The sequence below is a fragment of the Odocoileus virginianus genome, chromosome 28, assembly GCF_023699985.2.
Source record: "Odocoileus virginianus isolate 20LAN1187 ecotype Illinois chromosome 28, Ovbor_1.2, whole genome shotgun sequence".
NCBI lineage: Eukaryota > Metazoa > Chordata > Mammalia > Artiodactyla > Cervidae > Odocoileus > Odocoileus virginianus.
In genome coordinates, this window is record NC_069701.1 from 19,736,029 (window position 1) to 19,808,117 (window position 72,089).

The following is a 72,089-nucleotide window of genomic DNA, read 5'->3' on the forward strand; positions in this document are numbered from 1 at the left end:
TATCTTTGTAAGCTATTGACCTCTCTGAAATATTTGCTACATCGGATAGTGAATCCATTACATCTTCTTCATATGTGTCTCCTATCACAAAGTATTGTTGTTCAGTCACTAAGTCGTGTCCAACTCTTTATGACCCCATGGACGGCAGCACACCAGGCTTCCCTGTCCTTCACCATCTCCAGGAGTTTGTTCAAACTCATGTCCATTGAGTCGGTGATGCCGTCCAACCATCTCATCCTCCATTGACCCCTTCTCCTGCTGCCCTCAGTCTCTGCCAGCATTAAGATCTTTTCCAATGACCTTCAGCATCAGTCCTTCCAATGAATATTCACAGTTGATTTCCTTTAGGATTGACAAAATATAGCAAACTATAATCAAAGAAAAGAGTAGAAACTACAAAAACAAACCAAATATGAAAAAAAGAAAACATCTTTAGTTTGAGCTGTTGGAGGAGTTCATCCATAGAACATGACTGCTGGTTGACCCAGAAGCTGGATCTGGGCAATAAGAATCTCCTTGCCCCGTCTCCTTTCCTTGAAAGACACATTCTGCCCTCTGTTCCCATAGTGGAGCCATTTCAAGGACACAGCCTTGAGAGAGTGATGTGACATTGAGACCATCTAGAGTGAATAAATGACTGAACCCTACTAAGGCTTCTATATATAAGGAATTTGTATGCCAATGCAGGAGACACAAGAGATGTGGGTTCAATCCCTGGGTCAGGAAGATCCCCTGAAGCAGGAAAGGGGAACTTGCCCCAGTATTCTTGCCTGGAAAATTCCATGGAGAGAAGAGCCTGGTGGGCTATAGTCCATGGAGTTGCAAAGAGTCAGACAGGACTGAGCATGCATGCACATAAACTTTCAAGTTTCTAGTTGGGTGGATGCTGAGATCTACTCATCTTGTGGCCATCCAAGCCCAGTCTTCTATGTAAGTTCCCTTGATTATTAAACCTGACACCTGCCAATCAGGAGTGTTCTGCTTCTCTCTTTGACCTTGCCTTCCCCTCTCTGTACAGAGGTCAGTTGCAAATTTTACCCAGACTTTGAACCAAATCCCTAAGGTTGCAAACCATCAACTGCCTGATTATTTGTCGTTCATTTGGCCACATGTATTTACAATCCTTTTTTATTAAGGGCAATATTTCTCAACAAAGACAGTACTGATAATTCTCTGTTGTCATGACCTGTCCTATGCACTGTGGGGATGTTGAGCAGCATCCCTGGCCTCTATCCTCTGGATGTCAGAAGTAACCTCACAGTCCAGCCAAAGCATAACAGTAAAAAATTGTCTACAGACATGACCAAATGCTTCCTTAAACATTCATTTAAGAAATCCCTACCTGGACTTCCCTGATGATCCAGTGGTTGAGAATATGCCTGCCAATGCAGGGGACACAGGTTTAATCCCTGGTCCAGGAAGATTCCACATGCCTTGGGGCAGGCAAGTCCATGAGCCACAACTGCTGAAGCCTGAGTGCCCAAGAGCCCATGTTCTGCAACGAGAAGCCACTATAATGAGAAGCCTGCACCACAACTAGAGAGTAGCCCTCACTCATCGCAACTAGAGAAAACTTGCACACAGCAACAAAGACTCAGGCAATCAAAAAAGAAAGAGAGAGAGAGAGAGAAATTCCTACCTAATGAGGCAAATATAATTTCCTACTAACTGAAAGTCACTCAGTCGTGTCCGACTCTTACCCCATGAACTATAGTCCATGGAATTCTCCAGGCCAGAACACTGGAATGGGTAGCCTTTCCCTTCTCCAGGGGATCTTCCCAACCCAGGGATTGAACCTAGGTATCCCACATTGCAGGCAAATTCTTTACCAGCTGAGTCACAAGGGAAGCCCAAGAATACTGGAGTGGGTAGCCTATCCCTTCTGCAGCAGATCTTCCTGACCCAGAAATTGAACCAGGGTCTCCTGCACTGCAGGCAGATTCTTTTCCAACTGAGCTATCAGTTCAGTTCAGTTCAGTCACTCAGTCGTGTCTGACTCTTCGCGACCCCATGAATCGCAGCACACCAGGCCTACCTGTCCATCACCAACTGCTGGAGTCTACCCAAACCCATGTCCATTGAATCGGTGATGCCATCCAACCATCTCATCCTCTGTCATCCCCTTCTCCTCCTGCCCTCAATCATTCCCAGCATGAGGGTCTTTTCAAATGAGTCAGCTCTTCGCATCAGGTGGCCAAAGTACTAGAGTTTCAGCTTCAGCATCAGTCCTTTCAATGAACACTCAGGACTGATTTCCTTTAGGATGGACTGGTTGGATCTCCTTGCAGTCCAAGGGACTCTCAAGAGGCTTCTCCAACACCACAGTTCAAAAGCATCAATTCTTCAGCGCTCAGCTTTCTTTACAGTCCAACTCTCACATCCATACATGACTACTGGAAAATCCATAGCCTTTACTAGATGGACCTTTGTTGACAAAGTAATGTCTCTGCTTTTTAATATACTGTCTAGGTTGGTCATAACTTTTCTTCCAAGGAGTAAGCGTCTTTTCATTTTATGGCTGCAGTCACCATCTGCAGTGAATTTGGAGCCCAAAAAAATAAAGTCAGCCACTGTTTCCATTGTTTCCCCGTCTATTTGCCATGAGCTATCAGGGAATTCCAAATTCTCATTTTCTTGTCTTTCTTTGCAGTTGAGGTTCAGGGATGTAATCCAGTCTCCTCAATTACACGCACCCATGGTGGTCTTTGGATCATATGTTAGTAACACAAAAACCAGTGACTGCATAAGATCCATTCTACAGAGGGTGCTATCAGTGATAAGCTACATCATGTACCCAAAGATAGTGCCATGGACCAATGTCGATGGTTTCTGCATAGTATACTGTGGTTCCCAGGACCAAGAGAGTACAATGATGTCTATACCAGACAAGTTCTTCAGTGTCATTTGGAGCAATGTTCTTGGATAACAGTTTCTAACCCTTTTAAGAGACTCTCAGAGTTCTTTCAACAAATTTTATGCTCAAATTACTGTTATTATTACTGTGGCTTGCACTTAACAATCCTGACTGATACAGGCACTATTGTATAGATTCAAATGTTTCAGAAAACTCTGACAACGGCTATGAAATATCTACAATCTGTTTCCAAGTAGATATTTATACTTTCCTTTAGAGAGGTTGGTCAACCCCTTACCGATATCTGCATATTGGAAGAGAAACATCATAGATAGATACTTCATGTTGTATTAGAGAAAGACTCTTCTGATTCTAATAGATGAAGATGACTTTTTAAGGGAAAACCTAGTGTGAAAGAAGAAGTGTGCCCTTTGCTATATTTTTACATGGATTTTATGGGTTTCTGTACAATTTAACACCGTTATTCCTAAAAGATGATAACTGGTCCAGTGCCAAGCACTAAAAGGCTCTCTCTCAGAAAAGGCTTCTTTAACTTGACTATAGGAAGCACTGTATATGAAAATTTCCTAATCATATTTTTACCACTTTCTGAATAGAATGTTGCTTTCACTGATGATTTTAGAATAGGAACTATTCTGTAGAAAATCACATAGCAGAACTTTGTATTCAGAGGCCTATAAATCCACTTCTTAACACAGATACCTTCTGTGGTTCAGAGCTTAGGGAAAGGGGAATTGAAAAGATGCTGGGATATTAGAAAAAGGACTCATTTATCTCTCTGAAGTTGTGCTTTTAAGCCAGGATCACACACTCCTTAGGGGGTAGGAAGGCATACAATAACCACCAGCCTTGGGCACCCTATCCTTTTCATGGAAATACACTTAATTCTCTCACTTGACCCATACTCTTGCTTCTGCTCTCCCATCAGGAACTTATGATCTTTCATGTTTTATCTTTCATTCTAGCCTCAGGTGTACTTGAATGTTATGGTTTTTCCTTGTCTTTGAATTTCTAAGCCTCCTGGAAATTAACTTGCACTCATGCAGAGAATTTTCTCTCCTCTGGGTGATTCAGATGGCCACTTCTCCTTAATCTAGCTCTAGCCTCCTACATTCCAGCATAAATCCACTAAAATAATGTTACAGCCCATCCCCCAAATCAAAAAGAGTATCAAACACTAAATTTATCAGTGAGAAGTCCTGCTCCTGAAAAAACAAAGGCTTCGATAATCACTCTGCTATACACCTGAAACTAATACAACATTGTTAATGAACTATACTTCAATACAAAATTTTAAAGTCAAAAAAACAAAACCCAATGACCAATGTGATGGTATTAGGAGGTAGGGCCTTTGACAGGTGCTTAGATCTTGAGGATGGAGCCCTCCTGAATGTATTAGTATTCCTATAAGAGACCCCAGCAGGGCTTCCCAGCCCCCTCCTCTATGTAAAGACACAGTGAGAAATCAGCAGCCCAGAAAAGGGCTCTCATCTAGTGATACTGGCACCCTGATCTCAGACTTCCAGACTCCAGAATTGTGAGAAATAAATTTCTCTCCTATTTTTTTAAATAAGTAATACAAGTGAACTAAACGACCCAGGCACTTACGGTCTCCTTGGATCGGAAGACTGGAGGTAGGAAGGGCCAGCATGGAAGTGGCCGTTCAGCAGTGACACCTAAGATGCCTCCCAACGTCCCTGCAGCCATTGGTGCATTGGCAGTTACTCTCAACTTGACTGCGAGTTTGCTGCCAGAGCTGGGGCACAACAGCATTCTGATCAGAAACACACACACACACACGCAACAGCAAAATGGGGGGTTTCTACTTGCGTGGTTTTCCGGAAGGGAGATTATTCTCAGGATACCCGTCTCAAACTTCCTCATTGCCCTCCAGCTCCCAGACAATGGAGATCACGCTGCGGGGCATCTCATCACTCAAACCCACTTGGAACCCTGTTAGCAAGAAAGGAAGAGACGCCTTTGGGTGTTCTATCAAAAATGTCTGCCAGCCTCGCGTTCAGCAGGAGTAGAGAAAGGCATGGCAGGGGATGTGCCATCCTTGTTCTTCGTATATTTTTCTCAAAAAAATAACCAGGAGAGAGTCAGAAGTTTAGAAACAGAATTTGAGTTTTATTCCAAGATGGACTACTCAGTATTAGCGTCTGTGTACATTGTAGTATGCAGTCCCAAACTGGGATCTCCCGGGGCCTTCCTTGGCAGTCCAATTATGAAGGCTCCGTGCTTCCAGCGCAGAGGACTTCGATGGGGATGAGTTCAGTTCCTGGTCAGAGAGCTAGGACACCACTGGTTGTCGTGGCTTGGCCAGAAATAAAAAAAAGGTGGGGGAGAATGGGTGTGGGGCTTTCATCTTGAAAAAACAAAGAGGAATCTCCTGCTTGTAAGAAGGTCCTTTTGGATAAAGTCCCACAAGAAATCTTCTTACCAAGACCAACATCTCTGCTCTTGCTTTCTTACATCAGAGTTGTGCTGCAATAGAAGGCAGGAGAGAGGACAGCCGCGGCCGAGCTGGGCCATCCACAGGAAGGAGATGAATCAGGCCAGTGCTTTTTTTCCTGCAGGACCCTGGAGCACAGCGCAAGGTGGGGTGAGCCCTGCAGTGGAGAGGAATGAGTCAAAGGCCGGTGGAAACCTTGCTTGGTATGAGCCATGCAACCCCGAGGAGCCAGGGTGATAAATGTAGAAGAAGAAAGAAGAATTCAGCTGAAACCATTCTGACTGTAGGAAACACTGCTGACTTTCTGGGATATTTGCTAAAATAAAAGGCTTTAGGAGAGGCATCTAAAGTAGAATTTATCACAGAGCATAAAGTCCTCAGTCAATACCTGTGGCCCTATAACATACTTTACAATTGCCGGTGTGAATGGACTGGGTGGGTTGAAACAATCCCCCCACCAGAGAAACTTCTTTGTGAAGTTTCACTTCCTTGGTTTCACCTGCTGGAGAAAACAATTTTGAACCTGAGTCATCAGGCTTATTTCAGATGAAATAAGTTGATTTCATTCATCTTAATGTTAAAAGAAGAGTACAACATTGTTAGTAGTGATTGATTTTAAAATATATGAGGATGGCAATTGTAATAATGTAAAAATGTACAGGAGACCCTGTCATTATTGTTTTATTCATCAGATTGAATAAAACAGATGATAATAGTACTGATCATTTGTTTCTTGAACAGTATTCTCTGGTCTGCTAAACTTGTTACTTTTACGCTTTACCTCTGTGTACGTGCTCAGTTGCTTCAGCCGTATCCGACTCTTTACAACCCTCTGGACCATAACCCACCAGGCTCCTCTGTCCATGGGATTCTCCAGGCAAGAATACCAGAGTGGGTTGCCATGCCCTTTTTCAGGGGCTCGAACCTGCTTCTCTTCTGTCTCCTGCATTGGCAGCCAGGTCCTTAACCACTAGTGCCACCTCTAGTGGTTTTAAAACTCCTATATTGGAAATAAGTAATCTGTGGCTCCAAGTGATTTTCCCATGACTATGCAACGCGACTAAACCACCACTTGCATGTAATGGTACCTCATTGTGGTTTTGATTTGCATTTCTCTGATAATGAGTGATGTTGAGCATCTTTTCATGTGTTTTTTTGCCATCTGTATGTCTTCCTTGGAGAAATGTCTGTTGAGTTCTTTGGCCCATTTTTTGATTGGGTCATTTATTTTTCTGGAGTTGAGCTGGAGGAGTTGCTTGTATATTTTTGAGATTAATCCTTTGTCTGTTGCTTCATTTGCTATTATTTTCTCCCAATCTGAGGGCTGTCTTTTCACCTTGCTTATAGTTTCCTTTGTTGTGCAAAAGCTTTTAAGTTTCATTAGGTCACATTTGTTTATTTTTGCTTTTGTTTCTAAAATTCTGGGATGTGGGTCATAGAGGATCTTGCTGTGATTTATGTCAGAGAGTGTTTTGCCTATGTTCTCCTCTAGGAGTTTTATAGTTTCTGGTCTTACATTTAGATCTTTAATCCATTTTGAGTTTATTTTTGTGTATGGTGTTAGAAAGTGTTCTAGTTTCATTCTTTTACAGGTGGTTGACCAGTTTTCCCAGCACCACTTGTTAAAGAGGTTGTCTTTTTTCCATTGTATATCCTTGCCTCCCTTGTCGAAGATAAGGTGACCATAGGTTCATGGATTTATCTCTGGGCTTTCTATTCTGTTCCATTGATCTATATTTCTGTCTTTGTGCCAGTACCATACTGTCTTGATGACTGTGGATTTGTAGTATAGTCTGAAGTCAGGCAGGTTGATTCCTCCAGTTCCATTCTTCTTTCTCAAGGTTACTTTGGCTATTCGAGGTTTTTTGTATTCCCATACAGATTGTTTAATTATTTGTTCTAGTTCTGTGAAAAATACCAATGATAGTTTGATAGGGATTGCATTCAATCTATAGATTGCTTTGGGTAGTATAGTCATTTTGACAATATTGATTCTTCCAATCCATGAACACGGTATATTTCTCCATCTGTTTGTGTCCTCTTTGATTTCTTTCATCAGTGTTTTATAGTTTTCTATGTATAGGTCTTTTGTTTCTTTAGGTAGATATACTCCCAAGTATTTTATTCTTTTTGTTGCAGTGGTGAATGGTATTGTTTCCTTGATTTCTCTTCCTGTTTTCTCATTGTTAGTGTATAGGAATGCAAGAGATTTCTGTGTGTTAATTTTATATCCTGCAACTTTACTGTATTCGTTGATTAGCTCTAGTAATTTTCTGGTAGAGTCTTTAGGGTTTTCTATGTAGAGGATAATGTCATGTGCAAACAGAGAGAGTTTCACTTCTTCTTAATGAGGTACCATTACACGCCAGTCAGGATGGCTGCTATCCAAAAGTCTACAAGCAATAAATGCTGGAGAGGGTGTGCAGAAAAGGGAACCCTCTTACACTGTTGGTGGGAGTGCAAATTAGTACAGCCACTATGGAAAACAGTGTAGGGATTTCTCAAAAAGCTGGAAATAGAACTGCCATATGACCCAGCAATCCCACTTCTGGGCATACACACTGAGGAAACCAGATCTGAAAGAGACACGTGCACCCCAATGTTCATCGCAGCACTGTTTATAATAGCCAGGACATGGAAGCAACCTAGATGCCCATCAGCAGACGAATGGATGAGGAAGCTGTGGTACATATACACCATGGAATATTACTCAGCCATTAAAAAGAATTCATTTGAATCAGTTCTAATGAGATGGATGAAACTGGAGCCCATTATACAGAGCAAAGTAAGCCAGAAAGATAAAGACCATTACAGTATACTAACACATATATATGGAATTTAGGAAGATGGTAATGATAACCCTATATGCAAAACAGAAAAAGAGACTCAGATGTATAGAACAGACTTGTGGACTCTGGGAGAAGGCGAGGGTGGGATGTTTCAAGAGAACAGCATTGAAACATGTATATTATCTAGGGTGAAACAGATCACCAGCCCAGGTTGGGTGCATGAGACAAGTGCTCGAGCCTGGTGCACTGGGAAGACCCAGAGGGATCGGGTGGAGAGGGAGGTGGGAGGGGGGACCGGGATGGGGAATACATGTAAATCCATGGCTAATTCATTTCAATGTATGACAAAAACCACTGCAATGATGTAAAGTAATTAGCCTCCAACTAATAAAAATTAATGGAAAAAAATTTTAAAAATAAAAAAATTTTTTTTAAAAATGAAAAAAAAAACCCACCACTTGCAACAGTTAAGAGATGGAGCCGGTCTTCAAATGCAAGCTTGTCTGACTTTAAAGCCCTTATATTTGATATTTCCTAATATACTCTTTCCCATAAAACCACTTAGAATTCAGGGCCATCTAAAAATGTCAAACATGAGGCAGAAGGATAGAGGAAAGAATCACAGAGATGAGTTGCCTCTTATCTCATGAAAGGCACAGAAAGGGATGGGGCAGAAGACTGATAAAAAGTTGTCTTCATAACCTGAGGACTAACTTTTGAGAAACACTGCTCTAAACAATGGGCAAAAGTAAACCAAGGGAATTAAAGCAGCATCTACTATTTTCGCTGATGAATCTTAATGTTGACAACATTCACAACACAACTCACAGTATTACCTTGAATTTCTAAATTTTTCTCAATCCAATTAACTAATAGAAACATCTTCAAAATATGTCCAGATGCATCTGTAACGGTGTTTTCAGATGAGATTAACATTTGAATCAGTCCTTCCAGGAGAATAACACTTGAATCAGTCCATCTAGGAAATCAGATTGGCCTCCCACAGCAGAAGGCTATCATCCAATCTGTTGAGGGCTGAATAGACCAGAAGGTAGAGAAAGTTGGAATTCACCTTTCTTGTTTCCCTGCTTGCTGGGGAATTTATCTGGCCCTCTAGACTAGGATTTAAAGCATCATTCCCCCTGGTTCTTGGGCTTCCCTTCAGCTGGTAAAGAATCAGCCTGCAATGCGGGAGATCTGGGTTTGATCCCTAGGTTGGGAAGATCCCCTGCAGAAGGGAAAGGCTACCCACTCCAGTATTCTGGCCTGGAGAATTCCATGGACTGTTTAGTCCATGGAGTTGCAAAGAGTAGGACACAACTAAGCAACTTTCACTTCACCCCTGGTTCTTAGGCCTTCAGACTTACCCTGCTTTATACCATTGACTTTCTTGGGTCGACAGCTTGCAGACCACAGATCATAGAACTTTGCAGCTTCCTTCATCACGTGAGCCAATTCTTTATAATACACATTTCTCTGTACGTGTCTCAGGCCATACTGATCCATGAAAATCACAGGTTACAAAGTATTTCCTAGCAGATGACACCACCCTTATGGCAGAAAGTGAAGAGGAAATAAAAAGCCTCTTGATGAAAGTGAAAGAGGAGAGTGAAAGAGTTGGCTTAAAGCTCAACATTCAGAAAACTAAGATCATGGCATCTGGTCCCATCACTTCGTGGGAAATAGATGGGGAAACAGTGTCAGACTTTATTTTGGGGGGCTCCAAAATCACTGTAGATGGTGACTGCAGCCATGAAATTAAAAGTTGCTTACTTCTTGGAAGAAAAGTTATGACCAACCTAGATAGCACATTAAAAATACAAAGACATTACTTTGCCAGCAAAGGTCCATCTGGTCAAGGCTATGGCTTTTCCAGTGGTCATGTATGGATGTGAGAGTTGGACTGTGAAGAAAGCTGAGTTCCAAAAAATTGATGCTTTTGAACTGTGGTGTTGGAGAAGACTCTTGAGAGTCCCTTGGGCTGCAAGGAGATCCAACCAGTCCATCCTGAAGGAGATCAGTCCTGGGTGTTCATTGGAAGGACTGATGCTGAAGCTGAAACTCCAGTACTTTGGCCACCTCGTGAGAAGAGTTGACTCATTGGAAAAGACCCTGATGCTGGGAGGGATTGGGGGCAGGAGGAAAAGGGGATAACAGAGGATGAGATGGCTGGATGGCATCACCAACTTGATGGGCATGAGTTTGAGTAAACTCTGGGAGTTTGTGATGGACAGGGAAGCCTGGCGTGCTGCGATTCATGGGGTCTCAAAGAGTAGGACATGACTGAGCAACTGAAGTGAACTGAACTGAACTGAGTGATCCAGGTACCACAGATAAAAACTGAAGTCAACCATAAGTAGGGTTCACGTTTAACCTATAAGTAGCACTTCCGGGTGCTAGGGTTGAAGGGGATAAACTTTTTCAGCTCAGGCAACAAGGATATGAGTTGAGACAGAGTTTCCTTAAAGGAAAACAGATATTGCTTTTACCTGAAGAAGGGTAAAAAGGTCTACTGAACAAGCTAGAAAAATAATAACTATTTTGAATTGAGTAAATGAGCTATAGATAGATTGGTAGATGAGAGAGTGAGAGAGAAGCTAACATATAGAAAGAAAATAAAAGTGTGACAGAATGTCAATAGCTACTTTATCTGGATGATCAGAGCATTAGTAATTTTTTTGGAGCTTCCAACCATGGAAAGAACAGGTGCTGGACCAGGCTTTCTGGACTGGCTCCCAGAATAACGCAGAGCTGAACCATAGGATGAGCTACAGTCTCAGAGGTGGCCGCTACTCCTCGCTGTGACAACTGCCTCTTACTCTGGAGGAAGAACAAGGTGAAGCTGTGACTCGGATAACAGAAATCCAGACTAGGAAGTCACTCTGTGTTTTAATGTCCACAGACCTGTAACACAGACACTGGAGTGAAGCTATGGGAAAGTTTTGAATTTCTAAATTGTCAGCAGCAAGAGGCAAGAGTGATTGGGAAATGGTCGTTTCTTCTTTCTGCCTTCCAAATCTCTCTGAAATACTGGTGGTGCTGGTTTAGTCGCTAAGTCATGTCAGACTCTCGCGACCCAACAGACTGTAGCCTGCCAGGCTCCTCTGTCTGTGGGATTCTCCAGGTAGGACTCCTGCCTAGCAGGCAGATTCTTTACTGACTGAGCAGGAAAGCCTGTTTACCCTAATTATTCCTTTTAATTGTACAAGTAAAGATGCAGTTTCAGCCTTCCCTGAGTATCTTCAGAGGACTGGCTCCAAGACCACCACTCCACCCACGCCAAAAGCCAGGGATCTTCAAGGCCCTCCTGAAACACGGTGCAGTTTACATCCTGCCCTTGGATTACTGGTGGTAAGTAGTTTGCATCCAGAACCCTAGCTACAAAAGTACCGTGAGGATGTAGATGATAACTTTCCTAACCCTCCAAAATGAAGGTGCACCTGAAACTAACACAGCATTGTACGTCAACTGTAATCCAGCAAAAATCAGAAAAAAATATTATAAACAAACAAAATAAGTGAAGAAGAGTGGAACGGCAGTTGAGAATCAAAGTATCCACCACACCTGGTCACAAAGAGTCGGGCACAACTTAGTGACTGAACAGCAACAATAAGTATTATATCTTGTGTAACAAAAATATTCCTTTTAACTTTCATGCCATTTCTCTCCAACACAAATTCTTTATTTAAAATAAGATGGTCTCAAAAATAAAATAAAATAAAATAAGATGGTCTCTTTACTATTCCCAGAAATGCCCTTTGCTCATCATTACATGCACAGTCCCTCTGTCTACGCAAGCTTGCTGAGAGAAATCATGGCATACAGGTAAGAGCAAAGAGTTATAGTATTTCTGCCATATCCACTAGCCCAGTAAAGTAACAACAGTCCTTGGGGAAATGGTGGCATCCAACAAGGCAGTGTGAAAATACAGTGAGAGGGAGCTGTGAACAATCCCTTGGGCCTAAAGAAAATTCTAGGTTAAAAAAAGACTTTGTGGAAGGCTAGAGTTTCTGCTGGAGCTGGTAAGAGCAAGATCAAGGATGATTTGGAAGTCTGCGCTTATTTATTCTGATCCCTATGTGTGATTTCATTACTATTCTTCTCACAACAGAGCTCTGAATTTTGACAGTATACACTGGAAATGAATATCATCTTAGACTCTGTTTGGCTATGATTCATTTCCTCCTCTTTATTCTTATAGAAGAAAGTGAACAATAGATTGTATTATTCTGTGTCCTTCTTAGATTTTCTTTTTAAAGATAAATGCACGTGGGAAAAATTTGACCCACAATAAAGTGTATCAAAAGGGAGATTCCAATTTTTGTGTTTGCAGCTGTTCCAATATGCACAGAGAAAACTGCTGCTACCAGACTGGATAAAGACTCTCTGATATCTTTTGATGTATCCACATCATTTTTTTAAAATGGGAACACTATTTATTCACAAATAGTGAACACAGATTTGTTCAAAAGAATGAAATACAAGATTTAAAAAGCCAAGTATCTGAAAATAAGACAAATTTTTACAATAGGTGGAGAAATGTCTATAACTTTGACATATTTAATCATAAGCTAGTAGTCAATTTGATGAGGGACAGAAAAGGGAATTCGAGGACCATTTGAACACAAATGTCCATACTATTTGCTAATCAATAATTTTTCTTAGCAATATATCATGGATTTATTTTCACCTCAGTGTATATTACACTACTTTATTCTTTTAAAAGCCTGTATTGTGGCCTGTTTTACATATGTAGTGTATTTATCCTATATCCTATTAATCAACCAAGAGATTATTTCCTTATTTTGGTTCATGAAAATGTTACTATTATACCTCAGTATACTTGGAACTAAATTGCTGTGAGGAAAACTCTTCAAATGCAGATTTTGTTTTCAATCTACCAAAAACAGTTAAGAACTGCTTTATGTATATAGTATCATGAGGCCTGAGGGTAAATTAATATTTTTGTTTGTAGTTTAATATAAAATCTGGGTTGAGGCATAAAAGTTAGGAGCTTGTATATTAAGGGTAAACATCTTGATCACTTTTCTACAGCTGACTGAATTTAGGTTCATGAAACAAAGAACTCATTAACCACTTATATTTATGGATGGATTTGAGAAGATACATGAAATGCAGGATTTGGATCACCCCTCAAAAACAAACTAAAAGTTTTATTGTTCCCAAAACCAAGTGTATTCTCAAAAATTTATCAGTAAATGTTATCAGTGATCCAGTAAATGTTAAACAAAAAAATGTAATTTGAAATAGATAATTTCAGTTATCAGGAAAACTAATACATCTGAAGCAATTCTAGTTACATTTTGTTTCAGGTGTATCCCAAGAAGAGGTTGACAGTATAAATTTAAGCTGAAATTAGTGGTACATGTTAGGAAGTTATATATTCTTTCAAGTCCTAAACACAATGAAACTTACTCCCCAAAACTCTAAGGAGGAACCCATACTCCATTCAACGTTGGTCTCAGGATGCAATCAGCATGGCAAAAACAGAAATAATCTTTTGAACAAATTATACCTTCATACCATCTCAAAGCTCAAAGGGACTTCAAAGGCCATTTAATTGCCCTGCTGGTCCTTGACTTCACTTTTCTGCCCTTCACCAAATTGACTACCAGCTTATGATCAAATACAGCTTATGATCAAGTATGTGTTAACTATAGGCATGTCTCCACCTATTGTAAAAATGTGTCCTATTTTCAGATACTGAATTTTATAAATCTTGGATTTCATTTTTTCTGTAAACTTTTGGTCTTAGATCACCCCTTTGGGTCCACAAAGAATAAGCTTCACCCTTCTTTCACCTGACAGTCTTGTAGATGTCTGAAGACAGCTCTCATCTGCACCCTAAGGGTTCTCTTAAGGGTCACCATCTTGCCAGTGTAAGATTTTCTGAACCCATAAAATCAATTACACTTTCCAGAGTCCTCTGATATTTTCCTCTGGGCATTCATTCCATCAATCAACTAATGTTTATTGAGGGCCTCCCACATGTCAAGTATGACATTTTCACTCACTAGAATTTCCTTCTCCATTCGAACAGTACAATAGCTGAAGCCAGAGGATGAAGGAGATGGAGTAACTGGGAAGTAACGGATGCATGTGAGAGATATTTAGTAGGCAGATGGTGAGAATTCCAAAAAGAACCAACACCAATTATTAGAATAAAAATTTTGTGTGTGTGTGTATATATATATATATATATGTAAGTTTAAAAGTTATGAAGCAGTTTAATTTTATTTTCTATCATTTTAAAGTGATTAGAGACTTGAACATTGACAACAGAATGTACAAAAATGTTAAACAGTATTTCAGAAAAAAGTTCTCAAAAAAAAAATAAATGAAATGTTTCAAAACATTTTTCCCCCCTAGTTTGGGCATGTCATAAAATATATTTGCTAATCTAGATCTTCTAATTCAGTGCTTCATTTTGCTGAGGGAGTCATAGTGGAAGAATGGAAGAAAAGGAGTGAGAAATTTAGAAGTGGATGATAATTCCTCATATTTTTTAAAAAATATAATTTTGAAACATGAAATTAGAGAAACAGTCAAATTTTAAAAATTTATGTAGAATCTTTTTTCTCTGAAATAACTGTGAGTTATAAAAGTAGAGTAGAAAAGTATTTCTTCCTTTCATGAGCTGGTGAAGATTCCTTTAGTATAAAAATAATAAATTTGAAGCTTAAAATTAAAGAATTTCAAACAGTATTGTTAACCACACCCTGTTTCAAATCCTGGAGTTCACTAAAACAGAAGCAGATGTTAATTTTTAAAGCTTAGTCACCTAGCGCCATCTTCTGGCTATATAATAATTTTTGCTTTCTTCCCTCACTACAAAATTGTCAACGTGTAACATGTGTGATTGTGGCGCCACCTGCTGGACTTTCTTTTTCCGAACATGAACACATTCTCAAGAGTGCACTCAGAAATTTGATGTTTTACTAACCCAGTATGACTTCTAGCCACTCTAGAAAAAAATAATAATATTTGCAAAGTAGCTAGACCTTCTGGTGCTCAAAATTATTCTGAGTTATTCATCATACTATTTTAATATTATAAAGAAAATTATGATGTATTCTAATGAGTGATCTGATGGAGAAAGAAGCTTTATGTCCCTTTGGTAAGCCATTCTCTATTTCCTCCTTTGTTCTCCCTGGGCAAACTTCCTCCACATAAGAAATTATCCCCAGATAGTCTTAAAGAAAAGTAAAATAATACTTGAGCATACTGTATACTATTTGTTAACTCTTACAACTCTAAGAAATAAATAATTAGCCCCATCTTATGGACTGGAGAAGAGTGAGGTGGTTTTTTCATTGGTACCTAATGGGATTTGAGTAAATGTGGATTGTATTATATAAATATAATTTTTAATATCTTGTAAAAGTTTTCTAATCTCCATAAGTATGCTTCTTTGTCAGAACTTTATAGTTCTTAGTAGAGCTTACTGTGTTTCCTTTGTTAATGATCCACAGACTGAGTGCCACTCTTCCTGTTTGTCACCCTGCGCTTCTTTCTCTGTGGGTAGCTCCAAAACCAACCATGACACTCACATTTCACTCATTATATCTAGACACAAAAGTCAAAAGGAAAGGAATAATAATTTGCCACTGTTCTAAAGTGTTGATTAGATACAAACCTAAAAACAAGAATGCTAAAACTTCTGAGTTAAAGAACAGATGCTCCATTAATTGATTAATACTAATCATACCAAATGTGTTTTAACCGTAACCTGTGAGTTGTTTAATGGTATATTTTAAATGTTCTTTTAACTGGTCCTATATGTAAACTAGTTAGAATCCTCCTCAAAGGCTGAAAGTGAGGACTCTCACTTAGGTAGTGGCACAAATCATAGGAGCATGCAGTTAGAAAACGAGATTCCCGTTATTCACAGCAAGACAAAGTAAGGGCAGGCCACAGAGGGAAACAAAGCTATTGGAAATGAATCATTATGATTTGATTGAATCAAATTTCCTCCTGTATATTTCAGTCATGTAAACCAAAATAATAAAACTTTTCAGCTTTTTTACTTTCATCAGTACTTCTATTTTTGCAATTACAGGAATATTAATACAGTACTCAAAAAACACATACTGAATTAATAAATGTTAAATCACCTTGGTTAGTTCTCTTAAGTTCTCAGAGCTTCACCTTTCTAAAAAATTTAATTTTAAAATAACGGGAATTATATGCACTTCTCTTTCCTCCCAAGGCTCATGAAGTTCATATGACATGAGCACCATATGAAATGAATGATTGGCAAATGAAAGATTTAGAAACTTATATAAAAGTGCTATGTAAGTGTCAAAATCATGGTATCCAAATCTGCCATACTGTTGAACAAATCAATAGATGTGATCAGCATAAGTTAGTAAGTGTTAATTGCTCAGTCATGTCCAACTCTGAGACCCTATGGACCCTATGGACAGACCAGGCTCCTCTGTCCATGGGATTCTCCAGGCAAGAATACTGGAGTGGGTTGCCATTTCCTTCTCCAGGGGATCTTTCCAACCTAGGGATCAAACCCGGGTCTCCTGCATTGCAGGCAAATTCTTTACCACTTAGGCCACCAGACAGAGTGCTCTTTAAAAACGGCATCAGTTCAGTAAAGCTTCATCTGTTTCACTGTGTCATTTTCTAGCACAGACAGGGATGGGGAGCTTTCCAAGGGTTTTAGTATTCAATGAGCACTGTAACTTAATATTATGACAAAGTAAGCTGATTGAGTTAGACTATGAATATAAAGATTACAGATTATATTTATCATACAATAGATGTTTGAAAGTTGATGCTTTATGAAAAACATTGCATTTAAAATTTTTTGCCTTTTGTAAAAAATGCGAGGTCATCCTATCTCTCAGGATAAAGTGGAATAATTCCCCACAGTTCCTGGTATCTGGAAAATGCCTTCTGTGAAACACTGATTCAACTCTAAACATTCCTGTGATTGCATAAAAATTCAGAAGAACAATATGTATTCATTCCTGTGATGTTAAATACACAATGCAGTTTTGGCAGGCTAATTAAATAAGAATTTAAGACAAGATGGAATCAGACCTCTTAAAATAACTATTTTTCCTACCTAACAAATAGATCTGTGTTCTATTTGGATAAATCCCCAATCTCCAGTTCTACACTGTGTATTTTTATTTGTGTTCTCAAAACATCAATTTGAGGTAGAAAACTGTATAATAGTGTCAACTTAAAAAATACACAATGTGAGAGTTTTATTAGGTGCTGAGGAGGGCAGCCCAGGAGATAGCACTTCAGGTAGCTTTGAGCAACTGCTCCAAAGAGGCAAGGGAAAAGCTCAGTATGGATGTGACTTTGGTAAAGGGGGCTGGGGTAGATGGAATCAAGCACTTTTTTTTTTTTTAAGAAGGATTTTAGTGTTTTTCTAGATAGCAGGAGACACAAGAATTGGGCTCATAAAACCGGCTCCTGAAAACATTTGACTGTCTAAAGACCCGTCCTGCCAGTTTTCTCCTGAGCAGAGAGTGCCTCATTTTTGCTCCCCACCCTGAACTCCTTCGGTGGGTGCTGAGGGTCAGCAGCTATAGCAACCCATGATTTAACCTCTGTGAAGCAGATGGCAAGTGTCAATTTGTACTTGTCAATAGTCAGAACTAGAGAATACATGAAGAAAAAGATTTGTAATCCTGATGAATATGAATACAATTATTTGTTCTTAACATAGGATGACAGTTTTAGCATTATCTTTCTCATCCCAACTTCCTTAGGATTTAAGATGTTAAGACTTTCAAGTAATTAAGCAGAGCTCTTTCCATCTGTAAAACTTAACTGCTGATTTTGTTCTAAAATTAAATTATTTGTGCTTTTTTCCCAATAAATAAGTCAACTGAAAGTTAAACACACAACAAAAGAACTGACAGGTGAGTTTTCTTCAGGGTCTCATTTAGGGCTATACCTGGGAGACAGCAACAGAAATTTTTCTTTCAGCCTGTGGAGAATACCCCCTGATGGGGAGATAATCATTTAAGGTGTGCTGTGAGAGCCGATCAGGCTTCCCAGGCGGCTCAGTAGTAAAGAATCCACCGGCCAGTGCAGGAGATGTTTCAATCCCTGGGTCAGGGAGATCCCCTGGAGGAGGAAACGGCAACCCACTCCAGTATCCTTGCCTGAGAAACCCATGGACGTAGGAGCCGGCAGGCTATAGTTCGTGGGGTTGCAAAGAGTCAGACATGACAGGGAGACTAACACTACAGTCCAAGCGTTACGATGAGTCAGACAGGGCTGAGCGACTGGGTATGCATACACGTGAAAGTTGACCACATCAGCACGACAAGTCTTTTTTTGTGTGTTGTTGATCCTCTAAAGATCCAGAACACTCTTCTGTGCAAAGATCTCCTTTTTAGGATAAAGCCAAAAGAAAGGGTCCTATAACCTAGACTGCCATAAACCAGAAAACAAATGGGAAACCAAGAAGAGCAGGTCTCTACATGTTTCTCTAGGCTGACTGTATGTAATGAAAGGCAGATTTTTTAGAGATGAGAAAATGTTTTGCATTGTTAATCAAACAAGAAGGCCATAGCTGGATGAGGCTCTAATGCCACTGACGCCCATGTAAGCAATCCAAAATCTAAGCTTGTAAATACCTCAGGGTTACAAAATGAAGAAGCTAAGGACAACCACTCTCAAACAGCCAACTAGGCTTTAAACTGTAGACAATCAAATACTCTTTGTTTGCTTCTGCACTTTCTCTGTGTAAGCCTAGCCCCTTAGCTATTATCAACCAGGGCTCCTTAAATACTTCTGGTTTGCCACTGCCCCCATTAAAATCAATTATTGCTTTAATAAACTCATAAAAATGTCTATATGCCTCAGTTTATCATTTAACAGCGTGATCCTTTGAAGTGTGTGTGTATGCACATATACATGTTCCTGGTGATTTAATAATAAGGACCGGGTTATTTCTGGTAAGAAATTATGTTTGCAGTTCTTGCCAAACATTTTGCATTGTAATATACAATTGATAAAAGGTTAAATGTTTCCATTAAGAAAGAAAGAGAGACACCCCTGGAGGTCCAGTGGTTAAGACTCCAGACATTCAATGTAGAGGGCAGAAGCTCGATTCCCACTCTGGGAACTAAGATCCACATGCCACATGGCATGGCCAAAAATCTAAAGGAAAGAAAGAGACCATTTAGGAGGGCAAATATCCCTATCAGCTTTTTTTTAAATCAATTTAACCATTTTAAAATTCAGCTGTAATAGTCAAATGTCTACTTGTAGTAGTGGTGGTGTATAGTTGCTCACTTGTGTCTGATTCTTGTGACCCCGTGGACTATAGCCTGCCAGGCTCCTCTTGCTTAACACTAATTTTCTTATACATCCATGTTTAAAACCACACTACATAAAAAAATATATTAGTTAGAAATACTGCTAATTTCCATACCCACATTTCATTGAACAGTTTTCTTCAGCTTCTTCACATGCATTTTCAGCATCACTGTCTTAACTGTCACAAGAGCCTTTTTCTGAGCAATTTTCAATAACTTTCATTTTCTACTTTCATCTCACTGCCTCAAAATACAGTAATTTTAAAAATCTGGTTTGATGCTACTACAAGTTACTGCAAATTTATCTAAGGCCTATATACTCTTTCATATAACATTACAGTAGTCATTTTTCTTTTCATTTGTTCTTCATATGTGTGTTAAAAAATCTCCAAAATATAACCATTTATTCTGTTGTTTTTAAAGTGATTTTTTAAAAAAGCTTTGTTAACAAGACTTTCAGAACTTCAAAATTTGAAGTTATACTTCAAGACTTCAAGAGATAATCACTAAAGCTCTGTGTTTTTACTGATTTGGCTAGGTGGCCTCAGTATCTAAAGCTGGAATTCATTAAGGCCAATTTCTCGCTAATGCATTTTCCTAAAAAACTTTGTTTTTCAAAATAAAGTTAGTGAGAAGGAGCTCTGAAATAGACTTCATAAGCATTCTGACATAAGATAACTTATTCTTTTTGACCTTACATTGGGGCAGGCATGAGAGGTGCAGAACATCAAGGGTAAGGAGACTGAACTGCAGATCAAGTGCTTAATTTACGAGAAAGTATGACTAGATGGAAGCAGGGTACATGGCACATCCCCTCCTGAAAGCTCTAGAACCTGGAGGGTTACGTGAAGAAAGGAGGAAAGAGACAAACTCTGACAAAAGGAGCAGTCACCACTGGTCTGGGGTCTTCAGTTGATTTACTTCCAGCTTTCTAACCTCAATGTGCAATTCCATCTCTTTTCATTTAGTGAAAAAGTGAAAGTCGCTCAGTCATGTCCAACCCTTTGTGACCCCATGGACTGCATGTCCATGGAATTTTCCAGGCCAGAATACAGGAGTGGGTAGCCTTTCCCTTCTCCAGGGGATCTTCCCAACTCAGGGATCGAATTGGGGTCTCCTGCATCATAGGCAGATTCTTTATCAACTGAGCCAAAAAGGAAGCCCTTCATTTAACCTCACCTTTTAAAATCACCAGATTCCACCCATAGCTTTCTTATCACCCAAGCTAATGTAAAGGTGACTCCTTATAAGGTCCCTCCCTGCCTATAGTGAGTATCTTGTAGATTCTGATTTCTCTCTTCTCTGTTCACTCATTAGTGAAGTCGCTCAGTCGTGTCTGACTCTTTGCGACCCCATGGACTGTAGCCCACCAGGCTCCTCCGTCCATGGGATTCTCCAGGCAAGAATACTGGAGTGGGTTGCCATTTCCTTCTCCAGGGGATCTTCCCAACCCAGGGATCAAACCCAGGTCTCCTGTATTGCAGGCATACGCTGTTAGCCTCTGAGTTACCAGGGAAGCCCTAACCTACACGTTAATATAAAAGTAAATAAGGAGAAGGTGCCTGCCAACCTCTGGTTTCTGATGCTTTGTGAAATTTCTCTAATCCAAGCCCCTTACCTCCTTTCCGGTAGGTGCTTGTTCTGCCTTGCTCTTGTTGTCGTTGTTCTGGTAGCCGTCTCTGCCAGGCCCAAGATTCATTCAGCACCATCACCCCCTGGCAGCTCACTAACTCTGCCAGCTCATCCCTGCGCCCAGGCTCAGTCAGAGAGATCTGACTTATCTTTTGGTCCAGAAGGAATTCAGAGACCAGAAATAGTGACAGATGATCTATGTCATACCAAAACGGATATGTGATTAAGCATGCCAGAAAGAAATTGCCAAAGACAATTTCTCACAGCTAGTAAGGACAAAAAGTGTTACTTGTTCCTTCCAGCATGCTAACTGCAGTAACTGATTAATTGCTTTCCTTGCAATGGCCCAGTGACCTGGAAACTCAATAGGTGTGACCCTAGCTCTGCACCACGGAGGTGAGGAGCCCCAGCTCTAGATGGTGGAAAGGACAGGCAAGTCCTTGTGAGACGAAGGAGAAGGAAGTAAAATCAATCCTTATCCAGAGCCAGGTTAACATGTATAGTATCTCTATGGATGAAGATATATGATGCCCGTTCTATATGCAATTTGAAATCAAAAGGTAAAATTTTATCTGTGGTAGGCTAAAAATTGTTCCCAAAGATACGCCCATGTACTAACACTTGGAACCTTCCAAGGAACTTTAGAATCCTTGGAAAGTGAAGTGAAAGTGTTAGTGGCTCGATTTTGTCTGACTCTTTGCAATCCCATGGACCGTAGCCCTCTAGGCACCTCTGTCCATGGGATTTCCCACACAAGAATACTGGAGTGGGTTGCCATTCCCTTCTCCAGGGGATCTTCCCCACCCAGGGATTGAACCTGAGTCTCCTGTATTACAGGCAGATTCTTCACCTTCTGAGCCACCTGGGGGGGTTGGAACCTAATGAACAATGCTTTATTTGGAAAAGAGGTCTTTGCAGATGTGATTAAATTAAGAATTTTGAGATGAGATCATCCTGGGTTGTCTAGGTGGGCTCCAGATACCATCACAAGCATCCTCTAAGAGGCAAAGATTAGACAAACAGAAAATAAGGATGAGTGGAGATGAGCACAAAGACTGGGATGATGTGCCGTCAAGCCAGTGAGCGCAGGCAGCCACCGGAAGGCGGAAAAGCCAAGGAACAGAGTCCGCCCTTGAGCCCCTTGCGAGAGTGAAGCCCTGCTGACACCCTGATTTCAGACTTCTGACCTCTAGAATAAGCTTCTGTTGCTCTAAGCTACCAAGTCTGCGGTAGTTTTTACAGCAGCCATAGAAAATTAATACAGTAAACTGTGAAATAAATAAAAAACAGTCCAACAAAAATGCTCGGTTCTTTTTCCTCCCTAGTTTACCTCCTTGTATTGATCTATTTATGCAATATTAACTCTAGAATTTGATCTAAGGCAATTTCTAAATTAGGGAGTAGTTTACTGAACAAACTTCAATATGGACTCGTAGCATAAAGCACATTCAGATTCCAATAATATATGTTAAAAAAAAATTCATGGTATTAATGCCGAAGACATGAATATAATCAGAACTAGCTAGTATTTGGGTGAATATATAACTGAATAAATTCTACTAAAAGGTACTGGTGAATACTTACTCGTAGCATAAAGGACATTCAGATTCCAATAATATATGTAAAAAAAAAAATTCATGATATTGATGCCGAAGACATGAATATAATTAGAACTAGCTAGTATTTGAGTGAATATATAACTGAAAAAATTCTACTAAAAGGTACTGGTGAATACTTACCGATAAAATTTCAGTGCAGCTTTCTGTGCTGAGATGTAGCGCATGTTTCTCAGCCCTGTGCCACACAAGGATTTTATTAAAATTTGGATGATGATATAACACAGTGACCAAGTGAGCAGATGACTCAGAGGAGCTGTACTGTAGGGAACAAAAGGACTCTGGACAGGATGAAGTGATAGGTTGAATTTAAAATGATGTAGCTTAATATAGACCTATTTACAGTCTCTAATTTCACAATTTCACTACAAAGGTACAGAGAAGGAAAAATCTATTTTTCTTCACTCATAAAATAATAATTAAAATGATATTAAATGTTACTATGTCCCAGATATTTGATGACAGATAGATGATTAATAGATATTTCTCCCACTTTGTAGAGTAGGCTCAAGATAACCTACACAATTTGCAGGTCCTAGGGCTTCCTTGGTGGCTCAACGGTAAAGAATCCACCTGCAATAAAGAAGCAGTTTTGATCCCTGGACCGAGAAGATCCCCTGGAAAAGGAAATGGCAACCCACTCCAGTACTCTAGCCTGAGAAATCCTATGAACAGAGGAGCCTGTAGTCCTTGGGGTCACAAAAGAGTCAAACACTACTAAGTGACTAAACAACAGCAAAGTGCCAAATGAAAATGCAGAGCCAGTTGCTTACAAATTAAGGATCTTAAGACAGCAAGAACAGAGCATCACTCTTTCTAAACATTGAGTCCCAGCGTGTGACTACGCAGATGGTACATCACGGAGTCACCCCTACAGTAGTATTGTTTTACATGGGACACAGTCATACAAGAATCTGGCTTTTCGGTACTAAACTCCAACATGAAACATAGACAGTGGACAGAAGAGTCATTCAGTGGATATAAATATATGTAGCATGGAAGAAGGGTCAAAAAGAAAGAGCAATGAATCTGTCAACATCTGATTTACTAAACAGACAAATAGCATTTTATCCCAGAATGGTAACAGACTTTAATTGTAAGAAAAATTTCCAGGGTTTAAAGAATCTTAGGACCGAAAAAAGTTTTGTTTCCTTAAAGTTATTTTTAAAAATGAAGTCATAGGGAAATGTTAATATATATGAATTAGTCAAAATCCTCCTATGTACTTTGGAAAATAGTCTCAAATTGGAAAATAGTTATACTGAAATCAAAGTAAATAATAAAGTTTCTTAATGCCCCCAAATAGATTCCATGGTCTCTTGGAATCCCAGAAAACTAACAAAACAGAAAATCTTTGAATAACAGTGCAAGATAGTCCACTGTGGACAATCCATTTGTATTTCTGCATAAGCTGTTTCATTTATGTGGAAAAGCTTATGGGTTAATAGTTTTAAGAATTTGTACTATATTTGTATAAACTTACAGAGTAAAATCTAATTACGGAAACATCAAACATGATAAGCTTTTTAAAAATGTGAATGAAATATTTAAATGCTTCCATAAATTCAGTTTCTAACTAACAAGTTTGGAAATACTTGGGATGATAGCAAAGAAAGCTGATAGCAAATGAAACCTGAAATGATTTCATTTGCAAAACATGAAAGAAAATACTTAATATTTAACCAAAGGAAAATTATGTAGGCATTCTATTTTATAAATATTATCCTGTTTTGCATGATATATATGTAACATTGATTAGTGCCGTATTACTTTAACTGATTTATCAGTATATAGTTATCAAATATCCAGAGAAAGGTAATTAAAAATACCAACTGCAGTGCAGAAATACTCTCACAAGCTAACCTCACTTGCATTATGAAACAGCCATTTAAGATAAAAAACAAAGATCAGCAGATTTTGCTTAGAAAATGAGACAAATAATTGCATGCGGGAAAAATCTTAAATATTGATATTAAGAGTTAATGATGTAATTTATGACATTGTAAGGTCATGCTTCAGTTCAATTTAGTTGCTCAGTCGTGTCCAACTCTTTGTGATGCCATGGACTACAGCATGCCAGGCTTCCCTGTCCATCACCAACACCCTGAACTTGCTCAAACTCATGTCCATCAAGTCACTGATGCCATCCAACCATCTCATCCTCTGTCAGCCCCTTCTCCTCCTGCCTTCAATCTTTCCCAGCATCAGGGTCTTTTCCAAGAAGTCAGTTCGTCACATCAGGTGACCAAAGTATTGGAGCTTCAGCTTTAACATCAGTCCTTCCAATGAATATTCAGGACTGATTTCTCTTAGGATTGACTGGTTTGATCTCCTTGCAGTCCAAGGGACTCTCAAGAATCTCCAATACCACAGTTCAAATGCATCAATTCTTCAGTGCTCAGCTTTCTTTATAAAAGTTCAACTCTCACATTCATACATGACTACTGGAAAAACCATAGCTTTGACAAGACAGACCTTTGTCAGTAAAGTAATGTCTCTGCTTTTTATTATGCTGTCTACGTTTGTAATAGCTTTTCTTCCAAGGAGCAAGCATCTTTTAATTTCATGGCTGCAGTCACCATCTGCAGTGATTTTGGAGCCCCGCAAAATAAAGTCTCTCACTGTTTCCATTGTTTTCCCATCTATTTGCCATGAATTAATGCCATGATATTCATTTTATGACTGGTTTTAAGCCAGCTTTTTCAGTCTCCTCTTTCACTTTCATCGAGATTCTTTAGTGCTTCTTCGCTTTCTGCCATAGGGTGGTGTCACCTGCATATCTGAAGTTGTTGATATTTCTCCTGGCAATCTTGATTCCAGCTTGTGCTTCATCCAGTCTGGCATTTTGCATGATGTACTCTGCATATAAGTTAAATAAGCAGGATAACAACATACAGCCTTGACACACTAGAGTATGTCATGCTTAAAGTAATAAAAAATAACATTTAGTTATTCAGCAATAACTGCTGTATTTAATGTAGAATCCTCCAAATATAAGTGAGGAAGATTTTATATGCATACAGATGGCACAATATATATATGTAGATGGCACAAAGGGATCCCACAAGCAGTAAATTAGACAAACACTGTATAATATACTGGGGCTTCCCAGGTGGCACTAGTGGTAAAGAACCTGGAATTCATAATGACTAGCATATTAGAAGTTTTAAAGCAGTCCAACAATAAAGATACTTATTTATCTTTTTTCTTTTTTAACCATTTGCCTCTTACATTTACCATTATGTCCAGAACGTACTTGAACTCAGCACTCATTTTTAGGTAGAAAGGAACTGTGGTTCGTTTACTTGTTTTGTTTTTTCATGTAAAATTACAAATATTTTGGGATGGTGGTATTTTCTGGAGTTTACTTTGAGAATTGCAGCTCTGTACCAATCAAATATGAGCATGTAGGATTGCTGACATTTAGTATTCAAGTGTGTTCATAACTTATTTTACAGTTAAATTCCATAGATTTTTGGCAAAGGCAATTTTTATGCAAATATACTGTCCAGATTCAGAAAGTTGATACTCTTTGCCCCTTTGCTCTTGGTCATATCACTGACTTAATGGACATGAGTTTGAGATAGCTCCGGAAGATGGTGAAGGACAGGGAAGCCTGGCATGCTGCAGTCCAAGGGGTGGCAAAAAGTCGGACACGACTGAGCGACTGAACAACAATATCACATCTTAAGATGTGAGTGAGGTGCAGAGCATTGGCTGGCTGTAGTGTAATACAGATGATCAATATGAATAGTGGGGAGGTGAAGGACTGCAAAGTGCTTTAGGGCATGATGATCGCTTACTGATCCATTGTCTTTCAGCTCTAAACGCACTCTTCCATATTCTACTTTGTAAAGCCAAGGTTGGGACTTCGCATATTTATTTTTCTTTTTAGAAATAAGAGAGCAGAGGGGTGGGTGGGATGGGGAGAGGAGAGGGAGGCTCAAGATGGAGAGGCTGTATGTAGAATGACAGCTGGATTGCGTTGTTGCACAGCAGAAACCAACATGGCATTGTAAAGAAATTTCCCCCAATTACAAAATAAATTTTAGAAAAAGAAAGAAAAGATCTGGAAATTTATTCAGCTGGATCCTGGTAGGTTCAACCAATAGTGGGTACTGGACGGAGACTGGGAAGCAGGTGGAGGGCAGAAGGATGGGACTCAGACCTGTCCTCTTGGCCTCATGTCACCAAAGCGGTGACTCTTCACCTGGCAACGGCAGCTGACCCCATCAGCAGTCCTCCCCAGGTTCTAAGTAATCTCTGAATGCCCAGAATTGATTTTATTGTGCAGTCTAATCATTTAAAAGTAGTTGATGGCCTAGCACAGGATTTAGAACACAGGCTCTGGAGGCTGATCGTGGATATAAATTCCAGCACCCTCTACAATCATATAACCTTGGCCAAGTTCAAGTTATATACTGAGGAGGGCATGGCAACCCACTCCAGTATTCTTGCCTGGAGAATCCCTTGGACAGAGGAGCCTGGCGGGCTATAGTCCATAGGGTCACACAGAGTTGGACACGGCAGAGGCTGCTAATTACGTGGGCAAGTTATTTAACATACTAGTGACTTCTTTCCAAGAGGATAATCAATATAGATCCCCCCTGTTGTGTTGCTATAAAGAGTTAATGAGTTATATACGCATAAGTTCATCTAATAACTCTGAGCATAACCTCTACAGAAGTGTTAGCCATTAGCAGGGTGCGAAGCAAGACTTGCCCTGCGTCTTCTAAAAGTGACCTGGAGATGGTGGGTTCCGAGATTTTAATAGAGGACAAAGAGTTTGAAGGAAACGCTGCAGAGTCCCCAAAAGGAGTGGTGCAACATAAAAGAAGTGGTAAGCAGCGGTGAGGACCCAGTTTAAGTCAGAGGTAGTGAATGTGCATTGCAGCTATCTTCAAGATTTCTCCCTTCAGCCTGGTTACTGACAAGAAGACAAGTACTTGGATGTATCCAAGGGGAAGCTGTGACAGAAGAATCATGAGGTGCTGGAACTGAGAAACCCTGAGGCTGAAGCGAGGGACCATGGAATGTAACCTAGATGTGTTAAGAAGGGAGGGGAACTCCCTGGAGGCAAGAGTAGAGCGATGAGATCTGGAAAAGATGGAAAGCCGGTTGGTGTTACGTGGATGTCAGAGCGAGGGAACCAGAAAGCTAGCCCATCTCGGGTGGGCTACAGACTTCAGCTTCCTTGCACGGCGATTGGAAGACCGCTAAGGGAAAGGGCGGGCCCCCGCGGGCAGGATAAAGAGAATTGTGATGGAACAGGGCGGGGCTCGCGGGGGCCACAGGGGGCGCCCCTCTGAGGACGGGACGGGGCCGGCGGTGGGCGCTGCGGCGCTGCAAGGCTCTGCAGCATGTGTCTGCGCTGTAGTGAGGACGACGCTGCCCAAGTCAACCCCGTGAGTCCTCCCAGGCCCTCGGCTCCGCGTCTGCAGCCCCGGGCCCTGCGCCTGCCCGCCCCCTCCTCGGAGGCTGCCTTGGCCCCCAGCGGGGCTTGCCCTTGCAAGAGGACTGGTGGTTTGGGGTTGGGAAATCCTGGGGGAGGTGGGGTGGGAGTGGGAGGAGGCCGACTGGATCCTGGGCTGCAGGACCGACGGGGAGGTGGAAAAGCCCCGCCTCCTGCCTGCCCGGGCCAAGCACGTGCTGTCTCCTGTTGGTTGAATGACTTACTGACCCAGCGTGGCCATGTTCAGTACCAACTGAAACTTGCTTGTTTGGTTTTTCTTGTACACTCTCTCCTTGCAGAATAAATCTCAATAGTCCCTGTAGTGTGGTTCATAGATTTTTTTTTTCCTTTTTCTCATATACAATCTCATCTTCCACCCCAGTGTTCACTTTGCTGTTCTTGTTCTGATCCTGCCTCTTGGGGTTGAGATAGTAGGCATCTATTACATAAACAGAAAATAGTAGCACAGGCTTCCTATTGTAATAACTGAATTTTTTGTTTGTTCATGCCTTTTAAAAAATTTTTTTAATCTTACATGTTACGTAGGAAAACTCGAGCAGGCGGCATCCTGCAGAAGTCACTGAAAGGCAGGTAATGTTTAAATAAATATCCTGGTTATTTCAAAAGTGTGACTTTATTGCATTAATTTATGTATGCTGATCCCTAATAGGACAGAAATTTTACTAGCTAGACCCTTCTGTGCTATCTTTGTTGACACTCTGGGATCTTGTGACTAGTATCAGAATGAGTCTTAACTAGGTTAACCTAAATGGTTTATTTTTCTCCTTTTTTTAATGTAACATTTTGTATGTGGACAGGATATACATATATATACATACATATATATATATAGCATATGAAATTATAAAATATACTTCCAATTTAAGAAAACATATGGGTATCTATCTAGAGGCTGCTTCTGTGCTCAACCTGAGCCCTACATCTCTCCAGAAGTAAACACTACCCCGAATTTTATTTTTATCAATCTAATCTTTTCCTTTAATGCTCCTAAAAGTATATTGTCTTCTTGGTTTTGAACTTCATAAGCATAGGATCACATGAATTCATTGTATGATTTATCGTTTCTTCTTAACATTGTTTTCTAAGATTTGTCCATAGTGTGGTATATAGTTATAATTCCTTTGTTCTCACTGCTATTAATATTTCATTGTGGCACATATCACAGTTAATTAATCCTTTCTCCTGTGAATGGATATTGGGTTGTTTCCAAATTTTTCTACGATGACCAGTGCTACTGTGAACTTTAGAGTACATGCTTTTTTTTTTTTTTTTTTTTTTGCCCATAATCAAGGGTTTCACTTGATCATTTGGGCAAGAATAAAAGGATTGGACCCTACCATTGTTATGAAAAATAATGCCATATTGCTTTCAAAGCAACTGTACCAATTTCACATTGGCAGCGAAATAATTCCACTAAATAGGGAATAATAATTCCTTATTATTCCTGTCTTTTCCACCCTAATACTCTGTTATCTTATCTTCCAAGTATTCTAGTTTCATCTCCTAGGTCTCTGATACTTATAGATGCCAGCCGTGCAATGGGGACATAAAGCTCTATGTGACATTCATCATTTAAGAGAACTAAAGAATGTGCATGAATTTTGTATTCTTACGTCTATAAAGAAAAGCCATTTGGGATTTTAAAATGAACATTACTTTAAAATAAAAGTAAACACATATATTCACGTGTCTTAGATCTGTCTCAGTTCAGTTTACTTCAATCTCTCAGTCGTGTCCAACTCTTTGCAACCCCGCACGCCAGGCCTCCCTGTTCATCACCAATGCCCGGAGCTTACACAAACTCATGTCCATCAAGTCAGTGATGCCATCCAACCATCTCATCTTCTGTGAGCCCCTTCTCCTCCGCCTTCAGTCTTTTCCAGCATCGGGGTCTTTTCTAGTCAGTTCTTCGCATCAGGTGGCCAAAGTATTGGAGTTTCACCTTCAGCATCAGTCCTTCCAATGAATATTCAGGACTGATTTCCTTTAGGATTGGCTGGTTTGATCTCCTTGCAGTCCAAGGGACTCTGAAGAGTCTTCCCCCACACCACAGTTCAAAAGCATCAATTCTTCAGTGCTCAGCTTTCTTTATAGTCCAACTCTTACATCCATACATGACTACTGGAAAAACCATAGCTTTGACTAGACAGAACTTTGTTGGCAAAGTAATGTCTCTGCTTTTTAATACACTGTATAGGTTGATCATAGCTTTCCTTCCAAGAAGAAGCATCTTTTAATTTCATGGCTGTAGTCACCATTTGCAGTGATTTTGGAGCCCCCCAAAATAAAGTATCACATTGTTTCCATTGTTTCCCCATCTATTTGCCATGAAGTGATTGGACCAGATGCCATGATCTTAGTTTTCTGACTGTTGAGTTTTAAGCCAACTTTTTCACTCTAACCTTTCACTTTCATCAAGAGGCTCTTTAGTTCTTCAATTTCTGCCATAAGGGTGGTATCATCTGCATATCTAAGGTTATAAATATTTCTCCCAGCAATCTTGATTCCAGCTTGTGCTTCGTTCAGCCCAGCGTTTCTCATGATGTACTCTGCATATAAGTTAAATAAGCCAGGTGACAATATGCAACCTTGACATACTCCTTTCCCAATTTGGAACCAGTCTGTTGTTCCATGTCCAGTTTTAACTGCTGCTTCTTGACCTGCATACAGATTTTTTCTGTATGGAGGCAGGTCAGGTAGTCTGGTATTTCCATCTCTTTCAGAATTTTCTACAGTTTGTTGTGATCCACACAGTCAAAGGCTTTGTTGTAGTCAATAAAGCACAAGATGTTTTTCTGGAATTCTCTTGCTTTTTCGATGATCCAGTGGATGTTGACAATTTGATCTCTGGTTCCTCTGCCTTTTCTAAATCCAGCTGGAACATCTGGAAGTTCACGGTTCATGTACTGTTGAAGCCTGGCTTGGAGAATTTTGAGCATTACTTTGCTAGCATGTGAGATGAGTGCAATTGTGTGGTAGTTTGAACATTCTTTGGCATTGCCTTTTTTGGGGGATTGGAATGAAAACTGACGTTTTCCAGTCCTGTGACCACTGCTGAGTTTTCCAAATTTGCTGGCATATTGAGTGCAGCACTTTCACAGCATCATCTTTCAGGATTTGAAATAGCTCAACTGGAATTCCATCACCTCCTCTAGCTTTGTTCATAGTGATGCTTCCTAAGGCCCACCTTGACATCACATTCCAGCATGTCTGGCTCTAGGTGAGTGATGACACCATTGTGGTTATCTGGGTCATGAAGATTTTTTTTTGTATAGTTCTGTGTATGCTTGCCACCTCTTCTTAACATCTTCTGCTTCTGTTAGGTTCCTACCATTTCTGTCCTTTATTGTGCCCATCTTTGCATGAAATGTTCCCTTGGTATCTCTAATTTTCTTGAGGAGATCTCTAATCTTTCCCATTCTATTGTTTTCCTCTATTTCTTTGCATTGATCATTGAGGAAGGCTTTCTTATCTCTCCTTGCTATTCTTTGGAACTCTGCATTCAAATGGGTATATCTTTCCTTCTGTCTAATAGTGCCCGGTGAGTGAAGTGGAAATCAAAATAAAGAGTTTCATTTGAAAACTCTACTGAAGCTCCGAAGTGTTTTCTTCATCTATAAACCACACATTTGCAAAAATTTTCCCCCTATTTCTATGTAGCTGTGTAAGCCATATCCACTGATTGTGTTTATTTTTTGTGTGTGGATACAAACCACAAATGTCGGCATACTGTGTTGTTAATACTGTAAAAGTTTTCTTTCCTGTTAATTTTTTCCTAAAGGCCACAGCTAAACGTATTGAGCATATGAGAAACCTATGGAAACAGAAGAGGAAATTTAATAGACAGTTTGCAAGGCCCGCACCTGTTCCAGAACCAGGACTCCTAGTAAGTGCTCCATTGAAATTAACAGATCCTTAAGTGCAAAACACATCATCATACTTTTCATTTATGTAACACTCTAAATTCTGTTTTTCCCCTTTCCTTTGAGGAATCAGTAACTACAGTCTGGGAAGTTACCTTAAAACTCCTCTAATCAAATTCTCATCTGTTATTTAAGTCTTCTTTGTAGTAGTCTCTTGAAGACAATGTGGTCTAATGGAAAGAGTATGATCCTTGAAAACTTGATGTTCTGAATTCCTTTGCATGTATTATTAATTGCACAAAGTTATCCACTTAAATCTTCTTGATTATATTATTTGCAGAATAAGTCACAAAATCTCCTGCCAAATAGTTTTTCAGCCTAGGCTTGAGCACTTGTAACATCAGAAAACTCTACACCAATCACAGCTTATTCTATCTTTTTGCATACCTTTGACATATATTTGAAAGTTCTTCCAGGGACTTACCTGATGGTCCAGTGGATAAGACATAGCCTTCCAACACAAGGGCTGCAGGTTCAATCCCTGGTCAGGGAGCTGAGATCCCACACACCTCATGGCCAAAATGCCAGAACATAAACAGTAGAAGCAATATTGTAACAAGTTCAAGAAAGACTTTTAAAATGGTACTTACAAAATGAAAGTTCTTCCATGTAACACGTTATATTGCCTCCGTGAACTTTTTACATGTAGTATCAATTGTATGCCTAACAACCAGTCATAAATCCAATGACTTTCCTTCCACTGAAAAGTCCTCTAGATATTTGAAGAAAACTCTTACCTCCTGTCTTATGCAGATTTTTTTAGGGTGAAAACCCCCAAATTTCCTCATCCATTCCTCTTTTGCCTTAGTAGTGAGCCCTGACCTTATTCAGGCAATATCTGGGATCAGGTTTCAAAGTAGAAATATTTGAGATAGGTTGTATTTCTGATCATTAAGATTTTTTTTCTGTTGGTTTTCTTTTTCAAAGAAAATAAACCTCACTAATGAATACCATTGTTAGGTAGAAATTTATAACTTCAATTCCTTCTAAAAGAAACTCAACTGCCATGGTTTAAACAAATAGTACTTTTTCCTCCAAAGGAGAACTCCTGATCTAGTCAGTCTAGGATTGATACGATGATTTTTTAAAACCACCAAAGAAGTTTCAGTCTCCTTCTTTTTGACTGTTCATATTTTCACATGACTTTTACTCTCATTGTCTCAAAAAAGCTTCTACAATAGGTAGAGATTGCATCCACATTCCAAAAGAAGAGGATACAAGACAAAAGGAAAAAGTATACACCTGTTGAATCAGTTCTTATTGATCAGAAGAGTAACCTCTATATTTGTATATATATAATCTTGGTTGAGGTGATGATTTTGTGGGTGTATGCATGTCAAAATGTTTTAAAGTATATACTTCAAATAAATATGTGTGGTTTATTGCATGTCAACTATACTTCAAAAAAGCTGATAGACACTCCACACATACAAATACACACACACACACACACACACACACACATGGCTTTTATTCACTATTACACTATCATACAGGAGATTTTCACTGCCCTAAAAATCTCCTGTGCACTATACATTCATCCTTTCCCCCTTCCTTCACCCATCTCAAGCCCCTTGCAATCACTGATCTTTTGCTATCTCTATAGTTTTGCCTTTTTCCAGAATGTCATATGGTTGGAATCATAGATTATGTAATCTTTCATACTGGTTTCTTTTTTTTTTGTTGTTGTTTTTTCTTTCTTTTTTTTTTCAGTTTTATTTATTTATTGTATTTTACAATATTGTATTGGTTTTGTCCTACATTGACATGAATCTGCATGGGTGTACATGTGTTCCCCATCCTGAACCCCTCTCCCACCTCCCTCCCTCCCCATCCCATCCCTCTGGGTCATCCCAGTGCACAAGCCCTGAGCACCCTGTCTCATGCACTGATCCTGGACTGGCGATTCATTTCACATATGATAATTTACTTGTTTCAATGCCATTCTCCCTTATCATCCTGCCCTCGCCCTCTCCCACAGAGTTTGAAGACTGTTCTATACATCTGTGTCTCTCTTGCTGTCTCGCATACAGGGTTATTGTTACCATCTTTCTAAATTCCATATATATGCGTTAGTATACTGTAGTGGTGTTTTTCTTTCTGGTTTACTTCACTCTGTATAATAGGTTCCAGTTTCATCCACCTCATTAGAACTGATTCAAATGTATTTTTTTAATGGTTGAGTAATATTCCATGGTGTATATGTACCACAGTTTTCATACTGGTTTCTTTTACTTAGTAATAGACACTTAAGCTTCCTTCATATCTTTTCATGACTTGATAAGTCATTTCTTTTTACCCATTGCATGGATCCATTCACCTATTGAAATACATCGTGGTCACTTGCAGTTTTAGCAATCATCAATAAAGTTGCTCTAAACATTCATGGGCAAATTTTTTTTTCTTACACATAAGCTTTCAATTCATTTGTGGAAATACATAGAAGCACAATTGCTGGATCATATGGTAAAACTGTGTTTAGCTTTGAGAAAAAAACATAAACAAATGCCTGGCAAAGCTGTCTTCCAAAGTTACTATATTATTTTGCATTCCCACTAGTGATGAATGACAGTTCTCTGTTGCTCCTTACCATTGCCAACACCTGATGTTATCAGTATCTGCAGATTTTAGCCATGGAGATAGTTGTGTAGTGATATTTCATTATTTTAATTTGACATTCCTTGGTGGCTCAGAATCCACCTGCAATGTGGGAGACCTGGATTCAACCCCTGAGTTGGGAAGATCCCTTGGAGGAGAGCATGGCAAACCACTCCAGTATCCTTGCCTGGAGAATCCCCATGGACAGAGGGGCCTGGTGGGCTACAGTCCATGGGGTCGAAAAGACTCAGTGACTAAGCATATTGACAATCATTTTATATGTTTATCTGCCAACTGTATTAACTTCTTTGATAAGGTGTCTATTCAGATCTTTTGCCCACTTTTTAATTGTTTATTTTTTATAGTTGAGTTTTGAGCCATTTGTGTATTTTGGATGCCAGCTTTTCATATGTATTTTGCAAATATTTTCTCCCAGTCTGTCCTTTGTGCTTTCCTCTTTTCATTTTTTTCTAATAGTATTTTCCCAGAGCCAAAGTTTTTAATTTTAATGAAATTTATCAGTTATTTCTTTCATGGATCATGCTTTTAGTGTATCGAAAAACTCATTGTGAAATCCAAGGTCTTATAGAGTTTCTCCTGTGTTATTTTCTAGAATTTTTATAATTTTATACTTTACATTAGGTCTATGATACATTTTGAGTTCCTTTCAATGAAAGGTATAAGCTAAGTGTCTAGACTTTTTTTTTTTTTTTTGCATGTGGCTGTTCTGATTTTTACGGCACCATTTCCTGATCAAGCTATCCTATCTATATTGCATTACCTTTGCTCCTTTGTAAAAGTTCTGTTGACTATTTGTATCTGTGTGGGTCTATTTCTGGGCTATCTCTTCTGTTCCATTAAATGGAGTATTTATCTGTTCTTTTGCCAATTCCACACTGTCTTGATTACTGTAACTTTATAGTAAATCCTGGAGTTAGATTAGTCATATCAGTAATGTAAGTGTCAGACTTCTAACTTTGTTCTTCTCCTTCCGTGTAGTGTCAGTAATCCTTGGTCTTTTTGTTTATTCATATAAAACTTAGAATCAGTTTAGCAAAATCCACAAAGTAACTTGCTGTAATTTTGATTGTATTATGCTAGATCTGTAGATCACTTTGGAAAGAACTGACATCTTAATAATATTGAGTCTTTTTATAAATGAGTATTGTTTATCAGATTTATTTAGGTCATCTTTAATCATTTTTTTTAATCAGCATTCCTGATCTTAGCTGGAAAGCATCTAGTTACTCATTAAACATGAGATTAGCTGTAAGTGTTTTATAGACGTTCTTTCTTAAGTTTGAGACAATCCCTCTCTATTCCTACTTTGCTGAGTTTTTTTTTTTTAATCATAAAGGGGTGTTGAATTTTGTCAAATGCTCATTCTGCATCTAGTGATATGATCACATAATAGAAGATCAGAGAAAAATCTCTTTGCTTCCAGAGTGGGAGGGGGAAACTACCATTTTTAAATACTTCGGGCTCTCTGTTCTCCTAACAGGGCATACTCAAGGGAACTGGTTTATCAGGATCTAACCAATTTACCTTTTATCAGACTCTAGTTGACCTGGGGAAATGCCCCAATCTAGACCCTTCTACATAAGGTATGGAAAATACCCAACTAAAGTTCTGGTATTCACTCAATGAAATATGAAGGCTTCCCTAAGAGGGCTTCCCTAAGACCCCCCACCAACCTGAGTTTTTTAACTTTCAAGCTAATCCATTCTGAACCTCAGCAACTTGTCCCTTAAAGTTTCACTGTTCCTCCCAGCGTGGTTCCAGAAGCATTGTTTGCCTTTTCATTTGTCAGCAGAGCAGTTCACCCTGGGACCTCAGAGCTCAGATGCATCTAAGAAAAGTTGTTGATTTTCAGTGTATTCAGCATTTTTCTGGTTGTGAGAGTGTGAGTGACGATTTCCAACCTCTGTACATGTCAGATTGGAAATCCCCAGTTATTTTTCTTTGATAAAAACTGGCCACCCTTAGCTGCAAGAAAGTCTAAAGTGGTTAAAAAAAAAAATTGAAGTTGCTTCCTTGCTGGTCTAGAAAATTGAGGTTCTATTAGTGGGAAATAGGACTTCTCAGGTGGCTCAGTGGTAAACAATCTGCCTGCCAATGAAGGAGATGCAGGTTCCATCCCTGGGTCGGGAAGATCCCCTGGAGAAGAAAATGGCAACCCACTCCAGTATTCTTGCCTGGGAAATCCATAGAGAGGAGCTTGGCTTGGCTACAGTCCACAAGGTCGCAGAGTCAGACCAACTGAGCACAAATAGTGTGAAAGAAAATACCTTCCTTTCCTTTTCAGGCTGGTCCTCCTGTAACTCATCCTCTTCCCAGTTTCTCGATTAAATGCATATTATGAATATAAATTCAGCCCCTTCCTTAGCTTTTCTTTCCTTTGTATTTGCATAGTCATGGGAGTTTATGTATTGTCACACAGGATCCCAGGATATGCAACTTTATGGAGTTAGCCCACTGTCTTAAATATCTTAAATATCTACATCGCTCCTCTCCTGCTGCCACATCCCACCCCCATGGTCATGATCTCTCTGATATGCATTAAAATATGCTTGCACAACATACCTTTGTTGTTATTCAGTGGCTCAGTCGTGTCTCTTTGAGACCGCATGGACTGCAGTATGACAGGCTTCCCTGTCCTTCACTGTCTCCGGAGTTTGCTCACATTCATGTCCATTGAGTCAGTGATGGCTATCTAACCATCTCATCCTCTGCCTCTCTCATCTTCTTTGCCATCAGTCTTTCTGAGCATCAAGGCCTTTTCCAAGGAGTCATGTCTTCACATCTGCACAGTTATTCCATAGCAAAGTTTAATGATGTGGGAGAGAAGGGAGCAATGATTCCTGAGACCACCTTGCTACAGGGCATGACTTCTGAGCCCTTTAACTCTTGATTCATTTTCACACAATTCGTTTGGTTAACCTTTCCATCCCTTATCCAGTGCAGATGTCTCACGCCATTGGTTTCCTCCTTTTGTGACTTGTCCTCAATTCCAAACCATTATGGTTTTCTGTTAAAAAAACTCCCTTTTCTTTCTTGAGCTGCCAGATGTGTCTTATAGAAATGTCTGTAGAATGTTCTTTATCAATTATCCTACCAGCCATTTGAGCTTCCAGAGACAACTGATATCTCTCACAAATACAAATATAAAAAATAAAATGTGTGATCCATGAAAAGCCTGAGTTCAATCTGACACTTAGTATTCATTGTCCTCAATACAAAATTTCTGAAATTATGTTCAGAACATTCAGTTATTTTCTTTTGGCAGCAGTAGGCCATTATGAAAGTTTCTTTTTTCCACAAAGAGAACATGAGGGGGCTCAATGTTCCAAAGTATACACTAAAATTTTGTTTGGTTTAATTTCAAAACCACTGTGGACTGATCACTTTGTAACATACAATCAAAATGCTATAGCAGTGTCAAATTTTTATAAATGAATATAAATGCTTTATTCTCAATTTCTCTACTGATCTTGTTGCAAAATTATAATGAATGTAAATGGCTTGTAATAAATGTAAAACTAGCACCAAAACCAGACTGCACAGAATAATACTGCTTTGAAAAGTGAGAGTCACTCAGTCATGTCCAGCTCTTTGCAACACCATGGACTCTCCATGGAATTCTCCAGGCCAGATACTGGAGTGGGTAGCCTTTCCCTTCTCTAGGGAATCTTAGCCCAGGGATCAAACCCAGGTCTCCTGCATTGCAGGTGGATTCTTTACCAAATGAGCATATCTTCTTTCACTTTTTCTTCTCCTTTATCTTTTGCAAATTGTTGTGTTATAAGCAGCACCCCTACTAATACAATCTTCTCTTTTTCTTTCCACTTAAATTAATCTTTGGCCTCAGAGAAAAGTATATCAACAGTATTTGTACAACTTAAATGATTTGAGATGAAAATCAAGGCCTGAGTCCATACATATAAGTGCTTTACTTAAACATAGATTATGCCCAGTAGAACAGAAGATGCATGATGACACTAGAGCACCCAATTGGGAAACGTTTGAAAAAAATTTTTGTCTGCTTATCTCTGTAACAAAACTTTTCTAATTATATCATTAATTATCATATTCATACATATTAAAATTATCCTGAAGTATTAAGATTAAATTCTTGCTGATAATGATATACATAAGCTTTCCATTTTCACTTTTTTGTCACTCTTATTCACTTCATTTTGGGACATTTCAAGACTTAAAACACTCAACAGGTAAATTAATATACTTTTTCAGTCGATCACAGACCATAAAACTTGGAAAGAAAAATCCTTGTTTAACAGCTCTATCACATCCATTATATTCAGAAATTCCTCTACCCTCTCTCTAAATTGTTATTTTTGGTTTCTACAGTTTTTTCTACTTATAGCATTTGTTGCTTGACTCATAGGAAAAAAATGTTTATATCATATATATTCCCAGATATGATTTATTTGAGGCTTCCCAGGTGTCACTAGTGATAAAGAACCTGCCTGCCAATGCAGGAGATGTAAGAGATGCAGGTTCGATCCCTGGGTCAGGAAGATCCTCTAGAGGAGGGCATGGCAACCTACTCCAGTGTTTTTGCCTGGAGAATCCCATGGACAGAGGAACATGGTGGGCTACAGTCCATGGGGTCGTAAAGAGTTGGGCATGACTGACACGACCTAGCACAGCACATATAGCATGTGATTTGTTTGATAATAGTTTGCTATTATCACAACTCATATCTGGCTTCTATCTGACTGTTTTAATTTAGAATATTATTTCTAATTCTTTATGCAATTATTTTTCTGTAAGAAAGACTTCTGAGACTTTTCCCAGAGAATTTATAGTTTGTATAAATCTTTGCTTTGTACCTTTTGATTGAATTTATTTTTCTTTGTGTATTTTAATCTCTTCTAGTGGACATAAAGTTGAAGTCTGTGTAGAAGAAATCATGCCAGACCACAGATTTCTAACATCAAGTGGCATTTTGTGATTTGATGTCATTCGAAAAAGTAAAGACAGTGCTCTTCCAGTTCAGCAAAATAAACACAGTACAATCATTTAACACCTAAGCTACTTTTTATTAAATATGATATCTTACTACCACTTTCTCTGGCAATTTGAGATTGCTTCTTTTCAACAAATAATAACATGCATATGCCTTTGTAAGTGATGTATTCATGCTTACACTTTTGCAACTGGATTTATAACATTTAGAGATTTAGAATTATGCTTTAATAATTGGGAAGAATACATTTCCTCTGCTGTATATTTATAATGACTTGTGTTTAAACAAGATATTTAAAATCTTTAAACAAGTCCTAGTAGAGAGTTTTGTTTTGGTTTGTTTTTTATTGAAGTATGACGTATTGAAGTGTAGTTGACTAACAATATTAGATTCAGGTGCACAATGTAGCGATTCAATATTTTTGAAGATTATACTTCATTTAAAGGTACTATAAAATATTGGCTGTTTTCCATGTACTGTACATTACAACCCTGTATCTTATTTATTTTATACTTCATAGGTTGTACCTAGGAAAGAGTTTTAATATAACTAATGTCTGTATCATATGTTGATATTCCAAATAAGCTACAGTGTAATTAAAATTTTCATTTAAGGTATTAGTAAAATTTAAATACTGAATTTTTACTTTTATGCAAGAAATAAATCATAACCATAGCTGTCTATAAAATGCTTACTTACTTATATAAGTAATTTCCAACATGAAAAAGAAATTATCACAATTATTTTCTGATAAAAAAATAACCAACTATGGAATGAACAAGAATATTATATTTGATGACTGATGTGTGGTTTCTTAAATAAAATTTAAAGTGAAATACAGGAAATTCTGCTTCTGGGCATAATGGAAGTACCAGAATTATGTTTCCATAGTAAACAACTAAAAAATAAGACAAAATTCTAAAAACAATGGTTTCAGAAAATAGACAAAAGTCAAAAACAGGTTGTGATCCCTAAGAGAAGAGAACCAAATGAACTCCATTTACTGCCTGAGAGCATTCCAGAGCAGTCATTTATGCAGGGAAGAGGATCATAAGCAGAACACAGGAGTTTTCCTGATTGAGAAACAGATGAGGATTCAGGCCGTCTGGAGTAACTGGAACCTGCAGGGCAGAAATCCAGGAAGTAAGAAACTGCTGAAAGTAATTGGCAGATCTGTATTGTGCCTTGGATTTAGTCTGTGTTAAATGCTAAGCTGCATGTGTATAGCGTGAACTCAGCAATGTCAGGTCTGTTTACTCTTTTTGTACCATCCATGTGCGATATCTAGTGTCCAGGCAAAATTACTAGGCATGCCAAGGAGAAAAAAATTATAAAACATTAAAAAGGGGGGAATCAAGTTAATAGAGACACCAAAATGAAGAGAGGATGCAATTAGAAGAATCAGCTTTATCATCTATTATAAATAAGTTGACTATGTTCAGCAGTTTAAAGAAAAATGTGAACCCAGCAAGGAGAAGAATGGAAGACTAAAAAGAATTAGATGGAACTTTTAACACTGAAAATATCTGAAATTTAAAAATTCACTAAATGATATGAACAGTATATTAGATGTAAATAAAAGACCTTGAAGGTCACTCCAGTATTCTTGCCTGGAGAATCCAATGGACAGAGGAGCCTGGCAGGCTACAGTCCTAGGGTTGCAAAAAGTCAGATGCTACTGAGTGAGTAAGTATGAAAGACATTGAAATTGAAGATACAGCAGATAAAGCAATAGAAACAATTCAAACTAAAGCAAACAGAAAAAGTGGGAAAATGATTAACTGCTCACTGATCTATGAGACAATATCATGGAGGTCTAAGACATGAATAAATAGAGAGATATGAGTGGGGGAGGATGGAAGAAAAAAAAAATGCCCAAAATGTCTCCAAATTTGATGAAAACTAACCCCACAGATTCAAAAAGTGTAATGGACACCAAGCAAAATGAATTCCAAAACTTACCAAATTATCTCATAATCAAATTGCTGAAAAACATTAAAAAAAGAAAATAACAGGGACATGCTAACTGCTACTGCTAAGTCACTTCAGTCGTGTCCGACTCTGTGCGACCCCGTCCCTGGGATTCTCCAGGCAAGAACACTGGAGTGGGTTGCCATTTCCTTCTCCAATGCATGAAAGTGAAAAGTGAAAGTGAAGTCGCTCAGTCATGTCTGACTCTTCGTGACCCCGTGGACTGCAGCCTACCAGGCTCCTCCGTCCATGGGATTTTCCAGGCAAGAGTACTGGAGTGGGGTGCCATTGCCTTCTCCGACATTAAATGCTGAGAAATAAGCATAAGAAAACCACAAAGGTCATAATAAATCATGTAACCAAAATGACATCTTTAAAAAACTGATTTAAAATATTTTTTAAAATCCTATCAACCTTATGTCTTATTTGAAGCAAAAATAGGCTTCAAAATTGAAAGCAAAATGTAGGGTATTTTTTTTTTTTTCCGGAGAAGGAAAGCCCCCAAAATATCACTATCTACTTAAAATTCTTTAAGTAGAAGAAAAGTTGTCAGATTCTTGGACCTTCACAAAATGAATAGCTCTGGAAATGATACACATGAATGAATACAAAATCATTTAAAATTTTTTTATTTTTAAAAAAATAATTGATTGTTTTAAGAAAAATCAAGGTATTGTGGCAATAATAACATGCAGGATTAAAATGTATGACAATAACAAAGTTCCTTCTAGGAGGAAGCTGAATTTCTCCTATACTTCTGAGTTTCATATAGTCTATCTAGTCAGTTACTCTAATCATAGTCATCTTTTTAAAATGCAGATTTTAGGAAGGTAACTCTTACTGAAAGAAAAAACAAAGCATGAAAAGATAATTTGGAACTTGACTTGTCAAGGACAAATACAAATCTTAAGGTTTGTAAGACACTTAAGTGTCTCTTCTATAAATATTAGTGAAAGAATTAGTCATCTAAACAGGTGACCTCGATTTGTTCCATCCACCAGAAATACAATTTTAATCCAAACTCTTAAAACTGATGGGTTTTATATTATTGTAACAATTCATGGCTGAAATCTTAGAGTGGAATCTATGAGGTGTTTGTTTGTGTCTGTGTGTTTGTATTGTAGAGGTGTGGTATTGCCAATATTAATTTGTAAAAGAGCTCTATTTAATTGGCTTAAAGGAAATTAAGCACATATAAACAGTCAGAAATACAAAGAAACTAATCCACATGAACTTCTGAATCTCATGATCTGGAGTTAATAAATTAAATGAAATAGACTCAATTTTAATGAATGAAAAGTTTCCGTTTGTCAGTTTAATTAATACAGACATCTCTTTAGGGTCATCAACATTAAGTATGATATTTTTATTGTACCTAGGTTTACTCGAAATCAAATAAGAACTTATTATTCCTGCTACAAAATTTGTCAGCAAGAAAAATAACTTGATATGAAAGTTTTAAATAAATTAAAGGTAAATAAAATAATCTAAGTGAACTCTTTAGGAATAATTATGTTTTGAGTATATCTATCTAAAATCGTTTCTCCAGATTTATTTGTAACTTGAAACTGCTAAGTTAAATTCAATGATGGGAATTCATTGACTATCCAGATCATCTCCAAATAAGAAACTGTAACATTACTGAACAAAAGCTTCCTTTTACAGAGAAACTAAAGATATTAAGGATTATTAATATACTTGGTGCCACACTGAGATATTTTCTTTATGGAACACCTGTTTTAGAAATTACAACTAATATTCACAAGTTTGCCTGTCTACAAATTGCTAATGTACATGTCCATAATTGCTTACTCAGTTTTCATTAGAAACTAAGATTTTTAAGGTTAAGAATCACAATTAAAGTATCTAATTAAAACTACTAAAAATTAATAAGGAAAACATCTTTGTATCCAAGGACAAAGAAGATATAAAGAATGAAAATGCATTTTGTTAAGGGAAAAGAAAGGGTTTTTGTCCTAAAGCTGTTTATTGCTAAAAGGGAAAGAAAATAAGGACAAATTAATATGGATATAGAAGATTATCTTTAGACAATGCCTTAGAAAGGCATTCTATGTGTTGGTCAAGGCTGATAAAGAGTAGAATAAATTTAACTGAGTAAATGAATTTTAATTTGCAAGGTAAAGTAGTACAAAATCTGAATTTGACTTTCTCTCTTTAATAGAAAGTTTTTGGAAAATATTGACCTTCTTTTGATAACTAATTATAAAGTTTCTCTGCCTTTAACCAGTATTCTGTTACAACTTGCAACATTTGCTTCTTGAAATCTTTTATTGTCACTTTGGTTAAGTGAATAAGTATTGTTCTACAGTGACATGTGACCCTATAATACTTGATTAAATGTTTTGAAACATTTTTGATATTTTTGACAAACTTTCCAAATTTCAAATTCTAATCAAAGTTCTTTTGGCCTCTAGCTAACTTTGGGATGCTTCAGACAGAACATCTGAAAAATCTGGTGGAAAGAAATATTAAATAAATATTTAATATTTCATGTACTTTGTACATGAAATTATATGTGAGCATTATCAAATGAGTTGTGATAAAACTTAGTTTATGTTGTAAGGGTAAATGTTATTAATATAGATATTATGGAAATTATGGGCCTTCTAAAAATCTAATATGTCTAAGTAAAATATTAACAGCCATAATTCTACTAATTATACTGAATTTTGTAACTCACAGTAGTAACCAAGTTTCTTTGTCAACTGCATTGTAATCAGATCTTCAATCATGTCTTTTAAACTCTTTCGTCATTTATAGATGGTCACTGTTTTACTCTGATGCTCTTGCAATAAGCACTTCATATTCAAAAGGATTCATAGAAAATATTTCTTGACAAGTGCAGTTTTCTGATAACTTTTAGACCACAGAAATTAACTGGGTAAAAAAATTAAACAATTTTAAAGAACCACTTGGTGACTTCATAAAGCTGTTAACAGAATATTAAGATCAAGAACCCCGTATGCTGCCATCAAGTTTCCAATGATATGTCCATTTGGCTGTGATATTTGTTAACTCATACCTTAATTCATTTAAGTTGATGCTCAGGTGATTCTTATACCTATTACATTTAAGCATCCACTCTAAATATTTCTGAATATTTCAAACGTTACTGCTACTCCTGGATGGAAAAATGCATCCAACGCAACAGAAAACAATAGACATCTCAACTAATGCTGCATTCATGCGGCTCAATTCTAAAACATGGTGATAAATTTCATGTTCTGCCCTCTCAACTGGAGTAGTAGTGAGAGGCACTTAGAGAAATGCGTGCTGACATCAACTTGAAATCTTGGCTTTGATTTCTTGGAAGTCAGAGCCCCTTCTCACAAAAGATAACATAAACTATCCCGAGTCACGTCACTCATTTATACAGGGTCAGCCAACTGGGAGCCACAGAGAGGTTCGCAGGCTATAGCCACACTTTTCCATCCCTCTTCCGCGTGCTGCCCTCAGCAGGTGTTTCCTGAGTCCAAGGCCTGGTCCCAGCGGAGCCTCTGGAGGTATGGGTGGGGAGTGGCTTCAGAGGGGCGGGGCTACCTGCAGGGGCGGGGTCGAGGCGGGGCTGGAGTGAAGCCCGGCAACAGTGGGGCGGAGCCGAGCCCAGGCGGAATGGTGGGGCGCGGGTGGAGCCGAGGGGCGGGGCGTATATGTGGGCGGAGTCGTGGGGCGGGGAGAGTGAGTGGGCGGATCCGCGGGGCGGGGCGGGGTGTTGCGGCAGAGGGGCGGGGCAGAGCGGAGCGGCGGGCTGAGCCGCCCAGTCAGCGAGCCGCCCGGCGGGGGCGGAGCGAGCGCCGCAGACCTGAGACCCGCGTTTGATCGCGCAGTTCTCACGGCCTGGTTTGGGCGGACCGCGGAGCAGACCCCGGCCGCGATCCCCATGGGGCTGTGTTTTCCCTGTCCCACCGAGGCCGCGCCTCCCTCGCCGGACCTGGTGAGTAAGGCTGCCTGCCCACTTCCCCGCGTCAGCCCGCCGGCGCCGCGCGCACCTGTTCCCGGAGGGGCGCGCCGGGAGGCCCGAGCTGCGGCCACGGGACGGGCCGTTGGACGCGGTGGCGCGGGCCGGAGAGTAACCGGTGGGGACCCAGCTGGCAGAGACGGGTGGCTGCAACCCGAGGGACATCGACGTCCTGCCTGCGGGATTTGGGGGCTGCCTCCGCGTCCGTCTCTCTCCCTCTGAAGGCGGCTCCAGTGTCTCTTTACCTTTCGCCGCTGGCGAAATCGGGAGTTCATAGGACGCAGGCGCACGCGGACGGTTCGCTGTGGGGACCACTCCTGGAGATGCGGTAGATGAACTTAATATGTGAAAAGACCTCCCTCTTTCTCCGTGAATTGAGGAATTTCATCTTGTAGGAGATGTGCATTTTTATGTGTCTGTATCAGCTGTTTAAAGAAGGTGCTCAATAAAGTCTCATATTTCTGCTTTTTATTAGATACTGTATTAATGAATTTCTCTTTAGTATTTACCTAAGTTCTATTTTAAAAAGCATTTTATGTAGTACAGAGTATACAATTTGTAAGGTTGCCACGTTTAGCAAATAAAAACACAAGGCACCCTGAAATTTGAATTTTCAGTTTAACGAGAAATGCATCTTAAAAATATGTCGATTTGTCACCATGTTTATCGGGGACATACTTGTACTAGAAAGTATTCGTTATTTATCTGGATAATTGCAGATGTATCTAGGTGGTTTGTGGTATAGTACATTTATACTTTTTGTAGCTTCCTATTTTTAACAGCCTTTTTACCTTAATAATCCTTACAGGGAATTGCTAACAAAAAACCTAAGTTCCTCTCCTTTGTTAATATTTGGCTAAAAATTCGTTGAAGGAAAGGAGTTGTTTAGGGAAGTACATTAACTCTTCAGCTATTTGATCTTAAGTGCTAAAAATGACCTGGAAGTTGATAGGTGAAAATTCACCTTGTCTTTCTTGCTACTGTTGCTTTTAAATGTTCTTAATTTTCTTTATCTGGCTGTTGATAAAAAACTAATGTGCCAGCAGTTGTTAAGCCCTCCCCGCCACCCCCAGAGATAACCACATGGCAGAATACTTGAATGTCACTTTAAGGCTTTTCTTCACCACTCTAAGTAAAATAGATCCTCCACTCTACCATCAACCCATCCTTCCATTTTGACCATACTCTTCTTTGTATTTCCCAGAAGCACTTCCTTCAGTCTAATAAATGTATATTTATTTGATTATATATGATTGTTCTTATTGGAATGTAAATTCCATGTGGGTGGAAATATTTCTCTATATTATTTCACTGCTGTATTCTCAGCACGGGGAATAGTTACTAGGTATGATCGTTGCTCATTAAGTATCCAAAGAATGAATAAGTGAATGAGTGAGTGTTTTGTGGAAAATGAAATTATTAACACAGCTCCCAAGAGAATGCTGTTTACTCTCTTACATATTTAAATAACTTATAACTTGTGATTAATTCAGGTAGAAAAATAATATTCATGGGGTCCCAACATAGAACAGTACATCTCAAATATCCTTCAGTCCTTCTTGTCCTACACAATGCGATTCATTCTCTTCATTCATGAACTTTTTCTGAAAATACCAGGCTGCCTCAAACTCCTTTTTAATTGGCAGTATCAACCATGTATTTCCCTGCTTATATTGCTCAATGTCATTTGTTTTATTATTGCCCTAACTTGTTAGCGCTTTAAAAAAAAAAAGGCAAATAGATTATTTCACAAGCCAATCTGTGTATGTATGTATGAGATATAAAATGTGTATATATAGGTGTAGATATATGTCTCACCTTGTGCTTACTTGAAGGTACACTGATTGGGAAAATGAAATTCAGAAAGTTGAGAATTTGATGAATGTTAGAAGTAATGGCCTTCCTAGTGGGACAGTTGAGGCCAGTACTATTTTTATAAACTATTATATTACTGGTAAGATAAAGTATAAAATACCAAGGATCATGTTTGGTTTTGTTTAAAACCATATTTCTTACACATTTTTTTTTAGGAAGAAAAAAGAGCAAAGCTTGCAGAGGCTGCGGAGAGGAGACAGAAGGAGGTGAGAGTGAAATAAAATCCGACCTGAGATGATTAACCTTCTGCTTTGTTCTCTGTAAATGTCTATTACTAGTAGTATTCCCTAATGAAAATGACATCTGATATCTTACAAATTTAAACATTTTTCAGGATGATTTCTGTGTTTCAGTAAATTCATTTAATGCATTTATGTCATTTGTGTGTGTGGTCAGTCATGTTCACATCTTTGTGACCCCATGGACTATAGCCAGCCAGTCTCCTCTGTCCATGAGGTCGTCTCCGCAAGAATCCTAGAGTGGGTTGCTGTGGCCTCCTCCAGGGGTTTGTTATTTAATATATGACGATTACCATACACGTGTCCTCAGTTATGTGAGATGCCCCGTTAATAACATTGTTCCTTGAGATGAAATGACCGTGCCTTGTAAAGCACTGAACGTTGTGAAGTAATTTCAGGGGCGAAATGTATGGTTGCAAAATACCCAATGAAGAAATTGTAGTATGTTTTTATGTAAAACTGTTTTAGAAATAGTCTAATTCTTTGTTGCCAAAAAAAGAGACCAACCCCCTCCCCTGTCCCCACATCGAAAGAAAAACCTGAAAGGCAAAAAGCAAAAGACAGCTTCTGGACACCAAAAACTAATTTTTGTTGTTTTTCTACAATTTTGTTGTTTATCAACAATTTTCCTGAAGGCTGCATCTCGGGGTATTCTGAATGTTCAGTCTGTGGAAGAAAAGAGAAAGAAAAAGGAAAAACTAGAAAAAGAAATGGCTACATCTGGACCCCCACCGGAAGGTGGACTTAGGGTAAGTATTAAAATGGATTGACAATTTGATTTACCTGGAAGTTTTGAAAACTCAAGTAGCAGTCCATTCAATACTTTCCTCCAGGAAAAGATTATCAGAGAAATGTGAATTTTAAAGCATGAGCAACATAGATTGGAAAAAGTTGTCAGTTTATTTGAACATTTCAACATTCATTGGAATAGATTTGTTTTCTTTTTCCTGAAATGAAAATAGATTTTTCTTGTTTATCTTAACCCTATATCTTAATACTTCATACTTACGTGTGTGTATGTATATGTGTGCTCAGTCATGTCCAACTCTTTGCAACCCCACAGACTGTAGCCCACCAGGCTCCTCTATCAATGGAATATTCCAGGCAAGAACACTGGAGTGGGTTGCCATTTCCTCCTGCAGGGGATCTTCCCAACCCAGGGACTGAACTTGCGTCTCCTGCATTGGCGGGTGGATTCTTAACCACTGGTGCCACCTGGAAAGCCCCCTATACTTACATAATTAATAACAATCTTAACTGTGTAGAAAACTTAAGCAAAATGGAAGGGTACAAAGATGAAAGTAAAAATCACCCAAATTCAGTATCATTTTGACATCGTTTCTAATCTCATTTTATATGTCAATTTTATCAAATTGGATTGTACTATAACCTGCTTCAAACTCTGTTTTCTTCACTAAATGAAATGCAAGTTTCTGAATGATTTGAAGTCACATATAATATTACAAAACATGATATTTTTTGTATAATCAGAAGGTACTTATTTTACATGTTGTAACCTAACAAAGGGCTTCCCTGATAGATTGGTTGGTAAAGAATCCTCCTGTGATGCAGGAGACAATTCGATGCCTGGGTCGGGAGGATCCCCTGCAGAAGGGATAGGATACCCACTCCTGTATTCTTGGGCTTCCCCTGTGGCTCAGCTGGTTAAGAAACCACCTGCAATGTGGGAGACCTGGGTTCAATCCCTAGGTTGGGAAGATCCCCTGAAGAAGGGAAAGGCTACCCACTCCAGTGTTCTCGCCTGGAGAATTCCATGGACTGTATCGTCCTTGGGGTCGCAAAGAGTTGGACACGACGGAGTGACATTCACTTTCAACCTAACAAATTTTACATCAGCTTTTGAACTCTTAAGAGAGAAAAGGACTTCTGTAATAAAAGCTGAAGTTTCCATGCGATGAAGCCTATAGATTAAAAAAAAGTTAGGTCTTACATTTCTTCTGGTCCCTTCAGAAGTGCACAAAATGAGAGACATTATCAGTGTTAAATTCAGTACCTTTTTTTCTTTGACTACCTGCATTGCTCGTCGAGAGCATACAGTGACGTTCAAAATTTTGGGTGGCTCAGGGCTTCCCTTGTGGCTCAGCTTTACGCTAAAGAATCCGCCTGCAATGCGGGAGACCTGGGTTTGAACCCTGGGTTGGGAAGATCCCCTGGAGGAGGGAAAGACTACCCACTCCACTATTCTGGCCTGGAGAATTCCGTGGAGGGTATAATCCCTAGGGTCTCAAAGAGTTGGACAGCACTGAGCAACTTTCACTTTCAGGGATAACAGAAGAGGAAATACAAGATAGACAGTAACTTTAATCCTCAAACCCTTTGGCCTGGGGTTATTTAGGGGCCGCTCTCCGGCCTTAAGTGTCCTGTGGTATAGCTAGATTCTTCCTAACCTGACTCCATAGTATGAGGAAAACAGGACCCTCTCTGTCTTCACACGCTCCACATATTCATCTGCTGACTAACTGCCTCTTACAAGGACAGTTGGCATTGGCAACGCTTACTGTATTCTGGAAAGGCAGCCTTATTTTACGAAGTCAGTGTGATGATGGCATCAGCACATGAACTAGCATCAGGTCAGGATTTACCAGCAGAGTTCTGGCAGATGCCATTGGCTCTTGGTGAACTTTCACAAAAGGCTGGACCTTGGATCGGACCTTGTACCAGTCAGGATCTCTGAGAGTAGGGCTTGGCCGTCAGGACTTTTAAGCTCACCAAGGAGTCTGATGTCAAACCAGATTGAGAATCACTGCTCTAGTGTTTGTAATACTAATCCTAAGGGCTATTTTGTTGAAAATAGAGTGCCATGGTAAGAAATTGTTTAAAAATACTCAGTGAAGTGAAAGTTGCTCAGTCGTGTCCAACTCTTTACAGACTCTTTGGACTGTATAGTCCATGGACTTTACAGCCTTTCCCTTCTCCAGGGGATCTTCCCAACCCAGGGATTGAACCCAGGTCTCCTGCATTGCAGGCAGATTCTTTACCAACTGAGCCACAAGGGAAGCCCCAAAACACTGAATACTATGTTATATATTGAATACCTTCCTTGGAGATTAAAAAAAAACAATATTTAAATCCGTAAGAAGTCCTAAAATAAAGGAAAGTAAGTTTACTTGAATGCATCCTTAATTTTTAAACTTTATTTAAATAAAAATTTTTAAAAGCATATTATACTCAATAATATGTCTTAATATACTTGGAAAACACTACTCTAGAGACTGGTAAATATTATTATCCCAATGGCTTTTTCAGAACTTACTGTTGCAAAATTTAATAAACTTGATTAAGCAGAATACCACGTGGAATAGTTTCTCAGGTTGAGACAGTGAAAGACTGTGTGTGTGTGTGAGACGCTCATTGTGTCCGACTCTGCAACTCCACGGATTCCTCTGCCCATAGGATTCTCAAGGCAAGAATACGGCAGTACAGGTTACCATCTTCTTCCCCAGGCAGACTTTGCCAGACCATTGTTTAATCATTTCTACCACTTCTTCACTCCCCTGCCTCAAACAAGAATTCCAATTCCTTTTACTTTGTAGTTTCATTGTTTTTATTTTGTCTTGTGATGTTTTGTTTTACTGATTATCAGATATTTGGGACCTAGCTACCCCTCGTTAACCTGTCCAGATATTTTCTTTCTTTCTCTGTGTACACCATCATGTATTTTATTTCAGACTTTTGACTATAATGTAAAATTTTACTAGTCACTGGTCCTCACAAAGATCACTATACATTTGTATAGCCCAGATTCCTCTCTTACCTGTTTGTTCACTAGAATATTGTAACATAACTTTTAAAACAAAATTTACTTTCCTCTATATTTTTATCTTTTCTAGTGGACAGTTTCATAAAGCATAGCATGAATGGAAGAGTCTACTGCCAGTAACTAATATCTGCAATCAAGTGGACATCCTCAATTTAATTTCTTCTCTTTGAATAAATGCAGATTCAGAATTTGTAATTTTAGTGCTCTCAAGTGCAGTGCTTTTTCAAAATTGAATATTGAAAATGCTTTTGATTGTTAGAGTTAGAAAATGGCCAGACCTTTCATTAAATTCTTATTTCCCCTACCTTTGCTCTTCTACAGATGGTGGGTGATTTGCCACTTTTTAGTAGTTAAAACATGGGCCTAAATAGTGAATATATATTTGTATATTGCATGGAAAAATTCTGCATATGTCTCATGTTTAAAGTTGCACTTGTATTTTCCCTCCTTTATGAAATGATCTAGCGCTTTATAATTTGTCGCTTAACCTTATATTTCATTTTTTCATTATATGTGGAGACTTTTGCTTAAACTTGTAGACTTTAGTGCCTTTTAAACTGATCATCAGGGAAAATCTTGAAATATCATTTGAAGGGCTTATATGAAGGAACACTGTACATTTTTCTAACTTACTAAGAAATTAATATTTATTTCTAGAGAACATAAAATATCTCCTAATTTCTATTTCTGTAGCTTATAAAATTAACATACTCTCTTTTGCATTATAATAAAGTTTTTTTTTTTGCTTGCTGAATTTAAAATTATATGTTAGTGATGCCATCAGAGGGCAACGATGTACAACATACAGTATTGGATTCAACTCTATAAAGCTCTTTGTAGGAATTGAATGAGTTAAACTAAGAATGGGTGGGTTATACTTAGCGTGAATGTGTTTGTCCAAATTTTATAGGTGTTTTTATTCTTTTTTATTTATTAAAGAATGCTTATAAGATTTTTACAGATGTGAAATTGCCAAGGCCAGTATGAATGTATGAAAGAAGTATGTAAGTATTGTATTTAAAAAGGTCTACTTTAAACATAAAAATATTGCAGGGTAATTCTGTGTGATGCATTGCCATAAACTTTTTAGATGTTTGTTCATTGGTAACATTTATTATAGCAATTTTGGTCTTTTGAGTTTCTTGATATATAATAAGCTAAAACAGAAGAATTACTGTATCTTTTAATTTGGTGGCTCTTTTGGAAGACAGGGCCACAGTCTGAGCCCTAAATTAGAATTTTCAGGTATTAAATGTAATAAGGATTGTAAATTAAAGAGACCAACTCACCTAATCTACAGAAAGGAAACTGAACTATTATCTTGCTTATCCCTCCCACAAATCTTGTATTATATGATGTATTTTAATTTTAAAGACTTCAAACTATAACATAGATCTCTTGACTCCTCAATTGGAAGAATCACTTTCTTCAGTTATGGAATGAAATATTCTGTGACTATCCAGGCAAGATATGTAGTTATAGACAGGTTCAGTTTTCTTCATCCTTTAGAGAATTGGTGGTATGTTTTTCCAGAAAGGATAGTGAAGTCATTGGATTGTATTTTAGAAATAAAATTCTTGACTAATGAACATGATTAATTTTTTTCAAGGCAGAAAGGAGAAAAGAACATTAATAGATGATTGGGTATGGAACCAGAGTATACCATTCCTAGAATGTGTGCATCCTTCCTTCTGTTTTAATATAGAAAAGACAGTTTTATCAGTGTTACAGCTTATAGTTTGGGTTAGTGTAGACAAAAGGCGTACATCTTGGGGATAATGCCCTATTTCTAATAGCAGTTTATATCCAAATACCATGCTTATTTACCTTTGAACCAAGAATGCTGTGCTGGTGAACTGCCTTCTAGTAACAGTGGATATGCCCTTCCAGTCAACCATGGCCTGCCTCCTTGGGTTTAATCAACTATCCCCAATCCACATGGGTTGCATGGCTTAAGGAGTGATACTCAGATGTTAGGAATAGCGTTAGGAAGGGGAAGGCAAAAGGGGAGACTGGATGCCTGATAGGAAATCAGTAAGTGACTACTTTAAAAAAAAAGTACACACACACACATTCTCAAGGATCTTTCTCAAAGTTATAAAGTTATAAGGTTTCTAATGAAACCTTAGCTTAGAGCCAATTTCCCATAATTGATAATTTAAATAGAAAAGCATTATAATGCTCAATATGTCACCCAAACTCCCCAACCAAATAAATAAAACTAAACATTAAAATGCTTATATGTATTGATAACTACCACATTAAGATACTAAGTGCTTAAACCACTGCTTGTTGATTCTAATCATCAAACTATTACTATGGCTGATGACAAAAAGTTGTGTATTAGTGCACAGCCCCCGTGTTGACATGCTGCATGTTTTTTTTTTTAAAACATCTGTATGTGATATTTTGTTTCACTGATTGTATTTGGAATGCAATTAATACTTTTCCCACAGATGGTTTTGTTATGAATGCCATATTGGCTTACAGGGTACAAATATACATTTTCCTATACAAAAAACTGGCTTTGGCCGTTTCTGTTGAACAAATTTTTTTATTTTTACTATATCTTAAATCATTTATAGGTTGGCCTGTTTCTTTTCCTATACTCTAAAAAAGAAATGCTATTATTTGTCTCCTGTATTTTAGAGAAATACTATAATAAACTTCATAGTGAGTCTGTGTATATACATATATGAAGTATAATCTTGACTCTGTACAGAGTGAAGCCACACACCTGCAGCTAAGAGGTGTCATGGGTAAGATTTTTGTTCATCATTTTTTAATGCTACTGTCAGGCCATCTCTGAAAGCTATGGATCTATTATCCCACCTAAGCTAGGACAAACAGACTTTAAATTACAGAGAAAGTGATGCTTGGCAACAATATAGGCCCAGTATGTTTGTAATGTGAATTCCTATATTTGCTTAGTATTTCCAATAGTATTCTGCTAGCAATATGCAAAGTCTTGTGGCATTGGATAAGGAGGGAAAAGAGTTCTGTTATATGAATAACTTTAGCTTTTATAGAGGATTATGACCAAAAGCAATTTAATACACCTTAAATGATATCTTATTTCTACATGGAAAGTAGTTATAGAATCTTCATAGAGTTCTATGAGAATAAAATATACTTACTATTTATAAAAGAGAGAAAAATGAGAAAAAAAAGTTTTTAAAACTTTTCTAGATTTTTATTCTTGAACTTCACTCTGGCATGCAGAGTTTAATGGTTTCTTGGATTATTATTTTGTGATTTTGTTTTTTATTTTGTGTTAAGTAAAGATGGAAGATATATATGGCTGGACACATATGTATAAACTTAGCAGCAGCATTTTTAATAATAAAATATAGTATTTTCTATAAAAGTAAATGTTCTAGCTATCATCTTTGGTACTTCAAAAGAATTGGCCATAAGCTATGAATTTTCCTTTTCTTCTCCAACAATTCAAGTTATTTTCACTGATAAGAATAGTGCTGTGCCCTTAGAAGAAAAGGTAACTCTTGTTGGTTTTAGATTTAAATAATATCTGCATAAACAGATCAGTAAGAGGTAGGTAGACATGCATACCTATCTGAGTTGATATTTAAGGTGATTCCTTGGACATCTCCAAGCAAGCATCTCAAATTCCCATGATAAGTGTATTTGCTTTAAGTTGATTGACTTGTGGTACAGTTTTCTCTGATTTTCTCAAAAGCCACTGACACAATCAATTTGCATTTATAGCAGACTTTGAAACTAATGTGTTTAGTGGGGTAGCAAAATGCAGGTCATTCTGTGCTGTGCTAAGTCGCTTCAGTTGTGTTTTACTTTGCAACCCCATGGACTGTAACCCGCCAGGCTCCTCTGTCCATGGGGATTCTCCAAGCAGGAATACTGGAGTGGGTTGCCAGGCCCTCCTTCAGGGGATCTTCCAAACCCAGGGATCAAACCCAGGTCTCCAGCATTGCAGGCAGATTCTTGACTGCCTGAGCTACCAGGGAAGCCCAAGAATACTGGAGAGGGTAGCCTATCCCTTCTCCAGGGGGATCTTCCCAACACAGAAATCGAACCAGGGTCTACTGCATTGCAGGCGGATTCTTTACCAGCTGAGTTACCAGGAAAGTCGAAATCATTATATAGAAAAAGTCAATTCTGTCTTTATAATATAAGTAATGAATAATCTTGAGGCTTTCCAGGTGGCGCTAGTGGTAAAGAACTCGCTGCAATACAGGAAACATAATGAGACCAGGTTTGATCCCTGGGTAGGGAAGATTCCCCTGGAGGAGGGCTGGCAACCCACTCCAGTATTCTTGCCTAGAGAATCCCATGGACAGAGGAGCCTGGCGGACTACAGTCCGTAGGGTCATAAAGAGTCAGACATGACTGAAGCAACTTAGCATACAAGAACAATGAACAATCTGAATCTTAAAACATTGTAAATTATACAATATCATCACATAGGATAAAAATACTTAGGAAAAAATATTTAGGAAAAAGAAAACGAAAAGATCTGAATTAGAAAACTACAAACACTGCTGAGAATTTTTTTTTAAATATATGAATGGTGAGAGCATTGCATGTTCATGGATTGAATGAGAGTTCTGTCAAGATGGTGTTCTCAAATTGATCAACAAATGAAACACCCCAGCAAGCTCTTTCAGAGAAATTAATGAATTGATCTAAAATTCATGTGGAAAATGCAAGATTTATGATAGCCAAGACAATTTTGATAAAAGGATCTAGTGATTTTCACTAAGAAATCAATGAGTAAGAGCCATGTACACTTAGTCATTTCCTTCTGAATACAGTCTCATTTCTCCAGATTCTTTTTCAGTGCCATTCAGCTAGCAACTAGACCACAAAGTCAGTTGGGACTATGTTCTTAGTTCCACTTAAAAAGACCATTGTAGATGTGTAGACAGAAGAATCCACCTTCCCCAGAAGATGGGACCTATCCTAATTCCTGGAATCTGGGACTATGTTACATAACACAGCAAAAGGTATTTTGTAGATGTGATTCAGTTAACGACATTAAAATGGGGAGATTATATTGGATTATTCAGGTGGACCCAATCTAACCGTGTCTGTATGCTCAGTTGTGTCCAACTCTCTGCGACCCCATGGACTATAGCCCACCAGGCTCCCTGTCTGTGGGATTCTCCAGGCAAGAGTACTGGGGTGGGTAGCTGTTCCCTTCTCCAGGAGGTCTTTCCGATCCAGGGATCAAACCCAGGTCTCCTGCATTGCAAGCATATTCTTTACAGTCTGTTTTAAAAAGGTTGTGTCTGCTTTGATTAAATCATTCATGTAACAGAGCTACTTCTTCCCTGGCTTTCTGAAGCAAGAAAGGTGGATTTTGTTGTTTTTGAAAAATGAAGAAATGACAAATTAACTCTGCCTATTCAGGGCAGCACTGAAAGGACTGTTTATAAAATCTACACTTTCTGCTAAGAGAACAAAGAACGACCACCATTCAGCTGCCCACAGTGAAGAAGTACTAAGTAACCGTAATTAAATGCTTCCTGTAATTCCCAGGGGAAGTTGCTATTTGCAGATGATCTTTATTTCAGAATGAAGCATTGATAATAGAGACGGGAAATTTTTCAACATTTATCTTTTTAATTCTTGAATCAGTGAGGACAATATCTTGCTGTTTATGGTACAAAACAGCCCTGTCCTAGATATACAAGGGTATACATAAGTCTGTAACATCATTAGCTACAGTAAAATTACTAGACAGCACAGCGAAGTAGGGTTAACTAAAGATACATTTTAATAAGAAAATGCTTTGAAATAACATGAAGTCAACGGACATTTGACTGTACAGTTTATTCTGTCAAAATATAAATGTATGTCAGCTTACGTGTGTGAATTACACAGTCAGTTTCAACACAGCCACGTGCCTAGGATTGTGTGAAACAACTCATAAGCCATTCTCTAAGGGGTGTTGTGAAAACTTCCAAAAGTACCCCTGATATTTGGTCAGAGCTAAGGGATAAACTTTAAGGCAATCTTCCAAGTGAATGTAAACTTTTCTAAAGTGGCCTTTCCAGTAAAGGATTACTGTCGTGAATACTCTGTACTTTATAGTGCTGTTGGATATTTTTAGTAGCACGTCATCACACTAATTGTCACTTTTTAAAAATCAGCTTTAAAATCCTGCAATTGTAAATTAAAAAAAAAAATGTCTGGAGTGCTTTTATTCTGTAGACTTCGGGCAGGCACTTTTTGTTGATTTTACTGTAAATCCTATTTTCTTCTAATAATTTTTATCTTTAGCTAGAATTGTACTGCTACGATTGTGTTCTAAATACTGTTCATATATTGAGAAATAATAATTTGCTACAATTTGTCTAATTTAAATCTAAGTTGAAAATTTCTTTTTAGAGGTCATTTTCTACAGAAGCATTCAAAATAAATAGTGCTACTCTTTGAGCGTGTTTCAGCATGATGACATTTTTCTGTCTGTCTTTTTCCAAAGTAATTTGTAGAGCATGTGAGCTAAACTGACTACTGGAGATGTAGATACAGGCCATTGGGAGAGTCCCCTCGTAGTGACCACCCAGTTTCACTTAATTTCCTTCTTAGCCTTATAGTTGGCAGAGACCACCAGGTAATTGTCTGGATTCATGTCCTTAAGGGTTGGAGATTTGCTCTGGACGGGGGATGTCTTGCCATCCACACGGGATATCTGCAGCATCCGGCAGGGGTCATGTTTCAACAAATACCCTGCAAAAGTTTCCCATCCTCCTCCCACGCGGACCATAACATGCTTGTTGTGCAGCATCTGGGGAATGAAAAGAGAGTAAATGAGTGAAATTCTGAGAATTCCTGCAGTATCTCAAATCAGCTTCCAGCCCTAGCGTTGTTACTGTTTTCTGTTTTGTTTTTCAAGCCCCCATTGTTCTTCCACTTCTTGTGCCATGTCTGAATCAGCATAGAGTTTATGAGAGAAGCATTGTCTTTTCCATGCAAGTGGATCATGCACGGTTCGCACCCCTGGGTTGCAGCTTTGCCCTGCTCTGGGAATCAGTAGGTACAATCCCCTGTTGGTTCTGTGATTATAGAGGCTCCTCGCTGACACCTGAGGCTGCTTCACAGCCTCCTCATTGTCCCATTTCCAGCTTGCTGCCTCAGCTCCTTTCCCCCCACTTGGATTTCCCCTCTGAACCAGGACCTAAAAGACCATGGAAATGCCTGCTGTGAAATATATAGAATATAGAATTGGAATAAAGAATACAGATATGTACATGTGTGTATGTGAGTCGCTCAGTCGTGTCTGACTCTGTGATCTCATGGACTGTAGCTCGCCAGGCTGTGCTGACCATGGGATTCTCCAGGCAAGAATTCTGGAGTGGGTTGCCATTGCCTTCCCCAAGATCTATACATATATGTATATATTTATATATGTAAATGTATGTGTGTATATTTACAGATATATATGGGTTCCTGGGTGGCTCAGTGGTAAAGAATTCATCTGCCAGTGCAGGAGATGTAGGAGACATGGGTCTGATCCCTGGGTCAGGAAGATTCCCTGGAGGAGGAAATGGCTACCCACTCCAGTATTCTTGCCTGGAAAATTCCATGGAGGAAGCTGGCAGGCTACAGTCCATAGGGTCGCAAAGAATCACACAACTGAGTGACTGAGCACACACGTATACACACATATACATATATATACACAAATATATATGCATACATTTCATAGTTATTTGATTATACATATATATATATTTCCAATTCTATTCCATTAGAGTTTATTTTAATATATTGAACATAGTTCTCTATGCTGTATAGTCAATCCTTGTTATGTGTTTTTGGAATATGTTAATGATCCCACAAATACTCAATGGAAAATGGAATTGAAGATGCCCTCAGGAAAACTGAAATCTTCCCTAGTCACCTACTGTCTGAGGCTTTTGAAGGAAAGATAATAGTTATGTTTGTCTTTTTCTTATTCTTCCTAATTACCATAGAATTCCTCTTCAAAACAAAACAAAAACAAACAAAAACCTTACTTTCAGGTGCACGAACCATTTAGAGCTCCAGGTTAACAAGACTACAGATTGAAAAGGTGAAACATGTGGTTATTTCTGTCTAGTAAAAACATGTCTGAGTTACGGAGGTTTGGCACAGTGAGCCAAAGGTTTGTTCTTGCTAAGAATAAGGGGAAGTACCACATGTTCACCAAAGACTCTGCTGACTTGTCTCCTGCCCAAAATATTCCGAACAACAGTGGCAATATAATCTTGGGAAGGGGCTATGGGTTTGGCAGGGGATTTGGGAAGCAGTTTTCCAGGTCAGGCTTCCCTGGTGGCCCAGACAGTTAAGAGTCCAGCTGCAATGCAGGAGACCTGGGTTTGATCCTGGGTTGGGAAGATCCCCTGGAGAAGGGAAGGGCTACCCACTCCGGTATTCTTGTCTGGATAATTCCATGGACAAAGGAGCCTGGCAGGCTATAGTCCATGGGGTCTCCAAGAGTTGGACACGTCTGAGTGACTTTCACTTGACTTATGGTGCCTCCCCAGGTCCCGCCAGTGGTACCATGTTCCTGTTGTGTAGGATGAAGACAGTGAGACCCAGATCTTTGAATATGATTTCCTGACTCCTAGTCTAGTGCTCTTCCCACATGGGTTCCTCCTTATAAAATCCATCAGGGCGTGTTTAATTTTACTGGCCTATTTTCATTTCACAAGTTCCTGGGTATGTTTCTACTTCCTGTTTTTAAAACTTGGAGTTACTGAGAGAAAAACTGAAAAGGCCAGTTTCAAAATAGCACTTTGACCCTTTCTCCAGTTGTTCCAACAGAGCTGCTTTTGCTTATTGTTGAAGTCCTGGCACCTCCTACCCTTGCAAATTACCTCTAAACATCATTGGCATGAGTGCCCCTGGCAGAATGCCCAAGTTCACTTGACTCTCAGCAGTCTGTTTCACCAGAAAGAAACAACCAGTCAGAAGAAGTTTTAAACTATCAGTGAATTCTGGAAAATAGTGACATAAATGCTTTTCAGCCTGGAGTATATGATCTTTGGTAGAAACTGCTTGCCAATTCTTTCATGAAGCCATAGGACCATAGAAAGTGGATCCAACATGAGACAGAGTCATTCTGAATGTGAATAACACAGGAATTAAATTTCTGCCCACCTCGTCTTCCATACTCTTCCTGTGGCTAATCAGAAACCTACATTTTGCTAAAGAAAGCCAGTGGTCAAACTGGGCAAGTTTTAATCATGGGATGAAGATAACAGAGCTATAGGTGTTTATAGCCTGATTATAGAGATTTGAATCCCATGCCTTTTCTTAGAACATGGTCAGTCTCAAGAAAAGGGGAAAAAAAAAAAAAAAGAAGAAATGAATGCCCACCTGATGTCCAGAAACAAATTTATTATTGTTTAACCTAAAAAATTAACCTGCTAGAAACCAAATTACTCTCAAGTCTTCCTTTTCCTTGTAGTATAAAACTGTTTAAAACTCCAACCTTGGATTAAGTGTATAATCCTCCTAAATCAGGGTTAAGCTGCTGAGCTCTGCTGGAAGAATTCTTTTCACCTCAGAGATTAGTGATATCAGACCAATTACAATTAATTGATTTTTTTGTTTGTTTTGGTCAGTTTCATTTTTTATTCCTATTATTCTCAAACACACTACACATTTCATCCTCATTAGCCTACCGTGACTCCATCTTTGTCAGACATGGCTTCCTCTCTCTTAGTATCTCCAAGGACGAATTCACTCCAGTCTACAGTCATCCTTTCCCCTGCCTTTCCAAAGTCACAGAAAAAAGTCCTTTGGTCCAAGGTCAAGTCCTCTCTGTCCAAATTCACATTACCACTCATGAAGAACCCAGCTACATCAAACATCTCCCTCTTGTCTCCACTTTGTTGTATAATGCTCCTTACACTCCAAGAAATAAATGTATCCAACCCCTTTCCACTCGTGTACAAAGAAAGCTCTTCTTTTTCCATCCCAATCTACTTTCCTCTCATACCTTCTCCTTACATCTGAGCTTCCTGACAGTTAAGTTTACACTCAGTGTCTTAACTTCTAATTTCCTATTTACTGCCCAACCGACAGTAGACTTGCTTCTGTTTAACTGACTGCATGAGAAAGGAAACCTGATGGCCTCTGGAATTATCAAATCCAATGGATGGTCTTTAATCCTGTCTTCATTGATCATTCAAGTAAGGTATCTGCCAGTATTGACACTCCTTCCTTGAAATTCTCTACTCTTTTACTGTCTATGATAAGACTCTCCTGAGTCTCCTGCTACCTGCTTGAGGGGTCTTTCTCTGCTTCCTTCTGCCTATTTTTAAGTTTTGCTCTTCCAAAAGATTCTGAAGCTTTCTGTCTTTTCTCTACCGCTTTTCTCAGTCTGATTCTCTATGTGCAACCTCATGGTTTTCACTACCTTCTACTTTTTTTAAGAGCCTCAGAACCAGAAGTAGGGACTATTTATTTATTCATTGGCCATGCAGCATGTGGGATCTTAGGTCACCAGTCAGGAATTGAACCCACACTCCCAGCATTGGAGGCATGGGGTCTTAACCACTGGACCAGCAGGGGAGTCCCACTACCATGTATTTTTTGTTTTCCAAACTATAACTCTAGCCCTTGCTTCTTCCTGGAACTTCCAAATGGAAAGGCAGCTTGTCCTTTTCCTTCCACTAGAAGACCACACAAGTCTTTTCTCATAGGGTTGGTGACATGAGCATTCTCTCTACCCAGTCAGATACTGAAAGCATTCATTTCTCCCTAAATGTTTCTCAGGATCTTTGCCACCATCGTTTCTGCCTAGTTCAGCGCCTCATCTCTTCTCTGGTCATCTGTAGAGCTCTCACTGCCTCCAGCCTAGCTGTGTCCCATCTGTTTAGTCAACTACCACAGAGGGAATTCCATAAATGCAACTTTGGTTATCTCTGACCCAAATACTTTCACTACCTCCCCGTCTCCTGTCAGCAGAGTCCCTTTATTTGTATACACTGCTCTCCACGACCACTCCTGCCAGGCCTCATCCCTTCCCAGAGCTTTGGGACCCACAAAAATTATAGTTCTGTATTCCCAGACTACATACTCTTTCTTTCACAATTTTGCCCATTTGCCCTGAAATGTGAAATTCCTTTCTGTGGAATGTCCTTGCTTGTCCTCTTCCTTCATCTAGAAGACCCTGCAAGTCTTTGCTCATAGGGGTGATAACGTGAACAGTCTCTGTTCCCAGTCAGATACCAAAAGCATTCAGTTCCCTGCCTACTGGGATGACAAACATCCCCCCAATTCAAACATCACCTCCATCTGAAAAATATTCCATGATCATCTCCTTCACTGATAAGGGAATCCTTCCTTATGATGTGTCCTGTTTAGTTTACACATGATCTCATTGCTTTGTTCATTCTACCGAATTGTAATTGCTCATTCACCTGTATGTCCCTTTCAACAATACATGAGCTCCCTGAAAACAGTGATGATGTAAGATACATTTCCCATGTTTGGACTCTCACAGATGTGAGCTCAGAGCAGTGTCAATACTGTAATCAAGTACTACTTTTCATGTGTCCTTCCAAACTACTTACCTTGTCTAACATAAGATATCAGTATCAGTATCACTGCCACTTTACAGTTAGTAAAACTGATGCTCTTAGAAGAACTGATACTCATGCAAGATCACAAATCAGTGGCAACACTGGAACAAGAACACTTTTATCTGTTATACCATATCCACAATCCACTTACTCTGTAAAGCATCTAGATTTGCATTTTCAATCTGCTTAGTGACTTGCAAATCACTCATTTAGCACAAGCAAGGAATTATCAATGCCAGAAATAGTTACAAGTTGCTTGAGTGGATTAAATGCTCACTTAATATGATTTATGGTTTTGTTCTAATAAACTCTAAATAAATATTGCATTTAATTTCAGAAAATTAGCCTTCAGTGGTCCTAAGAAATAAATATGTGTCAAGTACAGGTAATAGGATAAAATATATTTATAGATATGTATCTGTTTGCATAAGAAGAACTGGGCTTTGATTCTCTGTTCAATGTACATATTACAGCTCCTTTATTTCTGATGTTTCATAATGTTGAACAGTTTTGCATTCTCCATTCCAAAAGATAAATCCTTTTGATTAACAGTGCCAATGCACATGTGGATTGAATATTCAGTCCAGTTGTCTGTTATTGCATTTCTCTTGAGTAAAGAAAAATAGAGCTGCTACAAATATCTTCCAACATGCAACTACTGCATGTTGCAAAGCAGTCGTTTTTGCATACTAGGCCTATTCTAACGTTGCTGTTTTCTACCATCAGCCTCATTCCTCACTGTGCCCTTGATTCTAACAAAGGTAAGATGATTCATTAGCAGCTTAGCAACATCTCTCAATGCTGAAGGGAAAAAGAACAAAGCAACAAAAATCTTGTCTCCACATTTTCCCAAAGGCCTTAATAAAGTTTTATAAGCAGAGCTGGGTTATCGTAAAACATTTTAGTTTTTGATGTCTACGAGTAACATACATACCTTGCCCAGGGAAAATAATCAGTAGACCTCAAAGATATGTTTTTGTATTTTAAATAATTTTTTCCACTAATGAGAGAACGATCGCCTGTTCTTATCAAGGACATCTTGCTTTGTGCCTTTGTCCTCGTACGATGTTTAATTAGGAGGCCTCTGGCCATGTGCCAGCGAAAGGGAAACTTTTTCTTAGATGACAGAGTCACAGTATTACAGCACCTACTCTGTGCCAGGTAATCTACAAATGTGCCTTCCTGAAATGAGGAGGATAAAAGACACTGAGGTCATTGGCAATGGTCTCAGTTCACAGACATGCCAGCTGGCAGAGTGGGGGTCACACAGGTGGTCCCTGAGAGCCAGGCTAGAAATCACATCTCCATTACTCCCAATCTATTCTTCCAAAAATTAATATTCTAGAAATGAATCCAATCTCTAAAGCTGGGAGAATCACTTAATATATTGACCCAGCAGTGGTTTATAACACTCTCAGATAAGCCTTTTGACTTACTGGGTTCAGTGCACATCTTGTTAGACTATGATATGTTAACCTACAGTCCACTTTCTAGTACCATCTTTCAATCTTACTTTCCTAACACAGTCAGGTAACAAATTATCCCATAAACAACAACTTCTGTAGCTCATCCAGATACTTATAGAGGAAAAAAAAAATGGGTTCAAAGGATGTAAGTTAATTCTCCTATATCAACTTACAACATAATGGAAAATTCAAACGTTGTAGAAATGATTAATCAAAAGTTTCCTACAAATTTTGAGTTCACAGCACGGGGTCTAGTGGTCTGGTTCTTATGATGTGTGATAACAGGACTTCAGGAAAATTATTTTTCCTTTATAATTACTGGAGCAACAGACTGGAATCATGTGTAGTTATTAAGAACATAAAGCAAGAAAAAGGATGTATATTTCTTCTTCTTGGTGACATTAATTAGTTATTAAAAACAATTACATCAACTCACTTTTTGTTGACAAGGCACAGTTGATATTTATGTATGGATCACAGAAAATCATATGTTTTACTAAATGAAAAAAAAAATGGCCTCATAAAACAGTCAGAAAATATTGTGGATTTATTGGTAATGTATTTGTGTTTAAGGTGACCAGGCTACATAGAGCTGTTACATCACACAAACGGAAAACAAGCAAAACACCATCAACAAAAAGAACTAACAGAAAATATCTTTTAGGTAAGCAGAGTTCAAAGTTAAATGCTTTATGTCCTATCAAAAATTCCCCAGCACAGATCTGCTTGTGTGTTCACCTCTGTCCTAAATCACCATTCCTGTGAAATGCTTCAGGTGTCACCACCTCATGGGGGAAATACCAACATATCTCTTTCATTCTGATTTGAGTCTTGTGTCCGTGACCTTGAAGACCCAGGGAAGCAGGAGTGTCTGTGTCTGAATTACCAGTGTCCTTAGACCTGGAGGATGTGAAAGCGCTCCAGCGCGACGCCCTCACCATCGCTCACACTTCACCAATCCACCCTCCAGTCCAGGGCCACGGTGAGCTTTGTAACAGGAAAATCTGGCCAAGCTCCTGCCTTGCCAAGAACCTGTGGGTAGTTCTGCACTGTCTCCAGCGTTTCTTGCCATGTTCAGTTCCAGTCCCCCTGAGGAATACGACTCATTCTCATCACCGCAAAAGGCTGTGGGAACAATTCTGGGAAAGCAAGTGTGAGTGTATAAAGAGGCCTGGGCGAGTGTGTTTGTGTGTAGGGCCGCAACAGAATCTTGCATATCTAGGGTGGGCAGAACTACACACAATTTGAAGAGACAATTTGTGAATGAGTCTGATACCTGCCTCCCTTACCTCTGTCCCTCTCCTGCCCCCAGGAGAACAACTGGCCGGAGTCACCAAGCACTTTATAGTCCTGCTATTACTCTTTTTTCCCACCTTCTTTCTCACTATGCCTGCAGGATCACATACTGTTGTGCAGGCTGTACACTGCACAACTCTGCAGCTATTCTGGGGCCCTATTTTTCTGTGCCCATAACCACCCTCCAAATTATTCACCCAGCAATTATTCTGAACTCCTTAGAATACCCTGAAAGGTTCATGCCTTTCTACACGTAGAGGATTGTTCCGGATTCACCAGGAGAATCAAAGCAGGTCTCTTCAGTTGACCATTCAACAAATATTTGTTGAGTGCCAGACAAGTTTATTCCTTGCTAAATTTTATACCCTGGGGACCTAGGAGAGTGGAAAGTACACAAAGGACACTCAAAAAATGCTTGTTAAGTGGATGAATGAACAATGTTAATGCCTGCTATGCTCCACCCAGGTGTTGCTGCCTTTATGGAATATTTTTGCATTGTCTGATCTTTAGATTAGCTTCTTTGGATCTTGAGATTTTCCTGCACAGACCTCAAGCAAAGTACCTAGAATACTTTATTGTCTTATCTCTTGACCTTCTTTCTGACCACCCTAAAGGGTCACATCCTATTTAGCTTTGTGATCAGTCGCTCAGTCATGTCCAACTCTTTGAGAGCCCACGGACTGTAGCCTGCCAGGCTCCTCTGTTTGTGGGATTCTCCAAGCAAGAATACTGGAGTGGGTTGCCATTTCCTTCTCCAGGGATCTTCGTGACCCAGGGATTAAATGGGGGTCTCCTGCATTGCAGGCGGATTCTTTACAGCTGAGCCACCAGAGAAGCCGCCAGCTTTGTATATATGGCAACTATTATCATATGTAATATGTAAAAGACATGAGTTATTCATGGAAAGATAAGAAAAAAGAAACGACAAAACGCTTTGTCTTTAACAGAAAGAGTAAAAAAAAAAACAGGTTGTGAATGATAATCCACATCAAATATTGCTTAGAGAAATCCTTTGAGACAGATTTGGGGTAAGAGTATGAAGCTTTAACAGGGATCATATTTTTTTTTTACATATTCATTAACCCTTTTGTTTTTCCCAAATTATTAGTTGCTATTATTATTTAAACTTTTTATTTTATACTGGGATATAGAGATGGTTGGGCTTCCTAGGTAGTGTTAGTGATAAAGAACCTGCCTGCCAATGCAGGAGATGTAAGAGACATGGGTTTGATCCCTGGGTGGGGAAGATCCCTGGAGGAGGGCATGGCAACCCACTCCAGTATTCTTGCCTGGAGAATCCCATGGACAGAGGAGCCTGGAGGGCTAATGTCCACTGGGTTGCAAAGAGTTGGACACGACAGAAGCGACTTTAGCATGCACACATAGAGACGGTTGGTGGCATCACTGACCCAGTGGGCATGAATTGAGGAAACTCCGGAGATAGTGAAGGACAGGGAAGTGTGGCGTGCTGCAGTCCATGGGGTTGCAAAGAGCTGGACACAACTGAGCGACTGAACAACAATAAATAGATGATTAACCATGCTGTGATAGTTTTGGGTGGACAGTAAAGTGACTTAGCCATACATATCCATGTATCCATTCTCCCCCAAACGTCTCTCCCATCCAGGCTGCCACATAACATTAAGGAGAGCTCCGTGTGCTCTACAGTAGGTCCTGGTTGGTTATCAGGGGTCATATTTTAAAAGGGGATATAGTGTTGAGAGTCAATAGAGCAATGAACAGGAGAGAAAGCAGAAAGGGAAAGATGGAGAGAAGAAGGAAGTGTCCTGAATGAATCCGGAAGGATATGACTCTCTTCATTATCTCATAACACTGGGAATGCATAGTTTTTAAAATATTTTTCACTACAGTAACAAACTACTTGATAAAATTTTCACCCCCTCCTCTTTTTCTTTTGATGCTTACGTGTTTGGAATCACTCTCATTAAGCCCTTCCCTAATCACCTGACCAGACAGGCTCGTATTTCTGCCCAATCTGTGAACTGCTCTTCATCTGAGCCATCCTTTTAAGAGGCAACCATCTCTGATGCTGACTGAGGAGAGGAGACAACCCTCTTGAATTTAGATCAGTTTGGCTTCCTGGGACATTATATGCTTCCTAAACATCCTTGTCAACCCTGTTCATGGTATGTTTTTACAAGCCATCATAACTTGAGTGAAAATATTGTTTTTAGAATGCAGTCATTTGCTCTCCAGAGAAAGAGTGTTAAATTAATTTATAGGACAACAGACTCTGTCTTCATCTAATATTCTCCTGAAATGGCATATGCTGAAAATTGGGCAACTGGGAATTCAGTTCTCTGCCGGAGGTACCCTGACACCTGGAGGAGTGAAATGACAGGTGTGCAATCCCTGGTGTGTTATGTTGAAAGGTCGAAACTCCATCTTCAAGATAAGTGATGATGTTACCTATGAATAGGGCAACAGAGGCTTTCTTAACCACAGGTGACATGTGAAGCCTCCTTTTTGTCAAAGGTTGGGGATTCATCTCAACCTCTCTGGCTATTTGAAATTAGAAATGGTTAAATGCTACCCAATCAACAAGCTTCTGGAATTATCTCTTTATTGTTTACAAAGCATTTTTCATGTTTATTGTCTCATTTTTACCTACCTAATCATCCCTTGGTTTATCATGCCATTTTCTTAGAAAACACTTGAGATCTGAACAACAGTCACTAGAGCAGAAACTGTTTCGTCTTTACCAGACTGCCTAGGTATGGTACCACTAACTATCTGTACAACCCTAAGACATTATTTAATCTCTCTCTGCTTCAGTTTCTCATCAGTGAAATGATTATACTTTAGAGTGATTTGGACAAAGATATTAATGTGTGTAAGCATGCAACCACATTGCCTGGGGCGTGACACTCAATGTCAACCTACTATTATTATAATTATTATCAAAAGAATAATACTGTTATAGTGATGATGATGATGATGATGATAAACTTCTTATGGATTTTATTTCAGTTAGTTCTTAGAGCTGCTCTAAGCATCTGGGATTATTATTGATATTTACAAATGAGAAAATGATAGCTCAGAAAAGTCAAGTGAATTGCTCAAAGTCACTTAGCTAGAAAGTGACACAGTTTAGATTTGAACTTGGGTTTCTCTGACCTCAAAGGCAATACTCATTACCACTAAACTATACCCCCGAAAGGTACTTCTCCAGGAGTCACAGTTGTCTGGGTTCTTACCTAGACTCTTCCCTTGGACAGTAACTCTTTTCTTTAGGAATAGCTGTTGCCAATTTATAATGTCTCCATTCATGATCATATCAAGACCCAGAACAGAATAAGGAACTTAATACATGCTTGGAAGAATTTATTTCAAGTTGAACCTGACTGTTTAACCCATAGAAAAGTACTGAAACTCAGGCACACTATCTACTTAGGGCTCTGTCCTGGGCCCCATACTCTGAAAGGAAACTGCAGAGCAGAAACCCCTGACAGCTTGCAAAATATTTTCACTTAAATCATTCTGTTTTGTTATCACACCTGCCCAGCGGTTTGAGAGGTTAATATTACTGTTTCCATTGCACAAATGGAGAAAGGTTCTCCTCTCGTAGCTCAGATGGTAAAAAGTCTCCCTGAAATGCAAGAGACCCAGGTTTGATCCCCGAGTCAGGAAGATCCCCTGGAGATGGGAATGGCAACTCACTCCAGTATTCTTGCCTGGAGAATCCCATGGATAGACTACGGGGTCACAAAGAGTGGGACACAACTGAGAGACTAACACTTTCACTTTCAGAGAGGTGAGGTGGGTACAAGAACACACAGACCTAGTCTTCTGATTCCCAGTCTTGTGATTGTTTCGTCTTCAGTAATAACATATATTGGGGGAATATAATCCCCAAACCCTTACTTGAAGGGTGAACTGCTGCGGTGTCCTAAATGGTAAGAGCCAATCATTCAGTGTGAACAGGGCCTTAAATCCCAAACCCTCTGGCTCTTAAGGCTGGCCAGAAAAAAAATCTTTGGCCTACTTCTGTAGTTTCCTTCTGGAGGGGTAAAAAGTTTAATCCTCAGACTCAATATGGACAAATGACTCTCGGTAATTTCTTTCTAGAAGCAAACGTGAGAAGAGCAACTAGCCAATGAATGCAATGATCAACTGGCAAAAAGTTCCCTCTGCATATGTCAGGAAATATGTGTAGGAGCACCTACAGCCAACTGGCTGTCAGTTCCCATCTCCTCGTTATGTAAGGTCTCCATTTTCCCACTCCTGCACCGAATGAAATTGAGAATCCTTAGCTGCAATCTAATTACCAGTCTGTGGCACCATTTCAGACATGGAAGGCAAAGTTATGATAAATATTTAATAGAACACTCAGCACAGTGAAAGCAATGAGCTGGAAAATGCTGGCGCTGGAAATGCACAGTTGTCTAGAGGGAGGATTTGTAGCTGGGATGTCTCCAACTGGAACTAGACTTCATCCACCCGAAGGATGCAACAACTATTCAGGAAGGGGACGTGGGCTCCAAGAGGCAATGAAAACTCAGCCCTTCCATTAATCAAATGGGGTCATGTCTGACTCAGTCTGAACTCGCATTCTCTCTTCTACACCTTTACCAGAAGCCAACAGAATAGAATCAGTGCTGGGAGAGCCAAAGGTTAACATTTGCTGACAATGATGTACACCACTGGTTTCCAGCCTGGTGTCCTCCAGGTCCTGAAAAGTAACAACAGTGTCTGGAATCTAGACGCTAGAAAAATTACTACTTTGCCACCGGTTTTAATGTATCTTCACTATTTTGGTAGATCCATTAAAACAGAAAACAAAGTATTACTAAATACATTCAGATCTTTTATGTTGACAAAATACTTGGAAACACAAGTCTCCTTTCTCTAAAAGCCCCATTGAAATGAAAGGCAGACATAAAAATGTTTTGAAGCCACCAAGGCAAAGAACATTGAAAGGATGTAATAGAAGACAAGAAAGGTCAAAGACAGCTTTAGAAGATGGAAAAAAGATAAGTGAGTCATAACTGACTAAAGGTGGAGAGAGCTGAAACTAAAAACCTGAAGTGATAGCTGACATAAAAACGCAAGTCAGATTATGCCTTTAAACTATAGGAAACTCAGGTTTTAAAATCATTAGGCACTTCCAGCAGGTAAGGAGAGAAATGTAGCTAAAAGAAAGGGGAGAACTGACTGAAAAATCAGTATAAGGATCAGTTAAGAATTGACACTTTTGAACTGTGGTGTTGGAGAAGACTCTTGAGAGTCCCTTGGACAGCAAGGAGATCCAACTAATCCATCCTAAAGGAAATCAGTCCTGAATATTCATTGGAAGGTCTGATGCTGAAGCTGAAACTCCAATACTTTAGCCACCTGATGTAAAGAGCTAACTCATCTGAAAAGACCCTGATGCTGGGAAAGACTGAAGGCAGGAGGAGAAGGGGACGACAGAGGATGAGATGGTTGGATGGCATCACCGACTCGATGGACATGAGCTTAAGTAAACTCTGGGAGTTGGTGATGGACAGGGAGGCCTGGTGTGCTGATGTTCAAGGGGTCGCAAAGAGTCAGACATGACTGAGCGACTGAACTCAACTGATCCCAGATTTATTGCATCCCACGCCAGATATGCTATGCTGTGACTATTCCCCTGGTACCAATGACCACACCATCACAGCAGGAGACTGAAGGTTCATCTTTGTAGGAACTGAATCAGAAATGACTAGGGGATGACTCAGGCACGTGATGGAGAGATGGACAGAGAGACGATAAAGCCAACCCAGCAAAGATTTCATTGTAGAACCAGATGGCAGTTCGATGGGTAAGACTTCTCTGTATTGCTTCAAATTTTTTTCACAATAAAATGTGGGAGGAAAAATCCATCCCGAATCTGAATCCAATCTGTTCTCAGCATCACCGCTGCCGCCTCCCTCATCCCAAGTTTCCTTCATCTCACCTGGATCGCTGCAATAACCTTCCAACTGCTTTTCCTGCCCCTGTTCGGCCTATCAGTACATTCACAGCAGAGAAACTAGAGGGATCTTATTCAAACAGAAGTCACCTCAGGCCACACCTCCACTCAAAACCTTGTGTGGCTCCCCATTTTACCGGGGACACACTACAGAGTCCTTCCAAAGGCCTCCAAGTTCCTGCGTGACCCAGGCTCCTGTTACCGCTCCAACTATGTGCTACCACTGGGCCCTTCACACGCTATGAGGCAGCCACTCCGGCATCCTTGCTATTTCTCAGACACTCCAGGCTTCTCCAGGTATG

At 39.1% G+C, this 72,089-nt stretch overlaps 3 protein-coding genes across 8 annotated transcripts in view; 2 read left to right on the forward strand and 1 right to left on the reverse strand.

Moving 5' to 3' along the window:
- The first annotated feature begins 27,960 nt into the window (after positions 1-27,960).
- On the forward strand, positions 27,961-39,767 carry CCDC179 (coiled-coil domain containing 179). Its single transcript, XM_020882656.2, has 4 exons — positions 27,961-28,090; positions 28,684-28,728; positions 31,940-32,044; positions 39,579-39,767. Exons 1-4 carry the CDS (start codon positions 28,046-28,048, stop codon positions 39,585-39,587), a joined length of 204 nt encoding a protein of 67 aa, XP_020738315.1. The 5' UTR covers positions 27,961-28,045; the 3' UTR covers positions 39,588-39,767.
- A 5,661-nt stretch (positions 39,768-45,428) lies between these two features.
- SVIP (small VCP interacting protein) lies at positions 45,429-51,709 on the forward strand. Its single transcript, XM_020882654.2, has 4 exons — positions 45,429-45,595; positions 47,650-47,700; positions 48,369-48,482; positions 51,585-51,709. Exons 1-4 carry the CDS (start codon positions 45,542-45,544, stop codon positions 51,597-51,599), a joined length of 234 nt encoding a protein of 77 aa, XP_020738313.1. The 5' UTR covers positions 45,429-45,541; the 3' UTR covers positions 51,600-51,709.
- A 5,312-nt stretch (positions 51,710-57,021) lies between these two features.
- The window catches only part of GAS2 (growth arrest specific 2), a 168,314-nt gene continuing 153,246 nt past the window's right edge, over positions 57,022-72,089 (reverse strand). For all 6 annotated transcript variants that reach the window (XM_070457278.1, XM_070457279.1, XM_070457276.1 and 3 more), the window contains one exon: positions 57,022-58,283. In XM_070457278.1, coding sequence (XP_070313379.1) covers positions 58,065-58,283 — 219 coding nt within the window. In that variant the 3' untranslated portion in view covers positions 57,022-58,064. The remainder of the gene's footprint in view (positions 58,284-72,089) is intronic.

Excerpts from the sequence above, each read along its gene's own strand:
- CCDC179 (XM_020882656.2), top strand. The coding sequence starts at position 28,046 with ATGTGTCTGCGCTGTAGTGAGGACGACGCTGCCCAAGTCAACCCC. Across the intron at positions 28,091-28,683 it reads ACGCTGCCCAAGTCAACCCC|GAAAACTCGAGCAGGCGGCA; the intron begins GTGAGTCCTCCC and ends CATGTTACGTAG. Across the intron at positions 28,729-31,939 it reads CAGAAGTCACTGAAAGGCAG|GCCACAGCTAAACGTATTGA; the intron begins GTAATGTTTAAA and ends TTTTTCCTAAAG.
- SVIP (XM_020882654.2), top strand. The coding sequence starts at position 45,542 with ATGGGGCTGTGTTTTCCCTGTCCCACCGAGGCCGCGCCTCCCTCGCCG. Across the intron at positions 45,596-47,649 it reads CGCCTCCCTCGCCGGACCTG|GAAGAAAAAAGAGCAAAGCT; the intron begins GTGAGTAAGGCT and ends ATTTTTTTTTAG. Across the intron at positions 47,701-48,368 it reads CGGAGAGGAGACAGAAGGAG|GCTGCATCTCGGGGTATTCT; the intron begins GTGAGAGTGAAA and ends ATTTTCCTGAAG.